Genomic DNA, 72,089 nt, shown 5'->3' with positions numbered 1-72,089 from the left:
TAGGGATGTGCCATAATCTCTCTTAAGTTGACATATGTTCAAGGTGTGTATTAAGATACTAGAATGCCAAATAGATTCAATAAAATACAGACAACACATTCATATTTTTTCATTCTTTGTTTTGCCAATTTCAAAGAAAGAAAAAGAGGGAAGAAAAATGAAAACATATTTTTAAACAAATATGTCTTTGTTCTAGCACAGCTACAAGTATAGCTTTACCTATAAAATGATTTAAAAATGCACTTGAAGAGAGGGTTTATTATGCCGTTAATGTGCTGCCAGGCTGGTTTTATTTTTGCACTTGGCAATTATCATAGCAACTTTGGAAGTTCAGAACTTCTTGGGGCTTCCTTTCTGTACAGAGGTAAATATAATTTGTCTTCAAAATCTGTACGTGAGTCAAGAGTAAATTTAAGGATATAACATAGGGCCAGAGGAAAACAGCACTTGTATGAGGGGTTAATTACAGGTAAAGTGTAGAAATATTACACGGAAGTAACTGAAGAAGCTCCTTTTCTTCTTCTTCTTTCTCCTTCTTCTTCTTCTCCTTCTCCTTCCCCTTCTCCTTCCCCTTCCCCTTCCCCTTCCCCTTCCCCTTCCCCTTCTTCTTCTTCTTCTTCTTCTTCTTCTTCTTCTTCTTCTTCTTCTTCTTCTTCTTCTTCTTCTTCTTCTTCTTCTTCTCCTTCTCTCTTTTTAACTAATTCAGGAATGAAAATATCTGAAAATCTAAGTAAGAATGATGCTGAGCCTGGGGAAAGAGAAGATTGAGTTTAAAGTGATCAATACATGGAGATGGTAAAAATAATTATTCACATTTCCTCATCACTTAATTCTGTTCATCAGGATGGGCGATATGGATGAAATTATAATTTGGGCAGAATCATTTGTACTTTGTTCACTTGTTTGCAGAGTTCTTTCTTCTAAGTCGTAAGTAATGAATGACAAAGTGAAGAAAGGAAGAAAATAATACATAAGGGAATGAAGGAAAGACAGAAAGCAATATTCACCTTATCTGGGTGCTCTGCTGGCACTCGTGCACTACTCACCATGTTCTAACGCCTGATTTCCTGAGGAAGAACTCTATAGAAGCCATCAATCACCAGGTGGTGTAAAATAAATTTTGAAATGATTCAAGGTTTTTCTGAAACTTTTCCAGGAACCTTTTGCAGGTGTTTTTAATAGAGAAAATGTGCCCATCTGCGAATGTTTACACACAAAGACTGTATCAACACATCCATAGATTCAAAACAGCCCAACATTCAGCAGGCTCCTATTATGTGCATAAGCATATGTGATTAATTTTATTTACAGTAGTTTATTACTGTGTGTATTTATTCATGAATGAAACAATGAGGAAGATATGGACACAGCTGTCTGTGATTTAGCATTCAAGTTATTTGGACCAAGAGACTAAGCTATTACATACTTCTTCAAAAAGGATTTTATGAAAGTTATCGACCACCTAAAGCTATCAATGCTGTTGCTGATTGCCTTTTGTACAGCGTTTCCCATTCATGAGAAGCCTTACCGAGTGCTGTGCTATGTGTGGCCATTTCTTTACTAAAGCACCGCGGGGATGTGTCTGTAGTTTATATACAGTGTGTAGAGGAGGAGGGAGCACACAGTAAACCTTCATAAGACAGGCATTTGCATAGTCCTGATCTCTAATCCCATATTAAAACCATTGAAGGAGATTTTAATACATCCCAGGACTGAGTCTATAAATTAAAATACAGTCTGGGATGGGAGCAGGGCATCAGTCCTTTTAGTTACTTATTTTCACATCTCCTCAAATAATTCTGATGTGCAATCAGAGTTGAGAAGTCTTGCTCTAGATAGAAAGTGTACGAGCTATTTTGAAAGAAATATAAAGTACATTAAATAACAAACATAAGAATTTTAAGACAAGTAAATGAGAATAATTCAAATTTTGGTATAAAACGGGAAAAAACAATAATATTATAGGAAGGTATCAAATTGTTTTAACTAAGATACAGGTTATAACAAGAAGAAAATCTTTACCTAAGGAGTATAAAATAAACATGTTTGAATTCCACAGCAGTTCAAGATCAATGGACAAGTTATTTTAAAGAAGACAAAGAATGAGGAAAAATTCCTGTATCATATTTATAAGTTATATTGCAAATCTAGTTGATAAGGATTAGGAAAATCAAAGATTTAGTACTGTTGACAGCTCTTTTAAGGTTCTTGATCGACCTATAAAGCATAATCTATAGCTCCACTCAACATGCCCTTATCTTCTAGCCAAACCTATCCCCTCTCCCCCGAACAGTTAATGGAAATTTTCCGCGGTGTAATCCCCTCGACTTCCACATGGTGGCACTGATTTCCTCCTTTTCTACTTTCCCGTAGCAGTATGACAGTGAGACTCCCCCAAACTGATGAAAGTATTCTCAAATTTTATTATCTCTGACTGTATTCTTTAGAAATCGTACCTGTTCTTCACAAGAATATAGACTATTGTTACTCAAAGTGTGGGACAGGACCAGAAGCAGTATCATGAGTGGTAGCCCTGATCTACTGAATCAGAATCATTAAATAAGGCTTACGGTCCTTTGTATTCAAATTTGAATTAGTAGGCATTTATATAGAATATTTGTGTTGAGTCTTGCTGTAAAACCAAATTCACTTTTATATTAAACCATCAAACATTAAATCATTAAACAAACTGTTAGACTCCTTGTACTCTTCTCAAAAAGAAGTTGACCCTGCTCCTACATTTGTTTGTGTCCCAGACACCGCTGCTCCTACTTGCTTGCTCTCCAAACCCAAAGTTTTGTGTACAAATCTCAGAGATCTTAGTGCCAATCTCTTGCATCTGCCTGTCATCATCAGTGCCTGATCTCCACCGCAGTGGGGAGAGTGGAATGGAACACCTAATCTCACACTACGGGATCACCCTGACAGGCCTTACTTTTAAATTGTATAAGGCTTCAATACCCACAGCCTATTTTAATCTATTACTTACCACTCTTCTAAATCATCCTTGGTACTTTTATTCCCATTTTGCTTTGTGCTTCTTTGTTTATCGAATACTCACCCTCTCTCTCCCCAAATCATGGACTTCCCTCTTTTGACTTTATGCTACATAAGTATAAAACTCTTCTTTACCCTCAGTTCCTCTATGAGTGTTCTTTCCGAGTGCATACTTTAACTGAAATAAGGCCCATCACTCCGGACTTTCCTTCCCCTGCAATGTCCTCAAGATGAGGAAGGCTATTTCCCAGTATCTCACGTACATCAGGGTAAGGAGATGATTTCCTCTTTCTCCTCACTGAAAATATCAGACCATTATTACTCTATTTTCTTGAATTGAGCACTACTTCCTTGAGAGAGATGCAATTTTGTTTGCATCAGTAGGTCTCCCTACTATTGTTGACCCATTTCTTTAGAATTTCCCTGCCTTCAGTGAAATGTATAGAACTTGACCTGATCTTTCTTTCCAATCCTATGACCTACTGTCATGTAGAATGACTTAAGTAACAGAATAGACAATCTATCCAAGATCAAAGACACTTAATTTTCCGTGTTCCTGAACTCCAAGTACCTTCTCTAATGGAGATGCCTACAAACTTCCTTGTTCACGTATGAATTTGGATACCTACTCTGGAACTTGAGATCTCCAATCTCCAACTTAGTGATCTATCCTTTTAGGTTTCCTACCCACTAGCAAAACAACCATTCTTTGACTTCAGCAAAACCTTAATACAATTCATACAACTCGCTTGTGTATGTTCATCATTTTTTCCTCTCCTCACTCTCCTTTCTAGCTAAATGGCATGTGCCATCTTTTAAACACCCTCTCTCACTGACACCTGGTGTTTCTGATTTCAGAAGAAATTCAGGTATCATTTGCATGTAGATCATAGGTGACATTGCAGAATTGGGTGGAAAGAAAAAAGGGATTGAAATTCTCCTGGGTTACCTTCTATGCTTATCTCACTCGACATGACTTACAAGACTATGTGCTCCCTGCTGTTCTAGGGAATATACAAAGGTTTATAAACAGGTTTATCTTGGTTTTAAAAGTAGTCTGAACAAATGTATGCAAATTTTAGTTTTGTTTTCTTTTTAAAGATTTTATTTATTTATTTGACAGAGATAGCCAGCGAGAGAGGGAACACAAGCAGGGGGAGTGGGAGAGGAAGAAGCAGGCTCATAGCGGAGGAGCCTGATGTGGGGCTCGATCCCATAACGCTGGGATCACGCCCTGAGCCGAAGGCAGACGCTTAACCGCTGTGCCACCTAGGCGCCCCACAAATTTTAGTTTTCTGGTTGTGGTATATATAAATGCAGTCTTTAGAATCAGGTACAACAAGAAAAAAAATAGATTAAGTTCAGAGACAGAAGAAATCAATAGCTATTACTACCACCCAACCCCTCTGGTTCCCCACCTTGGTCCCAGGGCGGCTTATTTTCACACAGGAGAGATGCTTCTTCAGGGTAAAAGTGGTTGTAACTCTTGGCTGGACTTTGTTACAATGAGTTGTTACTAAGTCTTCTTTTATTGTAAAGTCTAGGGGAAGAGTTAGTCTCAGTTCATCACTTGGAAAAATGTGGCAATCACAGCAGCCATCCACCATAGCTAGAGAGGGCTTAGAATTTTAGTAAGTACTTTCATTCCACAAGGAATGTACACCCAATAAAGAAAACCCTCAGTGATTCTCTGAAAAACCCATATTTGAAGTAGGAACTTATTTTAGATTAATTCAGGAGAGATTTGAGCTTAATAATGATTGGTCCAATTGATATATTCTACTTAGACAAAGCTAATTCCTGTCATTGAATTATTGATATGGCAAGTCTCGGGGAAGAATAAAATGTTACCTCGGACTTATTGCATATTTAACTCAAAATATTCTATGTAAAAAATGTATTACATATCTTTCAGTTTACAATTTCTAATGAACTGGAAGACATTTTTCAGTTCAAGAATGTACAGTTTACAATGGTATAAAAATATGACATACAATGGCATATGTTCTCTCACTTAAGTTATACTATTAGCATTTATTCACGTAAACATGCGCATCCACGAAACATACACAAAAAGGGCTAAGTCATTTTATTCAAAAGAAACAAAAGGGATAGATAATCTTTTATTTTTTTAAAAGGCCCAATAGAAAATAAATAAGATTAAAATTGACACAATATTCCCACCAACTAAAACTATAGGTAGCACTGTAGTTCTGATAGAGGTTTGGGTGTTTTCCTTAAGCCGGAACTGAGTTACAGACTGGTGTATTGAAGAAATATTACCTAGCTCTATAAAACTTATGGAAAAAGAGACTAAGAGAGATGACTTATGCATAATGCTCACCATTCCCTAGAGTCTTATTGAAGGTCTCTTTTTCACTTGAATTAATTCTAAAAAAAAATGTATGTGTCATTACCCATTTATCTACATCATCATGCCTCTCACCAATTTGCCTTGGCTAACAAAACCCCCTAAAGGGATATATACTGGAATATGTATTTTATGCAATTAGGAATACCATGAAGTGCTAAAACTGTATTTAAAATATAACAGGGTAAAAAAATGTAACCTTGTATTAAAATTATAAGTGACATGTCTAATTTAATAAATCTTTTCTTTGAAAAAATACTTTAAGATTTGAGTAGTAATTATTATAAAAGAGTTAATTTACATTCTAATACCTAAAATAGATTTTTATTTTAAGGAAAAGTATTGGAATTTTTGTGTTTCTCTTTTTTATACCTTTAGCACCTTTACCCTAATATACAAAAATCAGTGTACGAGTAAAATAAAAGACAAATTATTTATTCAGTATGATTGACTTTGTTTTATGAAAAGTGAGTAGTATTAAAAATTGTCCTTGAATATTATCATGTTAATGAACTAAACATGCCTAATTTACTCTCTCTGCTTTAAATTGACAATGAATACAAAAATAATAATGATGATAATAAAATAAATCTTTGGCAGTATAAACTCTGTCTTAAAATGACCATATTCCAAAGTTTTCTGTCCCTAAATTATTAATTTATCTGGTTCATGAAGCATATCTCTGGACTGATACTCATACTTACCTTATTAAAAAGAACACCAAAACATCCTCAAAAAAAAAAAAAAAAGGAAAGAAAAAAAAGGTACACAATTCAAAAGGTTATAGTCAAAAGCTTCACCTTATTGATAGTCTTAGCAATCATACAATTACAGTTGATCCTTGAGCAACACAGAGGTTAGGGACACCACCATCCTATGTGGTCAAAAATCCATGTATAGGGGCGCCTGGGTGGCACAGCGGTTAAGCGCCGGCCTTCGGCTCAGGGCGTGATCCCGGCATTGTGGGATCGAGCCCCACGTCAGGCTCCTCTGCTATGAGCCTGCTTCTTCCTCTCCCACTCCCCCTGCTTATGTTCCCTCTCTCGCTGGCTGTCTCTATCTCTGTCAAATAAATAAATAAAATCTTTAAAAAAAAAAAAATCCATGTATAACTTTTGACTTTCCCAAAACTTTACTAATAGCCTACTCTTGACCAGAAGCGATAACATAATCAATTAATGCAGATTTTGAATATTATATGTATTATATACTGTATTCTTAGAGTAAAATAAGCTAGAAAAAAGAAAATGTTATTAAAATCATAAAGAAGAGAAAATACATTTACATTACTATACGTAAAAAATTCTGCATATAAGTGGATCTGCGCAGTTCAAAACCCCATTGTTCAAGGGTCAACTGTATATCTCTAAATTGTAAAATTACAAAAATTGTTACAGAGTCAGAAACTAGTACTCACCCAGGTTGCCATCAGATTTATACTTCTATATGTCGATCCAAAAACATATCCCTCCAAATGTACAGCTGGAAAAAGAAAGGATTTAACTAACTTCAAATATGCTCAATGCCTTTGATAAAGCTTTAAAAATACTTTTGGAGAAAAAAAACAATCAGAGCAACACATACTGCAAGATATGACCTGCATGCATTACCTAAATCAAAAACTGACCTTAATCTGACATCAGCTACATTGAGGAGAGTACAGATCATCAGTCACTGATGACCTAGAATCAATTCGGAAGACTCCAATAGATAAAATTTTATCATCTGTGGAAAACTGAAGTAAAAGCTAGACACATAAGTCTGAATATAGGAAGATGATCTAGCTAAGCCCAAGTTTGGAAAATGGAAGCAATGTGAAAGACAAATTGGAGTAAGGTGAGAATGATGGTAAGGGGCTCATTTATCAGCAAGATCATTTTGACAATCTTGGTAGTCAAAGTAAGATATGAAAGTGAGAAGTGGGTATTTAGGGTGGTGTACACAGAAATGTGTGACAGAATAATTACATGGGCTAAAGAGAACAGAGAGGACAAGATGAAAAATACTTTAAAAATAGTAGTACACTAATTTCTTTGGGATTCCATGACAAAATACCATAAACTCATGGCATGAACAATAGAAATTTAGTGTCCTCAGAATTACAGAAGCTAAAAATGTGAGATCAAAGTGTAAGCAAGGCTGGTTCCTTCTGAGCACTGTTAGGAAGAATCCGTTCCATGCCTCTCTCCCTCTCTCCTAGTTTCTGGTGGTTTGCTAGAAATTTTTGACGTTGGTTGGCTTATAGAAGTATTGCCTTGATTTCTGCCTTTATTTTCATATCATGTTCTTCCTGTGTGCATGTCTGCTCAAAATTTCCCCTTTTTATAAGGACTCAAGTCATATTGGATTTGGGACCCAACCTGCTTCAGTATGACTTCAAATTATTATAAATCCAATGACCCTATTTTCAAAAGAGGTAACATTCTGAGGTGCTGAGGCTTAGGACTTAAATATATCAGTTTTTTGGTGGACACAATTCAATTCATAGTAAGTGGTGAGAAAAGAATCTTGTAAAGTGTAATCTGACATAAGTATTTTTGCATAACTTTATAAAATGAACAAGGATATGGAACAAACACCCGGGTAACCCCAAAGGATGAAGTTCAGGGCATAGAGGAAGAAAATGGAATACACTTCTTGTCAAATTCAGATGCAAATATATGTATTTCTTTTTTTTTTTTTTAAAGATTTTATTTATTTATTTGACAGAGAGAGAGACAGCCAGCGAGAGAGGGAACACAAGCAGGGGGAGTGAGAGAGGAAGAAGCAGGCTCCCATCGGAGGAGCCTGATGTGGGGCTTGATCCCAGGACCCTAGGATCACGCCCTGAGCCAAAGGCAGACGCTTAACGACTGAGCCACCCAGGTGCCCCAAACATATGTATTTCTGAGCAACAAATTTTTCTGAGTTTGCAGTGGAATGTAGTGTTAACAGGAAATTCTGGAATGTTAGAAAATGAGATGGGTACTGGAAAGCAGTTTGTAGATCACTCTGGAAATTTAAAAAAAAGGCACTATCATAAATAATAATCACTTTATGTTAGTTTAGGAGACATATGAAAGAACAAGAAGAGTTGAAAATTAATGAATGGAAAATGATACATCAAGTAAAGGAGACTATCAAGAAAAGTGGTGAATCAATATTAATATCAGACAAAACAGTTAAAATGAAAGATCTTACAATAGCACCAATGACAATATTTCACATTGATTACATATACAGTTTAACAAGAATCATTTGTAAAGATAAACCCTTACACATCAAAATGCGTAGCATCAAAATATGTAAAATTAAAAGATAAGAAATGACAAATGCAAGATAACGGAATAAAATAAAATTTAAAAATTAACTTTGCAGTAGCAAAATATTTAAGTAAGGTGCCTGGATGGCTCAGTCAGTTAAGCAACCACTCTTGATTTCAGCCAGGGGATGATCTCAAGGTCATGAGACTGAGCCCTGGTTTCTGCTCAGTGGGGAGTCTGCCTGGAATTCTTTCTTTCCCTCTCCCTCTGCCCCTCCCCCCCATTCTCTCTCTCTCTCTCTCTAAAATAAATAAATAAATCTTTAAAAAAACATTTCAGTATATGGCATGTTTGAATAATATAATTTTCAAGCTTGATCAAATAAATCTCTTGAACTTTACCAACAATCAGAGATACATGATATTCCTGGGGGTGGGTGTTTACTTGCAGAAGCAATCTTCAAAAATAAGCAGAAGCACTAACCATCAAAATGAATGAATGAGTCCGTTGTACAGGCTCCTGATGTTCAAGGGAAACTAGAGAATCAAAATTTCCAGTTATGTCAGTCCAGTTATTACCATCTTGTGTCTTAGTCTTTACTAATCAAAACGCTGACCTTGACAGATCAGGCTATTTTCATTGAGAGATTATCTTCTTTGAACTTGGATACTTAACATTCAGTCCTGACCCTTATTGCCATCTTTCTCTTGGTACAACCCCTGTGGAAGTTATTAAAAAAAAAAAAAAATCAGGATTAGGCAGAAAGAGAAGATGCAATCCCAGTGAAGGCCTCAGCTATTCCAATGGGAAGCTCTGAGAAAGCACTGTGGACCATTTTAAAATGTTATAATATTTCTGTGCATAGCTGGGTTTAACAAAAATGGGTGAATTTTCAGGATCAACTTTGTGATAGAAAAAAAATATCTGCTTATATGAATAAAACATGCCCAGAATTTCAAAGGGGGTTTTAAACACACACATTGGAATAAATAATTGTCACTATTGTGATTTAGCAATTATAAGTGATATAATTAGCCAGCATAGTATTTTTGACGCTTTTATCTTCTTAAAAAATTTTTCCTTACACTAAGATTTATAATTCTCTGATTTAATGACAATTCTGTTTTGAAGATTAGACAATTAACATATCATTCTGTTAAATATTTTGAGATATGCAACAGTAAAATTCTGATAAATTTACCTAACATAGATATTCTGAAATTTTTAACAAACTAAATGAGTAAAATCATTAATGTCTACAACTTTCAGGGTGGAGTTTATGATCCTAGAACATTTTCCAAAGAGGTCAATACAATTTAGACCATTTCCTATGGTGTCACTTAGAAAAGTAATGACAAATTTAGACTTGGCATGGGATGCCTGGGTGGCTCAGTTGGTTAAGCCTCTGCCTTCTGCTCAGGTCATGATCCCAGAGCCCTGGGATTGAGTCCTGCATCTGGTTCCTTGCTCAGTGGGGAACCTGCTTTTCCCTCTGCCTGCTGCTCCCCCAACTTTCACTCTCTCTCTCTCTTTCTCTTGCAAATAAATAAAGTCTTTTAAAAAATTAAGGCTTGGCAGGGAATCAATTTTTACCCATCTCAATTAACACATAACCAGCACTAAAAGTTCCTCAAGCTTTGCTTTGCTTTGCTTTTCATGATTCAGCAGAGACCAAATTTAAGGGTATTTTAAGTAGTTTTGTTCCTGGAGAGATAGAAAATAGGGTGAAAAGGCTAAGTAACTAGTGACACATAGCTGGCAAAGGTACAACTTTAAGTTGATGATTTTCTATGAGAAAGTGGAAAAATAAAATGATAGGTTCATATTAGCTTTTATTTTTTTTGCTGAACTAAAATCACTAGTTTCCAGTACCTTAAGCGCACTTAATTTAAAAGTGAAAAAAAGGTCAAGAAAGCATAAAAATAAAGATTGTTCAATTGATTTCAACATATTTGTATGTAAGACTTTTTCTATCAAATATCTTAAGTTCTATACATATATGGTTTTAATAGCATTTTATTTCTAATTCACCTAGTCATATAACTGTTTTAAATAGAAGTATTTATAAATTGCACAGAAGACATTATTTAGTACATTTATTATTCATCTATATCCCCTCTCCTGTCATTTTCTTTTAAACCACTTTACTGTTTTTCTCTGTGTCCATTTAATCATAGTATGTACTAATTGTCATAAACAAGATCGCTTAGCTATGAAACACTTTCTTTTTTAGCATTTGGAAAATATTCATACATAAGCATATGTATCTCAAATTTATATTTGTGATTTCTTTTATATTTAATTCTTATCTGAAAATTATTTTTCTTCACAGACTTTGTTATAAAATGAATGTATTCGTTTTACTGCTAATTGAATTCCCATGAAATCCATAAACATTTTGTCAGAGAGGGCATATTATTTTTAAAATATTCCAAATTTTTACTGTTTTTCAATTGTTTTATTTTAATGTAGTGGGATTTTTCTTATGCTAGTCTTTTTTTTTTCTTTTTTTTTTTAATGGTTTTTTATTATATTATGTTAGTTACCGTACAGTACATCCCCGGTTTCCAATGTAAGGCTCGATGATTCATTAGTTGCGTATAACACCCAGTGCACCATGCAATACGTGCCCTCCTTACTACCCATCACCAGTCTATCCCATTCCCCCACCACCCTCCCCTCTGAGGCCTTCAGTTTGTTTCTCATAGTCCATAGTCTCTCATGTTTCATTCCCCCTTCTGATTACCCCCCCTTTCTTTATCCCTTTCTTCCCCTACTGATCATCCTAGTTCTTATGTTCCATAGATGAGAGAAATCATATGATAGTTGTCTTTCTCTGCTTGACTTATTTCACTTAGCATTATCTCCCCCAGTGCCGTCCATGTTGCAGCAAATGTTGAGAACTCATTCTTTCTGATTGCTGAGTAATATTCCATTGTATATATGGACCACAACTTCTTAATCCAGTCATCTGTTGAAGGGCATCTTGGCTCCTTCCACGATTTAGCTATTGTGGATATTGCTGCTATGAACATTGGGGTGCATATGGCCCTTCTCTTCACTACGTCTGTATCTTTGGGGTAAACACCCAGTAGTGCAATGGCTGGATCATAGGGTAGCTCAATTTTTAACTTTTTAAGGGACCTCCACACTGTCTTCCAGAGTGGCTGTACCAACTTGCATTCCCACCAACAATGTAGGAGGGATCCCCTTTCTCCACATCCTCTCCAACAATTGTTGTTTCTTGCCCTGTCTATTTTTGCCATTCTAACTGGCGTAAGGTGGTATCTCAGTGTGGTTTTGATTTGAATTTCCTTGATGACTAATGATTTTGAACATTTTTTCATGTGTCTGTTAGCCATTTGTATGTCTTCATTAGAAAAGTGTCTGTTCATATCTTCTGCCCATTTTTTGGTTTGTTTATTTGTTTCTCTTGTATTGAGTTTGAGAAGTTCTTTGTAGATCTTGGATACCAGTCCTTTATCTGTAGTGTCATTTGCAAATATATTCTCCCATTCCGTGGGCTGCCTCTTAGTTTTTCTGTTTCCTTGGCTGTGCAGAAACTTTTAATCTTGATGAAGTCCCATAAATTCATTTTATCTTTTGTTTCTCTTGCCTTTGGGGATGTGTCATGAAAAAGGTTGCTTTGGCCGATGTCGTAGAGGTTGCTGCCTATGTTCTCCTCTAGAATTTTGATGGATTCCTGTCTCACCTCGAGGTCTATCATCCATTTGGAGTTTATTTTTGTGTATGGTGTGAGATAGTGGTCAAGTTTCATTCTTTTGCATGTGGCTGTCCAATTTTCCCAGCACCATTTATTGAAGAGACTGTCTTTTTCCCACCGGAAGTTTTTTCCTGCTTTATCAAATATTAGTTGCCCAAAGAGCCGAGGGTCCATTTCTGGGTTCTCTATTCTGTTCCATTGGTCTATGTGTCTGTTTTTGTGCCAGTACCATGCTGTCTTTGTGATCACAGCTTTGTAGTACAGCTCAAAATCCGGCATTGTGATGCCCCAGCTTTGTTTTTCCTTTTCAACAGTTCCTTGGAGATTCGGGGTCTTTTCTGTTTCCATACAAATTTAAGGACTATTTGTTCCAGTTCTTTGAAAAATGTCCTCGGTACTTTGATCGGGATAGCATTGAAAGTGTAGATTGCTCTGGGTAGCATGGACATTTTAACTATGTTAATTCTTCCAATCCATGAGCATGGAATATCTTTCCATCTTTTTATGTCTTCCTCAATGTCTTTCAAGAGTGATTTATAGTTTCTAGAATATAGGTCCTTTACGTCTCTGGTTAAGTTAATTCCAAGGTAACGTATGGTTTTTGGTGCTATTGTAAATGGGATGGATTCCCTAATTTCTCTTTCTTCGGTCTCGTTATTCGTGTATAGAAATGCAACTGATTTCTGAGCATTGATTTTGTATCCCGCCACGTTACTGAATTGCTCTATAACTTCTAATAGTTTGGGAGTGGCTTCTTTTGGGTTTTCCATATAGAGTATCATGTCATCTGCAAAGAGAGACATTTTGACTTCTTCTTTGCCAATTTGAATACCTTTGATCCCTTTTTGTCGTCTGATTGCTGTTGCAAGGACTTCTAGTACTATGTTGAATAATAGTGGCGAGAGTGGGCATCCTTGTCGAGTTCCTGATCTTAAGGGAAAGGCTTCCAGCTTTTCCCCATTGAGAATAATATTTGCAGTAGGCTTTTCATAGATGGCTTTTATGAGATTGAGAAATGTACCTTCTATTCCTACACTCTGAAGGGTTTTAATCAGGAAAGGATGCTGTATTTTGTCAAATGCTTTTTCGGCATCGATTGAGAGGATCATATGGTTCCTGAGTCTTTTCTTGTTGATATGATGTATCACGCTGATTGATTTGCGAATATTGAACCACGCTTGCATCCCAGGTATGAATCCCACTTGATCGTGATGGATAATCCTTTTAATGTACTGTTGGATTCTATTAGCAAGTATCTTGTTGAGGATTTTGGCGTCCATATTCATTAGGGAAATCGGTCTGTAATTCTCCTTTTTGAGGGGGTCTTTGCCTGGTTTGGGGATCAAGGTAATATTGGCCTCATAGAATGAGTTTGGTAGCTTTCCTTCTGTTTCTATTTTTTGAAATAGCTTTAGGAGAATAGGTATTATTTCTTCTTTGAATGTTTGGTAGAATTCCCCAGGAAAACCGTCCGGGCCTGGAGTTTTGTTATTTGGAAGGTTGTTTATCACTGACTCAATTTCTTCATAATTAATTGGCCTGTTTAAGGAATCAATTTCTTCCGGTTTCAATCTTGGTAGTTTATAGGTTTCCAGGAAGGATTCCATCTCTTCCAGATTGCTTAGTTTATTGGCATATAGCTGTTGATAAAAATTTCTAATAATCCTTCCAATTTCAATGGTGTTCGTCGTGACCTCTCCTTTTTCATTCATAATTTTAATAATCTGGGTCCTTTCTCTTTTCTTTTGGATAAGTCTTGCCAGTGGTCTGTCAATTTTATTGATTCTCTCAAAGAACCAGCTTCTAGTCCTGTTGATCTGCTCTACTGTACTTCTGGTTTCTGCTTGATTGATTTCAGCTCTAATTTTGGTCAACTGCTTCCTCGTGCGTGGATTAGGCCTGTCCCTCTGTTGCTGTTCCAGCTTCTTGAGGTGAGAATATAAAAACTGCATTTTAGATTTTTCTATTCTTTTGAGTGAGGCTTGGATGGCTATGTATTTCCCCCTTAGGACTGCCTTTGCAGTATCCCATAGGTTTTGGACTGTTGTATTTTCATTCTCATTGGTCTCCATAAATTGTTTAATTTGATTTTTGATTTCCTGGTTTATCGAGTCATTCCTGAGCAGGATGGTTCTTAGTCTCCAAGTGTTTGAGTTTCTTCCAAATTTTTCCTTGTGGTTGAGTTCCAATTTCAGAGCGTTGTGGTCTGAGAATATGCAGGGGATAATTTCAATCTTTTGGTATCGGTTGAGACCTGTTTTGTGTCCCAGAACATGGTCTATTCTTGAGAATGTTCCATGGGCATTAGAATAGAATGAGTATTCTTTGGTTCTGGGGTGTAGTGTTCTATATATATCTATGAGGTCCAACTCGTCGAGTATGGCATTCAAAGCCTTTGATTCTTTGCTTAGTTTTTGCCAGGGTGTTCTGTCTATTTCTGAGAGTGGAGTGTTGAGGTCCCCTACTATTAATGTATTTTTATCTATATGTCTCTTTATTCTGGTTAAGAGTTGGCTTGTGTATCTTGCTGCTCCCCTGTTGGGGGCATATATATTTATAATTGTCATATCCACTTGTTGAATACTTCCTTTAAGAATAATATAGTGCCCTTCTGCATCTCTAACTATAGTCTGTAGTTTAAAATCCAATTTATCTGATATGAGAATTGCTACCCCAGCTTTCTTTTGAGGTCCATTTGCGTGAAAGATGGTACTCCATCCCCTTACTCTCAGTCTGAATGCATCTTTGGGTTCGAAATGAGTCTCTTGTAGACAGCAAATGGATGGGTCATTTCTTTTTATCCAATCTGCAACCCTGTGTCATTTATGGGAGCCTTCAAACCATTTACATTAGCGCTAAGAACTGAGAGATATGATTTTAATGATGCCATGTTGCCAGTAAAGTCTTTGTTTGTATTGGTTGTGACTTTCTTTTGTGTATCACTCTTGGGGCCTTTTTACCTTTATAGAACCCCCCTTAATATCTCCTGTAGGGCTGGTTTCGTGGTTACAAAATTGGTTAATGACTGGCGATTCTGAAATGTCTTTATTTCTCCATCAATTCTGAATGACAGCCTTGCTGGATAAAGGATCCTTGGCTGCATGTTTTTCTCTGAAAGAGCTTTAAAAATGCTCCCCCAACCCTTTCTCTCATTCCAGGTCTGTGTAGACAGGTCTGACGTAATTCTGATGCCTTTGCCTTGGTACGTGAGAAATTTCTTTGCCCTGGCCGCTTTCAATACTGTATCCTTGGATCTAACATTTGCGAAATGCACTATGACGTGACGTGGCGTAGGTTTGTCGTGGTTGAGCTTGGGAGGGGTCCTCTCTGCATCTTGGACACGAATGTTTGTTTCCCTCGCTCGATTAGGGAAGTTTTCAGCTACAATTTGTTCAAATATCTCTTCTAGACCTCTGTTTTTCTCCACCCCTCGGGGATGCAGATGATTCTGACATTGGAACATTTCATTGGGTCAGTAATCTCCTGTAACCTATGTTTGTGGGCTTGGATTTTTTTAAGACCATCTTCTATTTTCGTTTTTTCCTCTATTAACCCATCCTCCAATTCACTAACCCTTTCCTCTGCTTCAGTGACCCTGGCCGTCAGAGCCTCTAGTTTTGCCTGCATATGACTCATAGAATTTTTAATTACTGTCAGATTTGCTCTCATTTCTGTCCTTAGGGATTCTATATTCTCAGTAACCTTTTCGTTAATACTTTTTTTCAATTCTACTCATCATTTTGACCATCGTTACTCTGAATTCCATTTCTGATAATTTGGTTACATCGATATCCATTATTTCTGTGGTAGAGGCCACAGTCTCACTGTCTTTTCTTTGCTGGGGGGGGCTTTTCCTTCTTGTCATTCTGATGAGGAGAGGTTGCGGGGTTGTCCAGAGCCCAAATTATTGACTGGGTTCCAGGCCGTGCCCCTCGTTTTATAGGGATCTTAGGGATGTGGGCTTCTTCTTTAAAGATTTTATTTATTTATTTTTCTGAGAGAGAGAGACAGTCAGCTAGAACAGGAACAGAAGCAGGGGAGTGAGAGAGGAAGACGCAGGCTCCCAGCGGAGGAGCCCGATGAGGGACTCCTTTCCGGAACGCTGGGATCACACCCTAAGCCGGAGACAGGCGCTCAATGACTGCGCCACCCAGGCGCCCGGGTTGTGGGCTTCTTGATTTTTCAGCCTGCCTTCTGGGGGAGGGGCCTGCCGCGCCGATACTCAGGCAACCCTGTTTGGGTAGAGTCTCCGTGTCCCCTGCGAGGAGGGATGGGGATGGGCACTCTGTGAGCCTGTATTTCCAGGCTTTTGTTCTCTGGCGGCTTTCCCTGGCCGTCTGTTATGCCTCTTCTGAGAGTTAAACTTGTATGAATGTCTTAAGCATGGTCTCCTCCAATTACAAATATCTCCCAGACTCTTCTGCCTGCCCTCTCCGGACATAAGAGAATAAAATGCCTACGTGACATGACTATGCTAGTCTTTATTTTAACATGTTTTTCTTGTTTTCAGAGTTCATTCCTAATTTTAGATTTTAAAAAAACATCACACAGTCTTTACCTAAGAAAATATCATAAAATATAAAATTTAGTTAAAAAATGATATAAAGTTTTCAAGAGTATGTCAATGTTAGGCGCATTTTTTGGACATATGCGAACATTCACAATGAAAAGGATATGAGGAACAAAATGCGGAGATATATTTTTTTTTAATTCAGACTAGTGCCTATAAGAGAAGGAAGAAAAAAATAAAATAAATAAATAAAAAAGAGAAGGAAGAGGGGTAAGACTTTGGAAGGAGTCATGATTTATATAAGAAACCAGCATGCTATTAAAGATAGGTCCCCAGCAAAGCATGAAGCCAAGATGAAATGTAGTTTTGCTTTTTTATGTATTGGTTTTAGTATTCTGAAGTAAAAATTTGAGTTGAAGAAACACCTGGGCTTATGATTATTGTCTAACATTTTAAAAAAAATTGTTTTACTTTTACTTCTAGTACCAATTCTTAATCGCCACCAACACCCTATCTTAATTTTTTTAAAGATTTTTTAAATTTATTCATTTGAGACAGAGAGAGACAGAGAATGAGCAGAGGAGAGAGGCAGAGGGAGAGGGAGAAGCAAACCCCCTCATAACCCCTGCAATCAGGAGCCCAAAGTGGGGCTCAATCCCAAGACCCAATCCCAGGACCTGATCCCAGGACCTGGAGATCATGACCTGGGCTGAAGGCCGACACTTAACCATCTGAGGCACCCAGGTGCCCCAAGCAGCACTTTTAATTATGTTCTGTCTGTGGCTTATCTGAGGATCCACCGTTTATTATGAATGAAATTTCCTCAGTGGGGAGTTGTCTTATTCCTCCATAACCAAATTCCACTTGGCAATAACATTCAAGTTTTTACACCAAATTTGTCTGATACTCTTCTTGAGCTGCTTTAAGGATATTTCAACCAGATAACACCTGGCAAATTATTTATTTATTTATTTTTTGCCTGCGGAAAAAAAAGAAAAATCTTTGTTTCATCATATAATTCAATTTTTCAAAAATGTCCTCAAATAATCTTAACTTTATTATGATGTTCTTTAAACCATGATTTAAATCACAGTATCCTGTAGTCATCCCTATTGTATATTATCTAAGGATCTAAGTATACAATCTCTTCTTGGACAGAAATCTCAGTGTTTGTAAAGTGGACCCTGACACAATCTTCCCTTGTGATGGCGCTGATGCTTTCCTCCCTGCTGTAAGTGAGAAATTGAGATTTATTTATTTTATTTTGCCTCAATCTTCATGATAAAGAAAAAATATATTGATATATTGATAGACATTTCCTCTTTTAAAAATTAATTTTCTCAGTATTTTTTTTTTACTTTCATTGTTCCAGAATTATTTAACGTGTTTAAATCTATTCTCTTAGTAGTTCTAATTTGCATTTGACCCCTGTCATTTCTTAACACACTGTTTGAGGGAAAGGGATGCATATGTTTTTTACTCTCATACTTCTGTTTCTCAAAGATTTTATTCTCATTTTGCACTGTATAGTTTTTATCATGCTGTATGATTATCCTCCTCCTCACTACTTTTATTGCTTTAATGGGGGAACATCAATAGAAGGGCTGGTGTGTCCTCAAATGCACCTGTCACAAATGAAATTGATTTGAGTCCCATAATAATCTTTGGAGATTCCTAGTTGAAATCTTATCACTGTACTTTCCCAATGGGAAAATTAAAATACATGAGGGAAAATATATTTATTTAGTACTAAAATATATCAGACTTCTGTTAACTGTTTTTGGATACATTATCTCAATGAATTCTCATTAAAGCATTTAACATAACCAATTTTGTACAAGAAGAAAAAAATGGAGATGTTTATTTCTGAATATCTCAGATTTGGGTTGTTTAAATTTAGAACCTTTCTTCAATCTGATTTACAAAGATCTACTTCAATGTTAAGGCTTTATTTTAAAACCATAGTTAAGAGAAAGCAACCAAAAATAGATCATTATTTTAACATAACTTAGAAAACTATACTGCTAAATATAGAGTACTATAATCATTCCAGTTTTTAAAAAGCAATATTAAGGAGCAAATAGATAAATGTAAGTAAAAGGAGATATAACCTACTCATGAGGAGTACCCAAGGTTTCTTACATTGGGCAAGAAATTTACACAGATTAGTTATATGTGTTATTGAACATACACTTCACTTAATGGATATTATTTTTCATAATGCATATTACTTCATAATGTATATTATATGACATTTATACACATAAATGTATGTACATGAATATGTGTTTAACACTGTAATATATCTTAGTTATCACAGAATTGTCAGTGCTATCATTCTTTTGTGAAAAGTATTATCAGTCGGTAAACAGCAAAACTTCCCTTGAAAAGCCATATAATTTTCTGTTTTTATTTCTCAATTTCACTTCCAGACTACCTTAGTTACTAAGGTTAGGCTAAAGGTTTAGTGGATTTTGTTCATTTCACTTGAAAATATGGAAGCAGTAGGTGTTAAGCTATTCTGATGTTTATTTAAGTTTATTAATAATGATTTCTATTACCCTACCAAAATAGACTATGGAATATGCAGAATGATCTGAAATTTAGACTTAAAAATAACACAAGTTATTAGTCCTCATTGATCAAGAATGATATTATTGAACTAAATTTAGCAATATGTCTTATGGGCATCACAGGTCTGAAATTTTAGTGAGATGAGAATCAGCACAAACAGTGAAAAGCTGAGCCCCTGGAATTAGCCAGTCAGTATTGTACTTTGGTCTTTTACTTTCTTATAATATAACTGACAAGCTCTTTTACTGCTTTCAATACCCAGAACAACCTTATTGTCACAATATGTTGACATGCACAGGTGGAAGAGATATGGACCTTGCTTGAAAAAACAAGATTCTCTAAGTGACGTATGCAAGCAAAGCATATTGGCTTTAGTGCACCAGGGTTTTGCAAGAACAAGCAATTAAGCATTCATAGACTGTGCACCTGTGGCAACGCCAGTTCCAAATTCATTAAGCAGACATCTGTGTTCAGAAGAAGAAGGTCTGTTGATTTTGTATTTGCTAACATGAAAACCAAAGCTAATTTATACATTGCTACAGTAAATTATAGAAGAAAAGATTACCATTTAAAGCGGCTTTAATTGCCAATGTTTTATTGTTGTGGTCATGTTGTTTTGGTTTTTCCATGGTCCATGGAGAACTTTGTGCATTTAAATGATCTATATGTGAGAGGATTTCATCCTCCCAACATAATTTTCAAAGTATTTTTAGCAACAATAACTAATTGTATTGGGATCTTTGAATATCTGATTAAAGTTAGAAAATCTCTTCTCAGAAAGTATATGTAAATTCAATACTTTTCGTATATTTAAACAAGTATTAGTTCAGATAATAGGCTTTTTTTTTTTTTTCAAGTGACTGAGGGGGAAAAAGCTTACATATGGTAGAAGCTTATTTGTCTCTCTCACACAGTAGTCTAGTCTAAGAGGAGTAGATGGGCTGTGCTTAAGATTCCATTCTCTTGCTTCATCACTATAACCTAGGTTGTTGTTGCATATGGCTAAAATACAACCACTGCCATGTTTGTATTTCAAATAGAAAGAAGAGAGAGAAGATTTCATTCTTTTTTATGGTTGAGTAATGTTCCATTGTGTATATATATCACATCTTCTTTATCCATTCATCTATCAGTGGACACCTGGGCTTCTTCTATATCTTAGCTATTGTAAATAATGTTGCGATAAACATAGGGGTGCATGTATCTTTTCAAATTAATGTTTTTATTTTCTTTGGATAAACAGCCAATAGTGGAATTACTGGATCATATGGTATTTCTATTTTTAATTTTTCGAGAAACATAAAGGGTGATAGACTAAGTGAAATAAATCAGACAGAAAAAGACAAGCAACATGATTTCACTTATATGTGGAATGTAAAAAAAAATGCACAAAAAGATAAAAACAGAAACAGACTCATAAATATGGAGAACAAACTGGTGGCTGCCAGAGGGGAGCAAGGTAGAAATAGGTGAATTAGGTAAAGGGCATTAAGAGGTATAAAAACTTCCAGTTATGAAATAAATAAGTCATAGAGCTGGGAAAAAAGACAGGGAGAAAACATGGAACATGAGCAATCACATTTGAATAATATTTTAAGCAGTAGAGTCATACGTCATTTTCACTCAAACACAATTGATCAGTACTTATGGCACGGTTGCCCCTACCTGTAAGGGTAGCTAAGAAAAAAATTCCATGGCTGAGCAACATTTACAAGCCAAACACAGAGAAAATGAGCATATTATTAATAGCCACCTGCTGTAATTGTATTCACTGAATTCTGGTTCTATGGACAGTTATCAAGGCCATAAATACCTTAATATTTCCTGCAAATATGTTCAGATGTGTGTGAGAATTTTAATCTGTTTCCTAAAGAAGCCCTCCTGCTCCCCAAATTTTTAAGAAGACACCCCTTCCTCCATTGTACCTTTACCATCGTTGTTAATATCAAAACATTGGAAATAATTTTTGATATTTCTACTCATACCATCCCTATATCCAGTTCACATATTCTTCTAAGTTCTTCCACCAAATGTATTCCTAATTTAGTCACTTCCATGAGTTTCCAGTGTGCCAACCTAGTGAAAGATGAGGCACTTCACATTAGAGAGGTTATCTTAAAAAAAAAAATAGCCAAATGATACATGCAAAAACATTCCATTTTATTAGTCATTAGGGAGATACAAATTAAAGCCACAATGATATACAGCTACACACTTATCAGAATGGCTAATAATACTACCAAGTATTACTCAGAATGTGTAACAACTTCAAGTCTCTTATACAGCTGGTTGGAGAGTAAAGAGGTGAAACCATGAACTGATTACGCTATGATCCAGCGATTCTATCCCTAGTTATATATTCAGCAGAGATACACACCTATTCACTAAAATCAGTTATTAGAATGCTCATAGCAGGAATATTCAGAATTGACAAAAACAATGAGAATGAACAAACTAAAACTCCATACAGTGATATGGATATTACTTACAAATATAATGTTGACCAAAAGAAAAAAGACACAAAGCACATCAAGTGTTCAAAAACCACTCAACTGAAGTCCTAAAACAGTGGCACTAATTTATGATGTTAGAAATCAGGATAGTGGTTATCTCGGGAGACACAGTAACTAGAAAAGGTACAAGGGCATTTCTGGAGTTCTGGTGATGTTGATGTATTAATTCGGGTGCTCATGGCTTGTGTTCAGTTTGTGAAAATTCATACAGCCATATGTCTATGATTTCTGTATTTTTACTTTGATATAAAATTTGCATAGAACATATTGCAATATATTAACAGTGACCAAGTAATAAAATGGTGTTATTAGTGGGCTACTACATGTTATTTAGATATAGCCACAATATTTTAAAACTGTGACTAAAATAATCTATCTTGCAATTCAAAGAAAGGAATCCAGAAATAAATCTTTAGATTTTAATCCAGGTATTGTATAGCTGATACTATTATATTACTAATCTGTTCATGATATCATGTTAATACATTTTTCCATAGTAGATTCAATTTGTTCTGCCAAGCTACAAAATAAGCTAATCAATGTCAAATAACCAGCAGCCAAATGGGATTATCTTTGAATGAGTTTAGCCAAAAAATAAAAACTATTTAAAATGAGCCAAAAATAATATTATTACTAAATCAGAGATCCAAACTTTATGCCTCCGTAGACTGCAAATTAGCTCAGTTTTAGTAAGGCGTGAGAGAAACACAGAGCATTGTTAAATTGACATGAAAAAAATGGTAAATTTAAGAAATCTCATAATTCAAATTAACTTCAGGAATTGAAGTGCAAGAAAGAGAAGTAGCTAGAAGGAGAGATGTTGAAAAGTAAAATTATAAAATGAAATCCTGGAATTAGCCATATGCCTAAAAATCTATGGAGAACAAATTTCTTAAATATAACTATGAGAATGTGGGAAATGTGCAGATTATTATATATCCTGTGAACAAACTTCAACATAAACCCAAAATCTGTATCAGAAGGATAAAAAGTTATAATCCTATAGAACTAATTTCTTGTAAAATAGAAACGCTACGGCTTTAGAAATGAGAGCACATCAGAATGTGGCATATTGAATATGAGGGATAAAGGTAATGAGATATTCACACAAAAAATGGAAATCTAGTTGAGATAAAATCATAGATATGTCATCGAATATGCCAGCTAAAATGAAAATATCAGTGAAGTGAAAAGTTTTCAAAGAAGACTTTACTAGCAAGAGCTAGTTGTCATATCTGCCAACTATGAACCAGACAAAAGATGGATACGTTTGAAATGTCTAACTGAATAAAAATCCCAAATGCTACTCAAATATTGATATGTGAATATATAGCATAATTTTTGTTTCAAACTAAAATAATAAATGACATTAAGTATAGAGACAAACATACTTCTTTGCTTAGAGTATATTTATATGAATCACCAATTGGATTTATTCACTAATTATTGAAAAGAGTGTGTTTAAAATCTATAGAGCTACTAATTAGTAACCATATTTCTATATTTTTATATGCAATCTAAGAAGAGATTTTCATTGAATTTAAGGTGATATTCTACATATTAAAGATTTTATTGTATTCAAATTAAACAAAATAAAATGATGATTCAGGGGAAAAGTGAATTTTACTATATTAGATAGATCTGGAAGTAGACACAGAGCAGACACATTCTATTTCTGAAACCAGAAACATTAAATGCCAACCCAATGCACATCTGTATTGCGAGTGTGTTAAACAGATTTTTGAATATTAATGAGAGTATTAGTAAAGGACCTTCATAAAACACAGTTAAATTCCATTTGAACATATTTATATTTTTAACAGAGTAGATGACATTAGTCTTTTACAAAACATATCAATCATAAAAATAATTGTAACATAATACAATATAAAATATTGTATATATAATTTATATATATATAATATATATAATTTATATATATATACAATATAATACAATATAAAATAATGTTATATTATTTAATATAAAATATAATATTCAATACTTTGCTATAAAAATACATGCGTATGTGCACATACACATACACACAAACTATGCATAGGAAGTGGGAGAGAAAGAGAAAACTTACATGATGAAAATACAGCCCTATAAAAATAAATATTTTCTTTCACCTTTGTCTTTTTGCATATATATAAATTTTAGTTAATAAGTTAATAAATGCAAAGCTTCAGTAAACATGGTAAATATTAAAATAAGCTTATTTCATTCACTTATTAAATAAAAGGGAGTTGGGAGAGCAGGAAGAAAAAGAGGTGAACAGATTCATAGAAAATCAAAACAAAAACATGCATGGATATAAAAGAAACAGACCATAATGAGAATTCCAAAGCAATGAACTGACAGACAATATAGTGTCATGAACGTGTTTTGTAAAACATGTTCATCATGACTATAAATGCAGTATAAATTAACATTTCTCAACATATTTATGGTTAAGTAAATGGGAACCACGGGCAGCAGTTAATACCTATTTTATGTGATTTTTTAAAGTTCTTTGAACACCTTTAAAAGTGTACATTTTTAGCCACTTTAAAATAAAACGCCTAAGCTTTCTTCAGGCAACATATCATTTTAAAGCTGTGTATTAATCAAAATTGCTTTGAAATGACCCCCCCATCCCAAAACGCATTAAGTTTCAGCAACTTTTTATCTCCAAGCAAAGCTTGCAGAAATAATTTCCAACACTTTTTTCTCTAACCAGATTGTCCTCTGAGTAGACCATGTTAATGGAAAGTCAGGGTTTATCGAATATATTGAAGGGTGTGGATACACAATTTGAGTGTCGGAGCCAGAGCTAATAAAATTTTTCTATATAATAGTGAAGTAGGAACTTGAAGCTAAGGGATGAAGATCAAAAGGTGTGTGTGTGTGTGTGTGTGTGTGTGTGTGTGTGCATATATTTATATAAGAAAGACAGAGATTTTAAGATGTTGACTCATGTGATTGTATAGGCTTAGTGAGTCCATAATCTGATGGGGGAGCCTAGTAGGCTGGAGACTCAAGTAAGAGTTGAAGTTTAAATTCAAAGGCAATCTGCTTGAATACCTTTTTTTTTTTTTTTTTTTTTTTCTCCAGGGAGGTCTTTCTTCTCTTAAGGCTCTCATCTATTTGGATGAGGTCCAGCCATATTATGGAGGGAAATGTGCTTTACTCAGAGTCTAAAGATTTAAATTTTAATTTCAACCCAAAAATTTTCCACAAAGATATCCAGAATAATGTTTGACCAAATATCTGGGGACCATGACCCAGCTAAGTTGTACATAAAATTAACCACCACACGTGCAGAGCCAGGAGTCAGTGAGTCCAAGTACCGAAAGACAAGGGGTCAGAGAGTGATATAACCTGTTGGCTGGGGAGCCAACGAAGAATTTTGGAGATGATAAATAGCTAATCTAGGTTTTTGGTTTGAGGGGTTTTTCCTGAATAATTCCTCTACTTCTCCTATGTAATCATGAGAAATAGCCACTTTGTTCACTAATACATGTGAGTGAATGGTGAAGAATCTAATCAGGGAACTCTATTGTGTCAGTTTGTGGTAAAATGTGTGATAGTACAGCTGTCCGCTAAAATTCTCCATAATCATAAGTTTGCAGGTGGACTTGGCTGCTCAGCTGGAGTACGTACCTTAGATTCTCACCGATAGATGCAGCCATGCACTTAGGTCCTTTCCACAGAACGTAAACCATTTGCAACTACCACCTTTAAGAGAAGATGTGTATTTACTTCATGCTGTCTCTCACCTTCTGGACAATAGTAATCTTGTGCATGTAAGTTGGGTTTAACCACACAAATGACACTAAGGCCTTCAAACTTTTTGGTTTCTTTCACACTTAAAAATCATTGAGGGCCTCAAGAGCTTGTATTTATGTGGGTCATATCCATCAACATTTGCATTTTTAGAAATCAAAACTGAGAAACTTTTAAAAATGGATATATTCATTCATTTGAAATAACAATGAATCCATTATGTGCTAAAGTAAATAGCACATTTTTATGAAGAAAATTTATATTCTCAAGCACAAATTTAGTGCAAATAATAGCACTGTTTTCCATTTTTCATATTTCATTAATGCCTGGCTTAATAGGAGGCAGCTGAACTCTCATTTCTAATTTTTTTAAAGAATTTATTTATTTATTTGAGAGAGAGTGACAGAGATAGAGAGACAGAGGACAAGTGAGGAGAAGAGGGAGAAGCAGACTCCCCACTGAGCAGGGAGCCCAATGTGGGGCTTGATCCCAAGACCCTGGGATTATGACCTGACCCTTAACAAACTGAGCCATCTGGGCACCCCACTAATCCTTTTTCTAAAAAAAGATTTTATTTACCTATTTTGAGAAAGAGAGAGAGGGCAAGTGCATGCAAGCTTGCGATCGACTGGTGGGAGGGATAGAGGGAGAAAGAGAATCCTAACCAGGCTCTCCTCGGAGTGTGGAGCCTGACAGGGGGCTTGATCTCATGACCCGAGATCATGAACTGAGCAGAAACCAAGAGTTGGACATCCAGCCAACTGAGCCACCCAGGTGCTCCTCATTTCTAATTTTTTATTCAATGTGTTATCAATATTGTTTTGATCAAACAATTTGAAGAAAATTTGGTTTTGCACAGACATGCAGTTGGAAAAAGATAGATATTTTAATAGCCCCTGGATTCTATGGACCACATGTTGGGAATCTCTGCTTAAAGGGTGTTGGCAACCTCAAATGAAAGAAATCTTGTTCCCTGAAACTAGGACCATTGGATGAGAAAAAAAATAAAATTTTTATTCACTCAGATACTAATATGCAGGGCTCTTGGTTTTGGTAGTTATTCCTTCACCTTAACAGAGAAATTCAACTTAGAAATCAGGTGATATGACAAAAAATAAATATTTGAAATTGGCTAAGAAGTTGTTGACAGAAAGGAGAAACATATTGCAAGCTAGAATTGGACTTCAGGACTTGATTAGTCTTCATATGCCATGGAAAAATATCTTACTGGTTATGAATCAGTGGGTATCCTGTGTTTATTGAGCATGTAGCTGTAGGTAAAGTATACAGAAAGAACTAGAATGTTAACAGTAATTATTTGCTCTTTGGTACTTAAGCAAAGTATCAAAATAAGGAAATGAGCTCAGGCAAAAATTTGCCAGTTAATAAACAGTAATAGAAGGGAATATAATTTAGAGATCTGGGGCCCAGAGTTTCAGAAAACCCAATGTAGGATCTTATTCTCAAAAGAGACTTTCTCAAGTGCCTATTAAGACTATTAAACCAAAACCAAAACCAAACCAAACCAAAACAAAACAAAACAAAAAAAGGAGGAACCCCTGTGGCAAATGTCAAATTAAAGATGTGCCTTCCCATATTCAGTCTAATGTTTTTTATAGTATGAGGTAGCTTCCACTGAAATGAGAAGAAAACATGAGTACGGAGTAAAATAACAACAAAAAATAAGTAAATTTAAATATTATATCCACTACTAGCACATAGTACTTGTTTAAAACAAATAGAGCAGAAGTCTGCTAAGTTTTGCACACTGTATGCCAAAGAAATAAGCCTGGTCTGCATAGCCCATGCTAAAGATTATAAAGCAAGGCATATTTTCCAATACCTACTTCAAAAGAAGTCATAAAGGACGATAGACAAAGATGATTATACATTATTTACTCTCACAAAAGGCAAAAGCACAATTCTCAAAATATTAAAAAAAAAAAGCTGTGTACCCCCAAAATTAATATGTTGTAATCCTAACCTATGGGTACTATATGGTACTATAAGGTGGGGCCATTGGGATTAAATCATGAAGGTGGATTCCTCATGAATGGGATAAATACCCTTGGAAAGAGATCCCAGAGAGCTCTATCATTCTTTCCACCATATGAGGGCACAGAGAGAAGATGACCATCTATGACCCAAAAGTGGGCCCTTAAAACTTCCAGCCTCCAGAACTGTGAGAAATAGGTGTTTATTGTTTAAGGCACCATTCCATGGTACTTTTTTATTATAGGAACCCTAATGTACTAAGATGAGGAATAATGAAATTGTACTAGATAGCAGAACCAGAGCTATCTAGATGGACTAAGGAACAAATTTATTTCACCATTATGGTAGGAAGTTCCATAATTCCTGTGCAGATGAATTTTCTAATTATTATCAATTAATAATGGTTTCTCAGTCTTCCCATTTTTAATTGGCTGCTTGTTAAAGTCATCTGTACACTATATACTGGGAGGAATAACTAGTGTTGAGCTACTATATATTAAAAGTGGGTTAAATTTGGGAGGCCATGAGGAGCCACATATAAACTAATAGAGAAGTTTGCATATCATCCAGAAAATTGGAATTTGAAGTGGATAGAATAACTATATGGAATTTTGTTTTTCTCATTTCACGAGGAGTAAATAAATGTATTCTAAGTATGGGGGAAAAGACTGTCAGAGGAGAAAACTATGGTGAGACCATTATCATCACATACACATAATTTGTTTCCTTCTTCCTCTTTTGAATTTAATTGTAGGGGCACAAAGCTTTTCAGGAACATTTTATTGCCCACTCTTCCTTGCTGTTAGGCCGGTGGAGTGTAATGAGAAGTAATGTACATGTACTAGTGATACCTCAGAATCTTACATCATTGATTTACTCCCCTCTGTTTCTCGACCCAACCAGCAGAAATCTAGCTAGGATGATGTCATTTTTTGAACAGCCTGACAATAATAATGCCCTAGAAGGTGGTGAAACCAAGCAATGGAAGAAACTTGAGCCCTTAGGAGTCTATACAAAGTAGAGATATATGCAGACATTGATCATTCACAACAAGTCAGCTACATAACAGTAAAAAAATTTCCTCTTCAATAATCAATGACTTTGTGTGAGTCTTTGTTACAGTAGCTTAGCTTTTGTCCTAACTACTGCAGGGTGGTATAATATAACATTGATATTGCAGAAGCCAGAGTTGAAGAAATATAAAATTCAAGATTCAGGGAATTTGCAGAAATCTTTGAAAAGCTTATGACCTGAAGACACTATAAAATTCGAGGTTAACGTTGAATCATGCTTCGATACAAAGAATGAGATTTCCCTGATGATAAATGTTCCCTGCAAGTAAAACAGCGTACTATCTTTTATCCTCTTCTTCATATACGGTGTGGAATTGGATGAAAAACAGATTGGGTTAGGTTTAGCAACTGAGTGAAATCCAGGAATGAAGTGAAAGTCAGGGATACAGTGCTGGTTATTTGGTAAAACCATGAATATAAATTTTTAAACACCTCTTAAATTACTGTTAAAATTCCACGTCAAATTAAAATGGTTAGTTTTCTGACACCCCCATTTCAATGATACATATATATCTCTCACCTTGGTTTTTAAAACATAGGGGGAAGGAAGTATGCTACTGCCAAAGATGTTATTCGTTAGACGATTCTGAGTGTTAAAGAACTCCACAGAAATTTTAAGCTGAAGATTATATTAAAGCGAAGCAAGAGAAGCTGATTTTTCTATGTCCTTCTAAATGTTAAAAAACAAAACAAAACAAAAATAAATTGAGATCCATATTCTACTGTTAGTCGGTTGACATCATAATTGTAGTGATAGCCAGTTTTTCTTTGTATGTTCACAATTAATGTAACATTGTGTTTTAATCTTATTAAGAGAAAAAAACCACATATGGAACCAATGACAAATGATTATAATGTTACATAGGATGTGTTTAAAGAGTCTATTTTTGAGTGACAAGGCCCTATCTAAATTTATGCTAAATGCAGATCCGGATCTGATTTCCACTAGGTACTAAGACTATGATTGCTGGAATGGTCATAGTTTCTTGTTTTTTTTTTTCTTTAAGGAGAAAAAGGCAATATTATAAGATATAGTGGAGGAGTTGAGCAGGATATATAAAGCAAAAGAAAGCATGAAGTTGGGAGGTATTCAGAAATAATACAGAAAGATTTTGGACCATGGGTGTTCTTACTACTTGATTTCAGGGAGGAGACAATGGCAATTTAAATCACAGTACAAGTCCCATTAAAAAAAGAAAAAAAAATCGAGTCTTCTGGCTGCTACATGAACAAATTCCTTCTCAAGTAAAACTGTCTATAAAATATATTGTGATAGAAAACTTTGGTATACGGTGTTGTGGCAATCCTGTAAATCCTAGAAAACACAAACATAAAAACATTATTTTTATTCAATATATAGAGCACATTTGGGGTATATTACTGTGCATGATATATGTGAAAGTGTTACAAATCTTTTTTCTTAAGGTCTTCTGGTTGCTTAGTAACAGAGGAATGGAAGGGGTGGTAAAAATAGGTCACCATTAAGTGAGGGATTTTCTTGTTTTTTATATCAGGAAATATTATTTGAAGATAATAATAGATATAAATCATGGATATGCCGTGCATTGCCCTGAGTCAGCCCAAACTCTGTGAGCATTACTATTTTTTTCTATCATTTGTCAACCCTTTTTACCCTTCTGGGGAGATGTTAAACATAAAGTAAGTCATTTCTCTTGCTTCCGTAAATGTTAACAATTTTACTTAATAGCCTGTGAGTACTTCAAATTATATATGAAATGAAATAACACTTATTGCATGGTTAGAGGTACTGCCAATGTTTATCACAACAATAATAACTATTTTGGGACTTCCAAATTCAAATGAATCATTCTTTTCCTGCAAACAAAATAAAATATAAAATGTATTACTTCATTAGGTTTTGATTTTATGTTAATGGTAAATGTAAGTATCTAGGACATTTAATTTAAGCTGATTTAAGTAATCACTTTGCAGGTGTGCTACATTAGTTATAATCACATTAGTTTAGTGATATTCTAATTATGTGTTTGTTTACATAACACAGTTTAGCTTGAAATCATTGAGGATTTCTTTTCTTAGATCTGAGAACAGACAACAGCACTCCAATGATTTATTTTCCAAAATAAAAAGAGATGACTTTGGATTCTGCTTCCAGATACCCAGATAACAATTATTAAATGTGAATGGTGTAGTTTAAATTAAAACACACACACACACACACACACACACACACACAAATATCTGAAGGAACTTAAGAACAACCAAAAGGAAAATAAACAACAAAACTAGAAATGAATAGATGCTTAAATGGAAACTATACAATGGAATATTTGCATTGAGGTGACTTTCCACATGAAAGCATAGCCTGGTTGTGTCCTAGAGGGCAAATAGAAACCCAGCACAAATCTATAGTGTTATATATAAAGGAACAATGATAAAAGGGTTACTCATTTTTTATATAAAAACAACTTAAAAGGACACCCGGGTGGCTCAGTTGGTTGAGCTTCTGCCTTCAGCTCAGGTCATGATCCCAGGTACCGGGGATTGAGTCTGCATGGGGCTCCTTGCTCAGTGAGGAGCCTGCTTTTACCTCTGCCTGCTACTCCCCTGCTTGTGTTCTCTCTCTCTCTCTGACAAATGGATAAAATCTTAAAAACAAACAAGAAACAAACAAAAAACAACAACAAAAAACAACTTAAAGACAGAAGACAGTGGAATGGAATCATTAAAATCTTAAGGAAGGGGCATCTGGGTGCTTCGGCTCAGGTCATGATCCCAGGGTCCTGGGATGGAGTCCAGCATTGAGTTCCCTGCTCTGCAGGGAGTCTGCTTCTCCCTTTGCCCCTCCTCCCACTCATTCTCTCAATCTCTCTCCCTGTCTCTCAAATAAATACATAAATACATAAATACATAAATACATAAATACATAAATAAATAAATAAATAAATAAATAAATAAATAAATGTTTAAGGAAAAATATGTCAACATATAATTCCATTTTCATTTTTCAAACCTTCAAAACAGAATAAAAATGATACAATTTTTTAATGCCTGCTATCTGAAAGAATTAATCATCATCAAAACAGAGTTACATGAAATTTGGAAGTAAAACCTCCTGGGTGAACTAAAATAACAAAGTATGGACACTTAGTTTTATAGGAAATAATGAAGAATACAAAAAATGATAAATGAGAATAACATACAAAAGGCTATAAAGTTCTCCTTCCATTAATTAAAATATATTTTATTCTTTAAATAAAATAATACTACCCTGTGTTGAGGAATGTATAAAGTGTGTAGATACTGTAGATATATGACTTAATGACAGCTATAGAACAATCCATTGGTCTAAGTAGAACTGTACTGAATCAGGCTGCTCACATTTACAGTGATGTTGAAAAATATTTACTCTAAATTGACTTTGATAAAGGGTATTCTTTTCCCTAAAACTACTATAAGAAATAGTGCAAAAATAATTAAAAAACTAATAGAATAATTTAAATGCCATACTAACTGTACTCATTTTAAATCAAAAGAAGACAGGAAAGGAGGAAGGACAGAGGGACAAAAGACAATCTATCTGCTTCTGACTCAGATGGATTAAGATGAACTCAGTTTACTTTCTCACCTGAAACAACTTAAGACCCAGAAAAATTCTATGAAACATAGTTTTCAAGACCTTGAACATCAAGCAAAAAGTACAGCCATCTCTGAAAGATAAGAAACAAATGAAGTAAACCCCAATTATTATTCCATCTTACTGCTATGAGAGAATGTCCGGGTGTGGTGCAGGAAGGGGGAACCCAGAACTGGCCCAATAATTCCTAGAGAAGAGGGGATAGCAGTGAAAATCTAGGAAGACCAAGTGTCTAGAGCATTCATAACAGAATACTAGAGAGAAAAATATTACAAAAGAGAGAATGCCAGAAATCTGCAGAAGGTCCTCCTGAAATATTCTATAGAGTACTGATCATTGCATGCCTGTGAAGAAAGTAACTGAGGCTGGGGATAGAACCACCTGAAAGCATTAGAGGAATAGATTGGATTTTAAAAGACCCAACTAATTGTTGGTACAGAAGAAAATTATATGATGGTAACACTACTCAAGATAAAGCTGGCTTGGCTCTCTCAATAATAAAAAAAATTAGATTTCAGAGCAAATAATATTACCAGGGATAAGGAATGATATTTGATCATGAAAAGGTGCTGATTTATTAAGAAAATATAACAGTATCGAATGTTTATGCACCTAAGAACAGAATTAAATAATACAAGAAGCAAAATATCATGGAATTTCAAGGAGAAATTTTAAAAATCCACAAACTTTAACCAATATTTCAACAACTCTTTCCCAGTAATTGACAGAGTGAACAATTAGCAAGGATACAGAAGAATAACACTGCCAACAGCACTGATGTAAATTGATGTATCGTTTGTAGAAAACTTTACCCAAAAATTGCAGAATACAGATTTTTTTAAATGAACATCAAACATTTATCAAGATAGACCATATTCTGGGACATAAAATAAATCTCAAAATGTTTGAGCAGATTAAAGTCATAAAAAGTATGCTTGTCAAACACCGTGGAATTAAGTTAAAAGCAATACCAGAGATCTCTGGAAAAATCCCTTTAATTAGGGTTCTCCAGAGAAACAGAACCAATAAGGCGGAGAAAGAGAGAAATCAATCTAAGGTTTATCATAAAATTTATTATAACAAATGGGCTCACAGATTATAAGTCCCAACCATTTGTCATTTGGAAGCTTAAGATCCAGGTGAGCCTGTGACATAGTTCCAGTTGGAGTCTGAAAGCCTGTGAATCAGGAAAGCCGAGGGTGTAATTCAAGTCTGAGAGCAGAAGGCCAATGTTCCAGCTCAACAATCAGAAAGAGAGAATGAATTCTCTTCTTCTATCTATTTGTTTGGACCAGGTCCCAAATGAATCAGGTGATTCCCAGAGACACTGAGGAGGCCAATCTCCTTCACACAATCTACCAAATCGAATGCTAATCTCATCCAGAAACATCCTCACTGACACTCAGAAATAATATTTAATCAAATATCTAGGTTCCCAGTAGCCCAGTCAAATTGATACATAAAATTAACCATAACGATTTCCAAAATTTGAAAACTTCAGAATGGGAGAAGATATTTGGGAAGATAAAGGATTAGTGTACAAAATCTGTAAAGAACTTTTCAAACTGGACACCCAAAAAACACATAATCCAGTTAAAAAATAAGCAGAAGATATGAATATGCATTTTTCCAAAGGAGATATACAGATGACTAAGAGACACATGAAAAGGTGCTCAACATCACTCATCATCAGGGAAATACAAATCAGAACTATTAGCAACACAAGAAAAAAATAAGTGTTGGCAAGGATGCAGAGAAAGGAGAACTCATTTACACTGTAGGTGGGAAGGCAAACTGGTGCAGCCACTTTGGAAAACAGTATGGAAGTTCCTCAAAAAATTAAAAATAGAACTACCCTATGACCCAGCAATTTCACTAGTAGATATTTACCCAAAGGATACAAAAAAATAGTGATTCAAGGGGCACCCCAATGTTTATAGCAGCATTATCAACAATAGCAAAACTATGGAAAAGCCCAAATGTCCATCGACTGATGAATGAATAAATAAGAGATGGTATGTGTGTATGTATGCATGTTATATATCATATTATATATAATAATATATAATAATATAATAGAATATTACTCAGCCATGAAAAAGAATAAAATCTTGTCATTTGCAACAGTGTAGATGGAACCAGAGAGTATTACGCTAAGTGAATTAAGTCAGTCAGAGAAAGACAAATACCATATTGTTTCACTCATATGTGGCATTTAAGAAACAAAACAAATGAACACAGGAGAAAAAAGAGAGAGGCAAACCATAAAACAGACTCTTAACTATAGAGAACAAACTGAGGGTTGCTGGAGGGTCGGTGGGTGGGGGATGAGCTAAATGGATGATGGGAATTAAGGAAGGCACTTGTGATGGACACTGGGTGTTGTATGTAAGTGATGAATCACTAAATTCTGTACCTGAAACTAATATTGCACTGTATGTTAACTAACTGGAATTTAAATGAAAATGTGAAACTTAAAAAAAAAAATCCATTACATGAATAAAAGAAGAAATCAAAATGGAAATTACATATAAAGCATTCTGATTAGAATGAAAGTGAAAACACGATCTACTAAAATTTTGGAAATGCTACTAAAGCGGTACTTAAATGACACTGAGTGCCTATATTGTAAAAGTAGGTCTCAAAACCATTACTTCATTTTCCACCTTAAAAAAAACAAAAACAAAAACAAAAAAACTAATGAAATTCAAAGTAAGCAAAAAGAAGGAATTATTAACAAACAGATGGCAATCAATAAAATGGATATAAGTAAAAATCAATTCAGAAAATTAGTGAAATAAAAAAAATACAAATGATAAACCTTTAGCCAGACAGATCCGGAAAAAGGCATAAGATACATCTAACAATTACCAGGAATGAGAAAGATGATGTCATTGTAGATTGTAGAGGTATTAAAAGGATACAAACAGTATTTATGCTAATTTATGGGTATTTTGGCTAATTTAGATTAAATCATTTGTGAAAAGACATATATTACAGAAGAGCATTCTAGAAGAAACAGATAAACTGATAGGCCTTGTATCTATTGTAACATTAATTTTCACTGAGATGCTTTTCCTGAAAGGCCCATATAGCCTTGATAGTGAATTCTATCAGCTTTTCACTCCCAGAGTGCATACAACTGAAAACTTGCTATAATCATAAATTCGTGTATGCCATCCTGGGATCCACTATATTTTCAACTTGCTTTTTTGAATTCTGACTCCAATAATTGTTTTCCTATTCCCGTAGCACTGTCCCTCACTTCCTTGAATCTTCTCATTCCATTCTGCTCAATTTAAATTTAATGATAAATCATTATAATCACTCTCTTGTACATACATACATACTCTCCACTCCCTTGCCCTGTTGAAGGAAGAGGATATTACTCAAAAAAGCTAGATTCATTGTTTCTAATCAAGGGAGAACTGCATTTGTAGAACACAATGTATCTGAATAAAGAAAACTGTAAAACTTACGTAGAGCTTAGAGTTTCAGAGACAAGGATGTTTAGGAAGGGTGAACTTCAACAGATAAAGTATAGTTAAAGAGGTGTGACTGATGCTGATTGATGCGCTTACAGAAGTGAGGGAATGACACTAGTTGGATGGCATTCAGAGTATTAGTAATTGATACAGAGTTGTCAATGATCAGAGTGGGCTTAAACTAAGCTCTGGTGCTATTTTTATTTGTTTTTTTGTTTTTGTTTTTGTTTTTTGTTTTTTTGTCTTGTTGCAACAGAATAATCAATCTTTTCCTTTCTTGAATTTGGAGCATAAGAAAATTTTTATCTTTCTCTTTTCTTATTTTGTTTTCTCAGTTTGAAAACAAAAATTATGATTAAGTTCAATTCGTTTTCTGATATGTGCTTGGAGCTACATGGCTGAATATTCCTGGAGAAAGCTATAAGACTACAATGATGAGTTTCATTCTTAATATATAGTCTGGATGTCAGATGTGATGAATTATTTAACACTATATCTGAAACTAATGAAGTATTATATGTTGGCTAATTGAATTTAAGTTAAAAAAAGAAATAAATTTTAATATTTGAGTCTCTTTTGTGACTTTTAAAGAATTTTAATTAAGAAATACAGAGTCCTGATGTCCATCTACAGATGAATGGATAAAGAAGATGTGGTACACACACACACACACACACACACACACACACACACACACAATGGAATATTACTCAGCCATCAAAAAAGAAATCTTACCATTTGCACTGACATGGATGGAACTAGAGGGTATTATGCTAAGTGAAACAGGTCAATCAGAGAAAGACAATTATCACATGATTTCACTCATATGTGGAATTTAAGAAACAAAACAGGATCATAAGGGAAGGAAAAATAATATAAGACAAAATAAATAAAATATTTTAAAAAATAAAGTTTAGATTTTGGGGGTTCACAATCATAATATCTGAAAATAATAAGAATTTTATTTACTGTTTTCCAAACCCATGCCTTAATTATTTTTTCTTGTTTTATTGAACTAACTAGGGCCTCTAATATCATGTTACATAGAAGTAAAATTAGTGGGTATCTTTATATCATTTGTGATTTTAAAGGGAGTATTTCAAATTTTTTTCCTGTTTAGGGTGGATTTCTTTGGTGTTTGAATGTGGCAAATGACATTTATGGATATTTGGAATAAAGCACCATCCTTGATAAATGGGATTAAATAGATCTGGTGATTATGTACTATCTTTAGAATCACAGTTGAATTTATCTTTTTTTTTTTTAATTTCTTTTACAAATTTTGCAACTTGATACTTGAAGGAAATTGCCTGTGATGCTTTGCCTGGTTTTATTACATAAAGCTGATCTCACTGACTGAATCAGGAGGAATCATTTATTTTTCAAAAAGATAATAAAAAATCAGATGAGCATTGCTTGAAGTTAGGTGGATTTCTCATATAAAATTATCTGAGTCTGATATTTTCTTTACATGCAGTTATTTAACCAGTGCCTACATGTATTAAATACTTATAAGACTGTTTGAGATTTTTTATTTCCTTTTGTAAGTTTTATTGACTTTTTTTCCTGAGATTTCCTCATTTAAATTTAGACTTACAAATGGTTAGCAACCAGCCACTGATAATATTCTCTTATCTCTCTCATACTCTACTGTCTCTGTAGTAATTCCTCCCCCCACTTTTTTTTCATGTGTTATGTCTTTTCTCTGTTTTCCTGTCATTCTAGAAAAGATATTTCCTTTCTGATACACATTTATGGCCATTTTGAGGCAACAATTTTCTCAACAGAATGTGAGTATATGAATGTGGCATGAATTCATATTTTTCACTGGCTCCTAATTTATTTTAGAACTCCAGATTCTATGTGAACTGTATGGAAATATAACCTGGCATTTAATTTCTAGGAACTATGGAGTTGAAAATATGGTCAATTTTCTTTAAAAGGAAATACAAAGAATTCAGAATGATTACCCAATAACTCTTCAAGTTAAAGTTAAAACAAATAGAAACAGAGATAATATCAGGTAAAGTGAAATAGAGAAATACTTCAGCAGTTTTCTGGTTCTCTCATAACTGAACACTTGCCCTGAAGGGCAATTACAGAGAGTTAAATTTTTCAGTCCCAAAGGTTATTAGAGTTAGTGACCATATTACAGACTTTTTTAGAAATCAGATCAGAATAATGATTAATACAATACAATTTATAGCAAACATCATTTGATGACTTAAAAAATACTTCTTTATCAAACAATAATCAGAGTAATGAATGACATAAATATATCTACTTCCTTATCTTATCCGTGCTTTCCTGTTAAAGCAGCCAACAACCAGTTAAATACTGTGCTTACTGCGATATACTCAAGGTAAGAACAGCATATAGTCAGAAGAAATAATGTACATTTAAAACTTCTGAATAAAAATGTCATTGAAAAAAATAAGGAACTGTGCATTGTAACACTGCTTTTTACCTTAAGAAATCAGTAGTTCTTAAAAATAATTTTAATAGATCCACTAAACACTCCACCCCAAATGAATTATTTTCCTCACAAACCCGTGAAACTATAAAATGCCTTTAGTTTTGTAAATAAAAAATTACATTTTTCACAGAGGTATATTTTTAAATCTTGGTTTAGACTTTTGCTTACCTTCAACTTCATAGTTTCCCTAGTCATACATTTAATATAAAGGAAAGAAGATCACTCTTATGATCCATAATTTTAATCAGGTTTCATTTGAATAATAGTATGATCATCTCATCCAATTGGTAACATCAATATGCTGTAGAGTTTAACTAAATTCATTCACTTTTAATATTAAAAGCCTAATTTGAAGCATTTAAAATCATTAAATGCTAAAATGTTGAAAATGCACATTAATGGTTAATCCCAAATTAATGATTGGATTTATTAATATAAATATGAAAGAGAAGTGAATTAGATAGTCCTTACCACTGTTGATTGAAATTGCTCTTGTTTGCATCTAGTAGGAAAGTTCAGAACATGTAATCCCAATTAATTTGCCCTATCTATAATGTTGATTTTTAAATAAATTTAAGCTTCTTTTTGGTCTTTTTAGTTATAAAATTAAATCACACAAATCAGTAAACTTGAAACATACATAAGGCAGTTAAAATAATAATAAAATACTAATAGTAATATTAATAATTTGATTATCATTTGCTATATAAACAAAGGGATATGAGAAAATGGATATAACAAAAAACAGAGCTTTTAAAAACACTAATAGAGAATAGTAATATAGCAAATTTGAAAATACTGATTAAATTTAAACATTCTCATGAACAATTTATACTACTAAAATAGGGTCAAAATTAACCATGATGGCATATAATAAAGGAAAATCCAAATAAATGCAAGTGAAGATAAAGTGAAAATCCTTGAGGAAAATTTCTACTAACCACATCAATAATTGAAATTAGACTATAAGATCCACACTCTAATTTATAATTAGGTAAGAATCTCCAGTGTAGGTAAAGATGACTTTGATTTATTCCCATTGTTCCTTAATAACTTGAATTTGCAAGGGATATAATAACTAGAATACAAAGAAATCATACCTAATGTATGTTGGAACTATCTTACAAACCAGCTAGAGACAAATCTCAACACCCAATTTATGGGTTCAACTCTACATTATCAGGATTAGTTCCTATAATTCATCATCGATTTAGAGGCATTTATGTTCATAATAAAATAGAAAGTAGAAAGGAATTTTATAACACCTGTTGTATCGTAGCACTCACAGTAGCATAAAGGAAAATAGTTGCATGAAAATGCAAAGATGAAAATAAGAGGTGATTTTTAAATTGTTATATTAGAAAGAGAAAGTTTATTAAGCTCTTTCTATTCTCTAGTCTTGCCACAGGAACAAATGGTCAATCCACACCATTATATACATGCCTGGTAGTTATAGCAAATAATTATAATTGAGGACTGTATTTGAGAGATCAATGCTCAAAACATGTAAGTTGACGTAAAGAGAGCTAAGGACACCCCGTGAGTATTGGAAATCACCAGGCTTATTGAAAATCACCAGGCCTGAATGAAAATATTCACAAAATATAATTGTGGCAAGCAGATTCTAGGATGGTCCTATGTTCATGCCCTATATTACTGCCCTCCTTTCCTGAGTGTGGGAAGTTTCTGTGCCTTAAATATGGCAGTGTTGATGTGATGAAACACTCTCGTGTTTCTGCTATACTGTTATATGCTAGGTCACATTAGTATGGATGAGAACAATGACTCTTCTTTGCTGGCTTTGAAAAATGAGCTGCCATGTTGTGAGTGGGCCAACAGAGAGGGACGTGTTCCAAGGAAATGTGGAAAGCCTCTAGGAGGCAAGTGGCCCCTTGCCAAGAGCCAGGAAAAATATGGGAGCTCATTCCTCCAGACAAGGATATAATTCTGCCAGCAACCTAAGTAAGTTTGGAAGCAGATCTTTACCCCAAAATTTTCTGATGTGATGACAGCCCTGACCGATACTTTGCAGCTTTGTGAGACACTAAAGAACCCAACTGAGCTGTGTCCTGAACTCTGACCTATAGAAACTGTGAGATAATAAATATGTGTTGTTTTAAGCTACTATGTTTGGGTAATTTGTTTCACAGCAAGAGCAGACCATTATAATGATAAAACCTGTACAAAATAAAATACCATAAATGAAAGAGAAAGATTCCTTTATAACTAAGTAATAATAGGATATAGATGAAAATTATACATGATAATAGCTCTGCTCTTAATTTTACTTGTATTCTTCAATGTAAATAATTCTAGGAATGATCGTATTCCTTAATTAATCAATGAAAAGGTAATTTTTGAGCATCTAGGATATTTAACACAAAGCATTAGATTTATGTAGAATAGAAAATAAGATTAACTCCTACCATCAGTGATGTTCTGATCTATCTGAAGACAACACAAATCTAGAATGTAATTGCTTATAAATTCCAAAACATTCAGAGAATAGAGAAACAAATCATGCAGTAGATATTTGAAGAGGTCATAGAGAATGAGGTACACCATTAAACTCTGAAGGCTAGATCATATTAAAATATGAAATGCAAAGAATGAAAGCAGGGAGCTCATGTTTGTGCATGGTGAGTTAAAACTGTTCATTGACCCTCCCAATGAAAATCTCCAACTTGGAGTTGTTGCCTAGCTAGCAAGTACATTATGGAGATAAATATGTATAAACACGTATTATTGTGATATAGAACAGAATTTCATGTAGTACTATTTATTTACTTATCACCATAGTTGACATCTAATGTTAACGTTGGAAAATCATCAGATTCACCAGAACACCTTTACAAACTTAAATGAAGATTTGGTCAATGCAGTTCATATCTAACATATGATTTTAGATGCCTTGATAATGTTTCTCTTCCTCAGACTTTATTTGAATAGAAAACTTATTGAACAAAGAAATAAAGCCACCTTTGTTATACATAAAGTATTGATGCATCACATTGGCTTTTGGTGTCTATACTACATTACACGGACTTATTTTCTACCCTGTATCACCGCCACACTGTCCTACATAACATTACCATGTAAATCTTGACATCCGGTGGAACAAGTCTAGCCACTATGCTCTTCTCCAAGACTATCAAGGATATTCTTTGATCTTTTTGTTTGAAATTGTAATGAATCTACCTAGCAATTTGGAAAGATTTATCTTTTTTCAGTTAAATTTATAAATACAGTGTATACATGTTTAAGTTATTAATTTATCTCAGACAACTGAATTCTTAATGCAAATATGATTGTGGCTTCTTGACATTAAAAAAGTTCTAAGTCACCTGTTTCCTTGGGAAAAAATCAAAATTGTTGTGAACGGATGCAATGGCTTGAACGTACTTGCAGGATCTAGTCCCCGACTGTATCTTCACTCTCTGCTCTTGTTTTTGTTTTTCTTTCTTTGATTTGTTACACTTTCAGTAGATGTGGACTTTTAATTTTTTGAGGATAAAGTTTCTGTTTAGATCTATTACTAGAAATTTACTCCTGTCTCTATCCGAAAAACTCCTCACAGTTATAACCCATGATCAGCTCTTCATGCTTTATAGTTCTTCTGAGATGCTATTTTTACAGGGAGACTTTTTCTGACTACTAGCCAAGGTCAAATACCCTAATGTATGTTGTCCCAGCACATTTTACTTAACACTTTTTACTCATGCATAGTCTACAATTAGTTTAATGATCTTTATTTACCCCACATCTTCTTTTTTAAAAAAAGATATTTATTTATTTATTTATTTATTTATTTATTTATTTATTTATATTTATATTTGTCTATTTGATAGAGAGAGAGAGCACAAGCAGGGAGAGAGGCAGGCAGAGGGAGAGGGAGAAGCAGGCCCCCCGCAGAGCAGGGAGCCCCACATGAGGCTTGATCCCAGGACCCCAGGATTATGACCTGAGCCGAAGGCAGATGCTTAACCAACTGAACCACCCAGGCACCCCAAATCTTCTTTTTTTAAGATTTACTTATTTTTGAGAGAGAGAGCATGGTTGGGAGGTGGGCAGAGGGAGATGGAGAGAGAGAATCTCAAGCAGTCTCCCCACTGAGTGTGGAGCTCTACATGGGCCTTGATGTCACAACCCTGAAATCATGACCTGAGCCAAAACCAAGAGTCAGATGCTCAAGGACTGAGCCACCCAGGCGCCCTCCCACAAGGCTTCTTAAAAGTTAATACCATGGTTTTTAAATTCAGAATTATATCTATTTTTCCTAACAAAGGCACATAAGAGAACCTCAGAAATGTTTTGAACTGATAAACAAATGATCACATTGGTAATATGTAAACCATATGTTACATAGAAGATAAATATTATTAGCATTTCTAAACTTACTATTGCATAAATCTATTATGAAACTGTATTGTTATACCAACTTTGCACATAACATTTTTAGCTAATTCTAACACAAATGCTTCATTTCAGGAACTATCCTAATCCCAATCCAGTCCCTACTCCCCAGTGCAAGTAATATTTCCTTTCCCTTATCTTCATTATCAGCATTTATATTATAACAAATACAAGACCTACTTTGCTCTGTAGCTGTACATCTTTATTTCTTATTACTAAATCTCCAGGAAAGACTGAAAGGGTTTTCATTATTGTCTAAAGTGGAGCTAATGCTCATTCATTATTTGGAGACTACAAACTGAATGAGGCCAGATGTTCTCTAAGTATTCCCAAATTATTATATAGGTACTCCAAGTGGCCAGCAGGGCACTTGGCAAACGTGTGAATCTAAATGTGTTAAATGGATTAATTAAATAAAATAACAAGAGTGATGTATTACTTGAACATTCCCAAATACCTTGGTATGACTCATACTCCTTTAAATTTAAATGGGGCTCTGGCCACTGGCTGCTTCGCTGTTTGCCAGATGACCTCCATGACACTTCATATATACAGCTCACTGAAGTCCAGCCCAGTATGCTGCTGATTCTTGCCTCCTCTTCATCCAAGTTAAGTACTGGTTCTGAATGAAAGAAGCAATCTCACCTGTTAAAAAGGTTATGTTATTTTAGATGGTAGTGCAATTCCTAGCAATTGTATAACTTTTGGAAAATTGTCAAAATGGTACAAATACTAAATGGTGGCATATATTACAAAAATGTGCTGAAGAACTATATACACATTGCACACTTGTGAAAATTACCGACAAAATATACCCAGTCACCGGCAGATGCTAGGAGTTTAAGCAAGTACAGGAATTACTGTGACAGTTCATCCGTGTAACACTCTCTACTCCAGTTCTTTGCCTTGGGTCTATTTCCAACTCATTGTTTATATGGGATCCAAGAGGATGCTTTTTATTTCCTTCACAAATTCCTTCTTCTTAAAATCAATGAAAAGTAATACAATTTTGATATGCTAAAAATATAGGGTCTAATATAACTATCAGTGAATGAAAAAAATGGAAGTCACAACAAAATTGAGAGGAATTAAGAAAAGCTGTATAAAATGAAGAATCATAGTTAATAGGCTAAAAACCTTACTCAGCAGCCTTATTTGCTCTGGAAGCAATTTATTTTTGCCCAAAGACATTTTAACTTATAATAACCTATTTTAACATTACCTTAGTTAGCATGTCCCATGAGAAATCATTGTAGAGTTTACTAGAGTCACAGAGTTAACATGTATGGATTGGCTTCACTATCCATTCAATATCTGTCAGCTGAAGAAAAAAAAAGTCCTCTGTGCACTGGAGTGGATGCCAAAGGAAAAAGAAAACATGCAAAATTCTGTTAAAATACAGCAACAGTAATAAATGCAAATCCTTTGCATTTACTGTGAATTACTTTACATGGCATACCAATGTTTGGTAGTTTTTCTCTCGTCAAGAGTACCACAAAAGGGCTGCCTTTTTGTATTGTGGATATCAGGATAAATGGATCCCTTTAAACTACAGCGATGTGCTTGGCAATGTAAAATATACAGAGATTATTTCAAAATCTAGTGTTCTGCTCTGAATTTCTGCATAACTACAATTACAAAATGTATCAGCGACTATTGATATGTGCAAAAGTTCTGTCTTTCACAAAGTGACATTTTGAACGGCCTGCAAGTGCAACAGTATTTGATTGCTATCAATTAATTTATCTTTGCAATTATGACTTATTAGTGTTCTCTTCCAGAATGACTGATTTGACTATTCAAAGATTTCTTCAGTATTACCAGCATAAAAAATTATTACCAGTGTATCTTTTGAAAACTATTAGTTACATAGTGAGAAAAAACAAATTATACCATTTTAGATCCTAGTTTTCTGCTACTGTCCCATTGAAATTGCCAATTTCTCCCATCTGTGCAGTCTTTTCTCACCTAATTTCCTGTGGTCCTATGTGGTTATCAATTAGCCACAAAGTCATTTCTACTAAAACATACCATTAATTGACGCCTTTAATATTCTACATATTTATAAAGCTTAAGCAATTATTTATAATATGAAGGACCAGCATGGGACACTAAGAACAAATTAAGAGGCTGAGTATCCTTAAACAAATTCCAGAATGAAAACCAAATAAAATAAAATTCACAACTTAGTTAATCTGATTCCTATTGGTATGTGCGACTCTTAACCGCTAAAGAGTAATGAGGTACAATTGACAAAAATGTCTTGTAAATGATTGAAATTGATATCTACTTTTCCAAAAACAAAGTTTTGTGTTGTTATTATTGTTATTTGGAAAGGATTGTGGTCAAGAAGGTAAAAGTTATTTAAAAAAATGCTTCTTCCCTCAGTTAATGAAATTAGAAGAATTGACTTTTTTTTTTTTTAATCCTACACCAATTTCTGTTGGGGGTTTTAAGTCAAGTTTTGTGGGTTTTTTTTTTTTTTTGGATTTTAGGTGAAAAGGCCATGTTCATCTAAGTTGGTGCATGGACAATAGTAATTGGTCTGCTCTGTATAACAAGAATGGGATACAGGGGCCTGTGAGCAGAGGGCTCCCAAATACCTTCTGGGGGTGGGCTTTCAGCTACCACTGTTATCAGGTATTCATGGAAACGGTCTCAGAGCAGTTTACTACTCTACATAGTTTCCATTTCTCTCTTTCTCCATTTTTTTTTCCCGTTAAGAAAGAAAACTGCTTAAGAGTTTTTATTCAATACTAATTATCTTCGTTCCTAAAATGTATCTCATCGAGCTTTCTGAAAAATATGCCAATTGGATTTTGATATTACAAGCCAACAAACTTTAATTTAAAGAGAAATCTAATTCTTTGGTACCTTGTAGCACTCTTAACACCACAACTGTCTAGTATATAATCTCAGGGAATCATCAAATAGTTATAATCATCATTATGGTACAAATAAATTATCCTTATTTGAGATGAGGAATATCTGGTGAGCCTAAATTCTTCTATTCAATATTTAATTATGTAATAACAGAAAAAATATTATGCGATAAATATGAAAAAATGAATAGGCAAAGATAAAAAGTTATTTTTGCTTACAAGGTTCAGGAATGTAGGAAGTAATTTAGTGCAGTATGACAGCTATTTGATTCTTCAGGGTGAAAATACAGCTGCCCCCAGATAGTTTTCAAGAACTCATTAGGAAGCAAAGGTGACAGGTGATGCTTTCTTATTATTAGCTAAAACAGTTAGAGAGAATTCATCAGCAGAAAAAATGGAATCCCTATGAGTCCCTTGATCTGGCATTTGAATTAGCTCAAAGCACAAACCCATTCATGCATGCCTATATTTTTTGAAATCAAAATATTATATATGGGACTCCACTTTGCTTTGCCTAATAGCATCTCGGATGCACAGTGAAATAGCATCCCTATAATAATTGGAGGAAAAAAATGATTCTTTTTCTTACGTGTTTCAAAATAAACTCCAAGTCTCAGAATTATGAGGCAATCCTATCACACAAATTTTTTTTTCCTCTAGCATTTAAGGAAATAAAAATATGGATAAAGGGAAGGAAAGAGTGAGAATAATTTTAGGATATGGAAATCACAGAGCAGAGATTAAAAATGGTGACATGTGACCTTTTAAGGTCTTGCTACTCAAAGTGTGGTCAAAACCATCAGCATCAGCAATACCCAGGACTTTATTAAAAATGCAGAATGCATGTTGCCGAGAAACACTCTGGATGAAAATAAAGCATACTGAGAAAGTAGAGCTTAATAAAAGGGGGCAGTCTAAGGGAGATGGGGAGCAGAAAATGAATTTTACCTATTTTAGACAACTGCCTTAAGCGGGTACTATGCTGTGTCTTCATTGTAAAAAGGTGGTGTGCTACCTTGAACTCCCCCTCGTACCTTGTATACTGTTGTGTCTCCTCCACCTTGTACCTCACTGATTGCCTCTTTCTTTTTTCATTAGTTCCTCTTTTTTTCAGTCCCATCAATAAGTATTCTAAAAATCTCAAGCCGTAATTCACGATTCTTTTTGAATTCTCTTTCCTGAGTGTTATTGTAGTTCTTCATATAACGTCTAAGATAATCATTCTTAATTTTCTGTCATCACTTCTTCCCTGAAAATTGATCCCAGAAATATCTTCCTGCATAGTATATTTTTACTGGGATGTTAAACTAAGATTTCAAATAAATGTCTAAATCCATTCATTGTAAAACAAAACTAGTTTTTCTTCTCAAACCAGTACTTCCTTCACTCAGTCATGCCAGTCAACCAGATCAAATTCTAACAATTTCTCCTCTAGAGTTTTCTATATGTATCAAGGTCCTGATATAAAGTAAATTATATTTAAGATAAAATTTAAGATAAATAATATAATGTAACAACTTGTTGCATGGATTCATAATTTTTCTCCATGCCCATTCTAACAAGTCTATTTTGTACTACATTAGCTTACTTCTACAATATTCTAACTTAAATCCAGATATTCTACCTTTTTTTCATCTTTCTTTCCTGTAATTTCTCAGTCTTCACTTTTCCATGTCACTAAACATTTAGACTAAATGCTAAACACTAAATAATATATTAAACATATTCTTACCTATTCTAAGTCTCAGTACTCTGATTTTGAAGAGCCTGTAAAAAATTTTCCACCTGGTAGCCTGAGTAATTCATTACATAATATTAATAATTCCTAATCTAGATTATAATCAAGACTCAAGTATCAACTGGCATGGTGTTTGAAAATTTTTTTAAGTTAATAAACTATTGTAGAAAAGTTTTAGGTTTAGAGAAATGTTGAGCAGAAAGCAGAGAATTGCCATATGCCCTCTCCCTCCAACCAACCCATATATGGTATTTCCACTGTTATTAACACTTTTCATTAGTGTGGTGCATTTATTTTAAATTATGGACTAATACTGATACATTATTATTAGCTAATGTCCATAGTTTACATTAGAGTTCACTTTTAAGGTTGTACATTTCTATCTGTTTTGACAAATGTATAATGACATGAATCCACCATCACACTATCAGACAGAATAGATTTATTGCCCTAAATATGCACTCAGCCTATTCATTTCCTCACCCCCAGGAAACCACCAATCATTTTACCATTTCTACAGTTTGCCTTTTCTAGCATGTCATATAAACGGGATCGAACAGTAAGTAGACTTTCCAGACTGCTTCTTTCACTTAGAAATATGCATTTAGGGTTTTTTATGTAATTTTGTACCTCGATAGTTCATTCCTTTTTATAGCTGAATGATATCTATTGTGTGACCGTACCTCAGTTTGTTTACCTGTTCACCTACTGAAGGCCATCGTTGTTGCTCTAAGTTTTGGCAACGATGAATGAAGTTGCTATAAACATTTGTGTCCAAATTTCTGTGTGTGTTCTTTCAAGATTCTCTCTGTCTTTGAGTCCCTTCAGTTTGAATATGATATGCCTAAGTATAAATCTTTTCAGTATTTATTATGCTTGATGCTTTCTGAGCTTCCTGGATGTGTCATTTGATAGCTGTCATTAACTTCAGAAAATTCTCAGTCATTATTCTTCAAGTATTTTTTTGTTAATTCTTCTCCTCCTGTTATTCTTACTACACATAAATTGTATCTTTTGTAATTGCACCACGAGTTTTGGATATTCTATTCTGTTTTTGTCTTCTTTGATTTTCAATTTGAGAATTTCTATTGACATATATTTAAGCTCACTGATTCTTAGCTCAGCTATGTTCAGTCTACTGATGATGCCATCAAAGGCATTCTTCATTTCTTTTACAGTGTTTTTTATTTCTAGCATTTCCTTTTGATACTTCTTTAGAATTTACATCACTTTGTTTATATTACCCATTTGCTCTTGCACTTTGTTGTCCACTTTTTCCATTAGACTCCTCCTGGTATTAGTTATAGTCGATTTCAATTCTCACTCTGATAATTCCAAAATCTCTGCTATATGAGAGTCTGGTTCTGATGATTGCTTTGTGTCTTCAGACTGTGTTTGCTTTTTAGCACGACCTATAAATTTTGTATGAAGTTGGACAGGATATATTGGGTTTAAGAAACTGAGATAAACAGACTTTCCTGTAAAATTTTCTGTTTATCTAGCTAGGAGTATAGGTGTGTTTTCTGTTCGATACAGCCGTAGTGTCAAAGCCCAAAATCTCCTTCAGTCCCTTTGCCTCATCTGTCCCTCCTCCTTTCCTCCTTTGCCTCCTCTGTGTGTTTGGGTTTCCACAGATATTTCTTCTTAAAAAAGGTCTGTGCCTTGCAGCTCTTTCAGCTGTAATCTCATGTTATTATATTGAAGACCTGTTGATGTTTGGGTATGGTGTGGCAGGAGGCGAAAGTCTGTGCTCCTACAATTAGATCTTACTCTTTCAGTCAGCTTGTGACTCGGGGCTGTGACTTTCACAGGGACTTCTCAGTTCTCCCACATAGGTAAGACAAGAAGTCTAGAAGAGTCTGGATTTGGATATTTCTCTTCTTCCAAGCCCACTAGGTTCTGGTAACCAAAGTTGTTTAGGCTTTTGAGGGAAGGCTATTGCTAGCAAAATGTATCACTGTGCAATTTTTCCTGTGACAGCAATCTCTAATGGATCTAAGAATCTTTGAATTTCAGTTTGCTCAGCAGTTTTTCTTGTGAGGATGGTGGTGGCGACTTCCAAGTTCTTTGCATGTTTGACTGAAAACAGAACTTTCCATTTTGTATTCATACTTATTTAATCAAATATATAGACACATATATGTATAAAGTTATAAAACATGACTTAATCTGAAAGTTTATAATAAAATAAACATGGTCTCCTTTTTTTTTAATCCTTCCTATTCTCTTTTTTATCTTCCAACGCTGATTCCTCTTCTCCAGAAACAACACATCTCAACTACTTCAGGACGTTTTTTTTCCCCTTAAATTTATCTCTGTCTTATATATAACTGGCTTATACAAAAACTTCTTTATGGAGTCTCTGATATATCAACTTTTCTTATAGAAATTTAGGATACAGCTTTCATACGTCCTTTTCATTACCTCTTTCTACCAGGCACTTTTCATTTACCTATATTCTCACAGTTTAGTTACAGCATTTGGTTAGCATAATGCATATTGTCTACATTATTATAAATACTTTTATTACCTGTTACATAGATATTTTTATAATTTTGACATATCATGGCTTTACATTATCTTTATTCTTTAATTTGTTTACTTTTCCATGTGCTAAATATTAATCCAAGTTTAAGCTCTTTGTCATCAATAACAACGTCTTCTCAATACAATGAAAAGCCCCAGAGAATCTAACAATATTACTTTTTATTTATGGTGAAATTACTCTGGGATGAATTCATTCTCTGCTTCATTCTGGAATAATTCTATGTCTGCTTCTGGGTTTTGATTTCCAATACTCTATTTTTTTTCAATGTGTATGTTTTTGTTTGCTTGCTTCTTGTTTCTTTCATAGCCTTAGAATACTTTTTGATAAATATAATATTTGGTCTTATCTCTTTGAGAATACAAATTATGGTTTTGATATATTTTCGCTTTCCTTACTGTCTATTTAATTATACCTAATTTCTAATAACATCTGTGTTTAGTTAAGTTTAATACATTAGCAACTGACTATTAAGAAAATTCTTTATTACCAACCAGACCCGAACCAGGATCAAAGTATGGATATAATTAACAGGAAGACAAATACATTGTGATTCATGCAAATAAACACAGGAAAATATTGAATTTATAAAAAGAATGTGTTCATAAGCATTTCAACAGTGTCAATTTGCTTGTAGAATTAACATCAAGTTATCATCCAGTCAATAAATAAAAACACTAAGACATATATTATTTAATAAATTATTGATAATTATAATTTTATGTGGTTATGTCCATAAATGGACATAAATGTAGGACTGATATGATTTTGTTTTAAACTGGTGGTTCCTGATCTGAATCTAGCCATCTGACGTATTTTACTTGACCAGCAGGATTTTTTGGTTTGATTTGTATTCTTTTAAAAAGACAAATACCTTTACGGGACTGACATGCTCTCTAATTCATTGGAACAACAGCTATTTATTTCTCATACCCAGATGCTTCACACATTTATATTACCTACAGGCCTCTGAAGTCATTGTGATCCCTAAGTTGAGATCTGTAAATAAACTTCCCTCCTGGGAACATCTGACTTTCATGCCTTTATATTCTCTATTCCATCACTCTCAGTTCTTGCAAATAAATTTAAATCCCAATTGTTTAGTTCTAAATCCTGATGTAAAATCTCAAGATACCAAAATTATTTTTGGAGCAAAACATTATGCATAACAAAAACGACTTTATCATTTACCAAAAAATGACAAACAAAAATAAATTCTATGACGTCTAAACATAAACACCAGCTTTTATTTGTAACTTTAATCATTAATCTCAACACAAATATAAGTACTATTTTATATAAAAAATTGATATTGCATACTATATTAATTCTAACATAATATGATGCTTACCATATGCGGATTAGAAGAGTGCTTCAATCCACTTTGCTCTTTTCCATGTTCCACGTATTTTTAATGTAGCTGAATTAATTATAGTGAAAAACAATTCAATGTTGTAAATTAGCCTCCAGCTACACTATATCCTTGATGACCCTGAGTGGGAATTCTGGCCAGTGACATAGTTTCTTGATGGATAGAACTACTGCTTATATCCATAAGACACTGGATGTGTTTAATGCCCTATAGACTTTGGTTTCATGCTGTGTAAGTTATAATTGCAATTTATTGTTTTAAATGTTGATAAAATTTTCTAATTTGTATTTATATTTATGAATGAAACACAAATTAAACAGTCAGTCTTGTAATTAACGGAATTGATTTCTATCAAAGTCTGAAGGTGTGTTTATATATATTTTTAAACATATTACAAAAATATATTCTACATATATTTTATATAGACTCTTAAAATGCAAACAGGATAAAAGTTAAGTGAAAATGCTTAAGAAATAAGAGTGAAGGGGGAAAAGTGGAAAAAAAGCACATTACTTAAAGGGCAAATTAGCACAAAAATGATTACTAAAAGTTACATAACATTTCTACAGACATCAGATTATTTAAATCCTAGAATATGAAAGCAAACTAAAATAAACAAGATCAATTATATAGTTTATATTACTAAAGAATTCATTTTACCCATGACTTAGCCTCTGATTGTTCAGCAAATTGTATTGTTTATCCCCTCTATTCACAACCCCATTATAAACAGATAGAGATCTGTATATAGCCCCTAATAACTGGCCTGGAAATCATAGAGGACTTATGCTCAGTAAACATAGATTCAGTTGACTAATAATAGCTGATTTCAGTTTTTTTCCTTCTGTGACATATTTCTGCATTCACAAACACACACATACACACATACACCATTCTTATCATTTCAGTCTGGACTTTTTTTAATCTTGAGAGAAGAAAAAAAGAAAACAAAGGATAAAACTTTGTGGGTATCATCTTTCATTACTGGGAGAGAGATAAAATCTTACTAGCTGTTTTTAAAATTGTAAGTCAAGTAAACTAGAATAAAGAAGATATAGATCAGAAATAGATTTTAATAAACTTAGATACCTGGTTTAATGATGGTTTGATTGCTGAATAGGATGAGTTTGCTTTCTCTAAATAATATACATTATTGATAACACATTTAGAGAACCCCGTAACTCCTTTGAATTTTAGGAATAAATGAGTAAATGTGAGATAATGTTTCAATTAAAATATAAAATATTTGAAGAGAAGGACCAGTGAGAATTGGGTCTGATCCCAAAACAAACGAACAACAACAACAACAACAACAACAACAACAGGATATGAGCAAGTATATCAGGAAATCTAAAATCTTATTACTAATTCAGAGATCAGGTGACTAAAATTCAATTCTTTGAACTACTCTCTATCCTAAAAAATAGAGTTCTAAGGAAGTATATTATTGCCGTAACTCAACATGAGCCTTCTTGATATATTTATGAATAATATCCAAATGCTTTTTTGTAGTGTAAATGTCTCACATGCCCTGTACTCTGCCTGCCATTGACCCTTATCTGATATTTTCTCTCCCCCCACATATGACTTCATCCTTGGAAAATTCCAGTCTCATTCCTCTTCTACTTCCTGGTTTATAATTGCAATTTTCTTTTCACAGATCACCTGGAAACAAACTGTTTCTCTTCTATAATTCAGAAAATCATATCAGTCTTTTTTTTTTAATTACAGAATTTTGTCTATCATAAATAATTAATTACCTTTGTCTTTTTTATTAGAAGGTATGTTCTATGAAACCAGAATATATATTATTTTTTATCCTTTTTACAGTTTTAATCCTAATACTCTGGATGGGGCCTGACTTATAATAGGTAACACATTTATGCTTTGTGAATACAAATATAACTATTCATTTGGTAAACAAATATAATAAAGTTAGGGAAAATCAAAAGAGAACATCTTTCAATTGGCTTACTTAGAAGTGATCTGCATTTTATAAGACTTATCTGGGTATTATCTGTGAGATATATAAATATTTCTTTCAGGTTTAATATTAACATCCAAAGTTTCACTCATTGCTATAGTGTTTCCTCTCAGTGCCACATGGTTTCCCATACTTATATTAATTTCAATTTTTCTGATTTTATTCTATAATACTTTTAATACTGTAAATGGCCCCAAATCATTGCTGGATAAAACCTTAGCATGGAAGAATACTTTTATAATAATCACCTTCTTCCTTTTCAGAATACTTTTCATTTCCATAGGAGCTCTTTGAACTCAAGATCTAAGACTAAATGTTAAAAAATCAACAGGGCAAATCTACAGCACAAAATGTAACATAACATATATGTTTGGAGATATATATCCCCCACGATGGCAGGAAAATTTATTCCAGGTTTTGCACAAAAAATAATTTGACTCATTCCTGGTGTTAACATTTGATAAGCCAGTGTTATGTATTTATTTTTGCTATACAAAGAGTTAAAATATTAAAAATGGAATAGAATCATTATTAGTGAAATGTTTAACATAGTTTGAAAACTTCTAATAATAGAGCATGATATTTAGAGTAAGAGACCTTGACTTAAATCCCAAAAAAATGTCTCGTAGTAAGAGTATCATCTTGTGTGCATCTTGGAAAATTCTGAACTTACAAACCAGGTGAAGGGCTGAAAAACCCTGGTAGACAAAAACTGGTTATTACTGAATTTCATCTCTGGTAAACTTTCTCTAATATCAGATTTTCTTCACTATCTTACAGAAAAATACTACAATACTGGGACTTTTCAAAGAGCAGTGTCTTCCCCTTATCTTTGAGCCAATTGCCAAGAAAAAAATATTTAACTTTTCTCAAACTTTGTTTTCTAATCAATAAAATGAGAACTGTTATATATTTAATATGGTTAATAAGAAAAGTAACCGAGATGGCCCCCTCAGATGACTGGCACATAATTTTTCATTCCTCTTCGGCGATACATTAAACTGAACTTTCATACTGAAGTCATCACAAATGACTGTCAAAGAAAATAAAATAATTCTACGACTAGAAATCACCAAGTATTTCACTTCCTACTGGATCTGTAGCACACCGAAAGTGTAATGATATAAATAATGTGAAAGCTATTGATGGGCTTGGGACTAGAATCTAGCAAAGTGTACATACTCAATGAATATTCTTCTACCCTTTTATCCAATTATCTCCCTTTGTTTCTTTTTATTTCCTTGCTTTATTTGCATTCTTTCCTTATATGATAATAGGAAAATTTACGTCAGCTAAAATATAAAGTCGAAAAGATGCACATTGCTTCAGGAAAAGTTTGGATACAAAATCCAAACACATGTCCTCATGGGTTTACAAATGATTTAATAGAAGTTTACATTTTGTATTTACCACAGCTGAAAGTCAATTACTCTATTGCTCTAAGAGATTTACAGTATTCAGAACCACCATATCTCTCTTTCCTACCTTACTTTCTTCCTTCCCTTCTCCTGCTCCTTCTCCTCTTTCATTCTCTTCCTCTGTGCTGTTTGAAGAAAAAATGATGAGACAAGGCCACATCCCTGGCAGGGCATTTCTCATCTCACTAAAAGCAAAGTGTATTTCAAGCAATCAGTATGTATATAGACATATTCTATTAGGATAGTAATTAGTGGCAATGCACTCCAGTTATATTAAAAGACTTCCTAATTAGCAATAAAGAACACAACTTCAGTGGCATTTTAATGACAGCATCAATACTTGACAATGTCAAGTCACCTTGTTAAGAAAGAAAAGAATGGCTAATTACAATGTAAATAAGTCACCTCTCGCATATTTAAAATGCATATGTACCCTATAATATCTTTGTTCTGAAAGATAAAAATATTATGAATACCATTGTACTTTCTACTGATCAATTACCTTGGAGTCAATGAACTGTAGGACAAAAAAAATCTTGGAAAACAGATACAAGCATGTTCTTTTCAGTCTTTTCTGAAATCAAGGACAGTTTCAAATGAATATATTGAGTATCACATGTTAATTTTATCTTGGTGTATTTTGGCATACAGTGGGCGTTGGCTTCAGAAAACTTTAGCAACTAATTCTAGTCCGCTTCCTTACTATATAATGGACACCATAATTGTTATTAACATTTTGAACACTAATTTCAATGTTCTATTTTAAAAACTAAAAAGAAAATGAATGTAAAGCTGCTTACAAGTTTGTCATCAAAAATATGTCTCTTGCCCTTTCCTCTTTATTAATAGTAACAAAAGATGTTTTACTGGGTGTTGGATATTTTCAAAACATATAAAAACTACTAAGATATTCCTGAAATGGTTTTGAATGCAATATATCATAAAAGGCAATCACTATAAAAATTCATGTCTATTCATGTTTACAAGGTAGAAAAAAAGAAAAGTTTAAAGACAAAATAAGTATGTGACATCAGGGAATATATCTCAGCAATCTCTACCTCTGTGTCAATTACTAATTTATTGTCTCAGCTCCAGATTCACTCTACAGAGAATGCTTTGATAATAGATTTCCTTTAAGCATTTCTCCATCAAAGTGAGCCCTGTGCTAAGCTTCTCAGTAGCAGGTGCTGTAGTGACATTGCAGGAGAAGGGGTTCTCATGCAGTTTCTGGCCGCTGTGAGCTGTCTGAATGTGAGAACAGACCATTAAGCCTGCCCCAGCCATGTGTGCAAAACATGGTCCCTGGGTGACCTTTCAGCCTTGACTTGGTGGTAACTTTCTCTATGACCCTCTCAACACAAAAATTAGTGCCTCAAAGGCTTCACAGACTGCACAGACTTCCTGACTGCCCTCTGTAAGCATATGCACAGGTGCCTGCAGCCAGGAGAGCCCTCATCTAACTGCACTCACCACCTCAGCAGGCCCAATTATGTTCTGCCTTTTCCCCCATGGGTTCTACCTAACATGGCCAGCAATCTCTGCGACTCCCCCCACCCAACCTCCTCCACAGGACATGTCAAGAGTTCCTGCTTGTTTCCTGGTTGCACTTGGAGGGTTTGCTTCCTTCTCGTTCAGTTACTGTGGACCAACTTTTGCTTGGACTAATTTTACCACTCTCCAGTAGATTGAACTATACCTTTTCCATTGAGGTCTGAATCCCAGCCTTGGCAGGAGACCCCTTCCAAGTTGTGTTTTTCTTTAGGTACTTTCCCTCAGCCTCAGGATACCATATAGACTTTTATTATACCTTATAGTTACTTTTCTATTATAGTTTAATGATTTTTGTCATTAATTTTTTTTTCTGTTTAAACCACTGTATAGTTTCTAACTCCAGATTGGCCCCAGAATGATAAATCTATACCATTTTTTATGCTACTACCCAGGCCTACAGAAAACACAAATTAAACCTTTGCTTAATTATTTTTAAAGATTTTATTTATTTATTTGACAGAGACAGCCAGGGAGAGAGGGAACACAAGCAGGGGGGGTGGGAGAGGAAGAAGCAGGCTCCTACCGGAGGAGCCTGACATGGGGCTCGATCCCAGAACGCTAGGATCACGCCCGGAGCCGAAGGCAGACGCTTAAGGACTGCGCCACCCAGGCCCCCCTATATCTTTGCTTTAAATCACAAATCAACATCTGCCTTCTTTCTTAAACATCCACTGATCAACTTTGAACTCTGTCCTACTAACAGAAATTTTTGTGTTAGTCATACACTCTCCAAGTTAGTCTTAAAACTCAATAGGCTATTAGACACATAATAGATATAAAGTAAGTGATTAAGTCGAGGAATCAGGTTCACAAAAATAAATATTGTAATATACTAAGATGGTGGCATGACATTTTAGCAATTTGAAAGCATTCTCATGACTTTCAAGACATAAAAGAGGTGCAAAAGAGAATAAATATTTAATTATACGTGTGCAAATAGGAAACTGAAGCTCAGAGAGAAAAACTAACATATAAAGCCAACAATGCTATAACACTGAGTGAGGATTTTACCTCTAACTGTAGAGTTCATGTTTACCTATAGAGTGAACTACGTGTGCTCAGTATATTGGCTTTAGATTGTAGGAAAAAAAAAAGAAGAGAAGAGAGGAGAGGAGAGGAGAGGAGAAGAGAGGAGAAGAGAGGAGAAGAGAGGAGAAGAGAGGAGAAGAGAAGGGAGGAGAGGAGAGGAGAGGAAACAATTCAGAAAAAGAAAACAGAAGGGACTAAAGGAACAGGGTAATTAAAAAGGTTTGGGGAAAGATGGATCAAAACGTTTTTAGAACCTATTAAAATTTTAGTCTGGTATTGTATATACTGTAGGAAACAGAGTTGTTTCATCCTAGAACTCATTCATCTTCCAAGACACTGGATACAAACGTTGGCACTTTTGTAAGGAAATGTTAGAAAGATATTAATATTATTTTGATTTTTCATTGAGTTTGAATCATAGCACCAAATAGAAGGAAAATATGTATGTATTTTACAATAAAACTAGTTAAATAACAAATGTTCCAAGAAGTTAATACAGTATGCCAGAAAACTGGTCTCATAATTTGCAACAAAGTGCCCGTCCCAAAATTTTATTTCTGATGATTCTGATAAAAAGATATCATCAAGGAAGTAAATAATGTATTGATGCTCATCATAAAATTAAGGAAATCATATAATTGGATTTATTTGCAATTAAAATATTCATAATGCTGATATAAAATAGAAATACTTTAGCCTCTACTATAATAAACTAGTTAATTATAAGTGATAAAATACCAATTTATGTTAAAGACAATGTTAAAATTAAAATACAAAAAATATTCAGTATCATATCAACTTCAGAATATAGTCTTTGCTGGGAGCCAAGTGTATTTATCACAGTGGGGAAAGTTTCACATTAAGGTATATCGTAATTGTGACAAATTGAAAGCAGGAAAGGAAAGTTATACAATTTTTTTAAAAAGCTTATAAAATTCAACTTGCTATAGCATCCAGACTCTTACATTAACATTAATTTGGTTATCTTCTTTAGCTATTACAATGAACAATAAAATATTTAGTACAATCCTGACAATGTGAATTGGAGGGGGTATCCAATTTTAACCCAGAATAGAAAAGCATCTGCTGTGACTTCCACATCTGTTCACATAGCAGGGCCAGTGTTAGCAATTTGACATCATTAACTGCAATACTGCTCTCAGACTAGAAAATACCACGGCATTACAGCCTGTGTAGTTAAATGAACAAAGAAATCAACAACAAATTTATTAAACACGATAGGTCTTAAAGCATTCTCTGAAGACAGGACTGTGCTTTTTAAAAATATGTATCTTATTTTAATTTTTAAAAACAATGTATGCTGCTTTTTATCAAATATATATGGTAATTTGCTTTCAAAAATATTTGCATATTAATCATGAATAAAATATGTAACAAAAATGAATCTCATCTATAGCAAAATCTATGCAAAATACTACCATAAAACAAGCAGCAGGAATTCTCTAAATGGAAAAAGATAAATCACATTTAAAAAAGTATAAACAGAAAAAATGCATGCCAGAATTTTCCTTGAGGCTCATAACCTCAGTACCTGAATATAATTATTTTAAATACTAAAGTTGCTTTTCCTGATATCTCTGATGGATTGTTCCTGACAACTTTTCTACTTCCTAATATAATATCTGTGAATGTTGAAACTCCAAATACAGCAAGGTATGATTGTACTGTTGAAATTCACTGTAAGAAATGTGGAATTTACATAATCATATTGAGGAGAACAGGCCACTTTTACTTAGCTTTTTAATTTATATTTAATAAATTTTCAATTTGGCAAACATGTTGGTCATTGGGAATTACTTTCCAAATGTATTATCACATTTTCATTTTCTGAGGCTTTGTCAAATATTCAGCTGAGAAAACATTTGCAGTATTTTTATATCTAAATGCAGTTTATTTAGGAATCTTTCTTGAGTCAGAAATAGTCCTACAGTTATGGTAGGGATTCTGAGTAGTAGATAATGAGAAAGGGAAATTTGGTGAAATAATTGGCAATTAAATGTGTATCTATATATAAATGAATATATATACACATTATATACACATATATGTATACACAAATATAATATATATATACATTAGTAACATGGTAAGATAAAAGCTCAGTGTCACAAACCAAAAAGCACAAAAGTAATTGTCTTTATGATCTGATAGTTTAGAGTAGAGGCCATGAGCTCTTATTCCAGAATGCCTGGATTTGATCTTGATTTTTCCATTAACTTGTTTTATAATTGTGGGATAATTATCTAACCCTTCATTGTTGCAGTTTCATTATCTGTAAGAGAAAGATTAATATGAGTAACACTAATCATAGATTTCTTAGGAATATTAGTTCACATATGCAAATTCATACATGTGCATATTAGCTAATATATTTTTCATATATTGCTATAGTCGGAACATCTCTCCTCCCAAAATTCATGTTGTGATGGTATAAGGATGTTAGGTTTTTTAGCAGGTGATTAGGTCATGAGGACAGAAACCTCATGGATAGGATTAGTGAGTGCCCTTATTAATAAAAGAGACCTTAAAAAGCTCATTTGCTCCTTGTGCTATGTGAAGTTCCAGCCAGAAGGAGCCATCTATGAACAGTGGACTCATCAGACCCAGACCCTGCAAGTGCCTTTATCTTTGACTTCCCAGATTCCAGAATTGTGAGAAATAAATTTGTATTATTTATAAGCCACCCAGCCTATGACATTTTGTTATAGCCGGCTGAAGGGACTAAAACAGTTAATCTACATTAATATGTATTAATTAATATATGGTGAAGTGCTTAAGGGTGTGTTTGACTTACTGCATGCATTCAGTAAAAATTAGCTGTTACTGTCAAGTCTTTCTTGTTAAGTGTTTACAATTTATTCTATAAAGAGTATTATTTACATCCAAATTCATATAATTTTTTAATGTAAACCAACTAAAATTCAGGATTAATTTATATTTGCTTTACATTAGAACCATATGTGAATCAATCTACCCTTTGGCATGTGAAAGATAAAGACCCCAAAATAAAAGAAACTGAGATAGGGAAACTGAAGGACACCATAAAAATCTCCTTTTCCTGCTATTCTCATTCGGGCCCACACCCCCACCTTACACTTGACTCAAAGTGCAAATAATGTATGTCCTCCTTGTGAGGGACATGGAGTTAATAATTTCTTTCAAGTCTTCCGGCACAAGAGACAACATCTAAGAAAGGACTGGGCAAGAATGAGCAGATGAGGCCGTCCTGTGCGTATTCCAGCCCCTTAGTGCTGGACACCTCAATGTCGAAATCCCCTGGCCCCAAAGAGTAAGTGACTTATGGAGAACACCTGGACCCTTGTCCTTGTTCCGAATGGTTCCTGGATGCCTGAGGGGGCATGTACACCAGACCACAGCCTCAGTAAAAACCCCAGACCTGAAGCAAAGAGGAGGCTCTCTTGTCTTTTTCATTTCCGAGTCTCCTGGATGCTCTGTCTCCATCTGCACTCTCTGTATCTTCAATAAATCCTGCTCATACTTCCTGTCAACTCGAATTTGATTTTTATTCTGTGTGAATCCAAGGATCTTCTTGGCTGGTTCTGTGAGACTCCATCTGGGTCCTCGGACCTGTCCTGCTGACATCAAAACTGCTAACATTCAAATGCACATAATGTGCACATTTTTCAACCTTTTTAAATGACATATTAAGACATGTGTTTTAGTTATTCTTTCTGGTCAACAAAATATGTAAAGGCCTATAAATGAAGAAAAACATTGCTTTAAAACTAGGCTTCAAATAATTATAAACATAGAGCTTTATTGGAAGCCAAGTTTCCTCACTCTTGGCTGGTGGGGGATGGGGAAAGGGTGATAGGGAAAGGACACAGCCTTGCTTCTCAGGGTGGTAATAAGGTCCTGATGGGATGGTGCCGTCCAGTCTCTGGCACAGACCAGTGCTCATGAAATTCTGCGCTGCCTCGTTAAATATCATAGGGAGGCCTGCAGGGAGGGGTCCTGGTAAAGAGACATACGGCTTGGGGACACAGGGGACATTAAAGGAAGAAAGAATCATTATTGGGGAGGAGATAGTGAAAAGGGGAGATCAAAGACCTACAAATCTACTGAGGAAGTCCCTGTATTGGCCCAGCCCCCCATCCTTAAGTTTTGGGCAGTCCTAGAGTGCCCCTTGTTCCAGTTCATCCCTGCCGCTGGAACCCAGCATGCTCTTGCGAAGCTCCTGCCTAAACTCCTGCCTCGGCTCCAGCTTACTCCTACCCCTACCACAAATCAAGACGACCTGTCTTCACAGTCACTATTTATTATTTGTCTCTTTTTCTTTTTGCAACAAACAGTCACAAAACAAAAACAAAAACAAAACAAAACAAAAGGACAGCACTAAAACAACAATTTAAAAAAAGAGTTTTGCCAGGAAAATGTTGGGAAGTTTTCAGTGACATGTTTATTGCATTAGTTTTTGGAATGTAAATATGCTTAATGACTCCTTCATTCATTCATTCATTCATTCATTCATTCATCCATTCATTCGTATGTATACCAAGTTAGAAATAAGAGTTCAGTATAATTCAAGATTTGGGGACTATAGCAGCAGTGAACAAGACATACAAAGTCTCTATCCAAAAGCAAAAGAAGGGAAACAAAATGTTAAGTAAACAAGTGAAATTCAGTAAGTAGTGTTATGTGGTAAATAAAATTATGATGTTTAGAGGAGCTGGGATATCATGGTAATTTTAAAAAGTTGGTGAAGTCATGCCTCTTGTAGGTGAGATCTGAACTCAGAAAGGAACCAGACATTTGAGGATGTGGTGACCACTTATATTATGGTGGGATTTTCAAGGCAAGGGAAGGAAGCTGTCATGCTTAAAACACTGAACTAGGGGAGAGAGGAATTCAAAATTAAGGGTTTGTAACCAGTTGGGTTGTGTGTGGGGTGGGGGAGGGTGTGTGTTAGGGGGTGTGTTCCCCCATACTAAGCAAGCCATTCTGCAACACAAGCTGGGTGACCTACAATTCAACTCAATTCTGACACCATTTACCCAGAGATAGCATCAGATTTCACAAGTTAAGGGCTCAGTTCCACAAAACCACCCTCCTCACCAACTTCAGATACCAGTCAGAATTCAGATTGTTACCTGTGCTTCTGACCAACTGGCTATATATCAGAAGTTTCCACACCCCCTACTTGGGTTTGATTCATTTGCTAGAGTGGTTCACAGGGCTCAGGAAACCAGTTTACTCACTAGATTACCAATTTATTACAAAGATATTAAAGATGAAGTATTACATAGGGTGAGGTCTTGAACAAAGGAAGTTCTTTCCTCCTGGTGGAATCTGGGATCTAGATAGTGGAAGTGTTCCTGTTCATTAACCTGTTCATTAACCTGGATGCTCTCTGAACCCGAGCATTTTTGGTTTATTATGGGGGCCTCAGTATATAGCTGTGATTGATTACATCATTGTTCATTGATGATTGATTCAAACTCCACAAAAATTCCAACCCTCTAGTCTAGGTTTGGTCCCTTGGCAATGGAAATCAACTCCACTCCTTAGAGGCAGTCCAAAAGCCACCTCATTAACATAACGAAAGACACCTTTGTTGCTGTAATTACTTAGGAAATTTCCAAGGTTTTAGCAGTTTTGCCAGAAACTGAGGTAAAGACCAAATATATATTTATTACAAATCACAATAAGTCACAGAGATGCAATTTGAAATATAGGCGGTAGCAGATCATGTAAGTTTAGACTTAAAATAGTCTTCTGAATGTAGAAAAACATAAAACCAAACCTGGAGAGTTCCAACAGATGACGGAATTTATCTAACACATTTGGGTTCTCTAAGAAGTATGTCATAGAGAGGACGGAGTGTAAATAGCAAATTGAGTTAGTAAGCTATCATAATAATCTAAATGAAAAATAAGAATCTTGGCCAATAGTGGTAACAGTGAAGATGGAAAGAAATGAACACATTGGGCATTTATTATGAAGTCAACTATAAAAGCCCTTAGAAGGATTAATTGCAGGGGTTAAGAATGAGTGGAATCAAGATGGCTCCTAGCTTTTCAGAGTGAGCAACTAAGTGGAGAGCAGTTCAATTGCTATTTACAAACATGGGGAAGATGAAAAGAAGGGATAGTTTGTGGAGACTGAGGACAAACAAGAATTCTATTTGAGCATGTTAAGTTCAAGATATCAATTGGACACACAAATAGAAATGTAATAAGTAGTTTTGTATGTGGTTCTGTGGTTCAAGGGAAAAGTGGGATTAGAATTTAAATCTGTAAGTTACCGTTATATAGTTGGCTTTTAAGGTTAGAGTATGTGGGTAAAGAAGTTAGGCTAAGATTAAATCCAAGGGAACATTTAACTTGAACAAAATGGAAGGAATTAAAACATTTTTTTAAGAGTTAAACAATGAGATTTGAATAGAAATTTAATTTGTATAGATTAAAATCAAGACAGAAAACAAACATGATATGAAAGCTCCATTTGATAATGAAAATAGTATTGTCATAAACATACAAATAATGATAGATGAAAATTATTTACATTATGTTTATATTCCATATAACATTTCCCAGACAATGTTCTAGGCTCTTCATCAGTGTTAACTCATTCAAACCTCATAGCAAGCCTTTTAGGCATTTGACAATAAGACAAATGGACAAAGAAAGATTCAATATAGTTCCTAAGATCACCCACGTGGTAAGTGCCAGCCATTTGATTTGAACTGCATCTAAACCTACAATGAATAATGTTTCCCTAAGTTACTAGGATTTTAAGTATATGGTTTGAGCTAAATTAAGCAAAAAAAAAAAAAAATTAAATAGCATACAGTGTACAGTTTGTGACTAGATACAATTAAATATAAAGCAAAAACATAATGCACAAGATTTATAATAGTTTGAAAGTTATGAAATGAATTAACATGTATAATTTTTTTTAAATTAGCAATCTGATTAAAGTAATATTTGCTCTTATAATTTAACCTTTCATTAAATTCATAAAACTTGTGAAATTCCTTTCACAATTTTTAATAATTAAAATATAATTGATGTTTTAGAAATACAGTAATGTGTGATTTATTCAGCTTCCTGACACCTCCCTGATTAAATGGCTAATTCTGTTGATCTTATTGACTATTAAATCATATTTCTTCTTTTACCAGTCTATGTGCACACTATCTGAAATTTAAGGCTGATTCAGAGAAGCATGGTAAAGAGAAGTATAGTTCTTCAAGACATTGTATTGAGATAGCTGCAGTTCTCAGCCAAAGAGTGCTACTTGGATCATTCCAGGTGAACCTCTCTATTTCAAATACATTATGACAGAATATCTATTAAGTATCACAAAAGATTTTACACAAATAGCTGGAAATTCTAATCAACAGTATTAGAAATTCTAATCAACAGTATTTATTTTTTGTTCAAGTTAAGCATTCTGTACAATTCCTATCCTGGAGGATTTTTTTTTTTTTTTGCTAAAATATGTTTAATAAGCCTTTTAAAATTATTTTGGAGGGATGGATAATAGCAATCAAGGGCACATGCAAAAGGGATTTTTATCTCCCTGTGAGATGGTCAAGGTCAAGTTAAAATTATTCTAGATAGTTTTTCTCTAAATTTATAAATATAATTTGCTGCTCTTGTCATTAACTTTATTTTTCTTAAGTTTTATTTTTCTCTAATGTAAACTACTTTTGGTATTGCTCAGTGACACATTTTTCTTTGCAATGAGCTCAGTACTTTCTAGCTGAAAAGATATAGTACGTGGCATTCCTAGATTTAATTGAATGAAATACAATTTATATATGAACCACAACATTGAGATAGAACAAAAAAGCTCAACTAATATTAATTTCTAGAGAAAACACAAAGCAGTGATTCTATTCACACCAACTGCCACATGACTACAATCATAGACAATTTAAAAACCATGTCAAAATTTATACAGAGACACATTATGAGAATATTAGGAAAGAGCACAGATAGGACAACATCTTAAAAGCTATCAGAGGATAGGTCAGCAACCACATAAAAATAAAATCAAGGATATAAAATAGGAACTCTACCAACAATGTGATACAATGTAGCCTTTTTGGTATCTAGCAAAGACTACACTCAATCATAGGGTGTTTGTATGATCCTGTAGACATATTTTATATTTCATAATGAAACACTATCATAATCTTCAGAGTGGGCAAAGCTCTGGTAATAAATTTGTCACAATGTGATAAATCTAAGCAGAGTGAATCAAGATATAAATATAAAACTTTGAAGTTTTCATCCACTTTGGCTCTTAGGGAGACTTGACTGGACTGGCAATGTCAATGTAATGAACTGTAGTGAAGGGCTTATTGACTTTTTCTTAGGAAAAAAATATTGTAGGAAAAGCAAGGTCTTTCTCTTGTAAAAATTGTGAGTATCAAACTTGGAAATAAAGCATTTATATAGTACATAATAAAACGGAGCATTTAACTTTCACTCTTTTTTTTTAAGCTTAAAAAAATCTGTTTAAGTATGAACAGCTGCATCATCAATATGTGTAATACTTTCTAAAAGTTGTTCTTGAAGTGAATTGGGTTCAAACTGAAGATCAGGAAATGAATTTCAGGATTTCCAGGTTTATCTGTTTTGTCTCAACTGAAGTCTTGCACACTTATTTCTGTATATAATTAAAGTGCCATTCTCTAAATGCTAAGACATGTCCCGTAAGTTCAACAAGAGGTATGAAAATGGAATAATTGATCACCTGTTGAAGAACTCAATTAAAATTTAAGAAACCCTGAAAATGTAACATTAAATTAGAAATAAAAAAGAAAATGTTTATTGTTAACCTAAGCTAGCAATATGCTTTTCATACTTGTGTATTTCTTCTAGAATTATTCAACATGCATATAACATGATAGTAATGTTTCAACAAGTATTTCAACTGCTTGCTCTAAAAAATTTTTTAACAAAAGTGTTAGATATATATTAGTAGCCAGCATATTAATGAAATTAAGAGAACTATATATTTTTTTAAAGATTTTATTTATTTATTCGACAGAGATAGAGACAGCCAGCGAGAGAGGGAACACAAGCAGGGGGAGCGGGAGAGGAAGAAGCAGGCTCATAGCAGAGGAGCCTGATGTGGGGCTCGATCCCAGAACGCTGGGATCACGCCCTGAGCCGAAGGCAGATGCTTAACCGCTGTGCCACCCAGGCGCCCCAAGAGAACTATATTTTAATCAGGTGGGAGTAAAAAAGACTATAGTTAATATGCTGAAGGGAACAATTTGCAAAGGAGAGAGGAATGGGGAACTAGAATGGATATATGGGGCTGCCAGGTGGGCACAATAAATATCCCCAACCTCTTCATTCTGAAATCTAGCTGGCCATTAGCTGGACTCACCTTCCCCAAAAGGGAAACATGCATGATTTAGTCAGTAGAATTTTGGACCCTGGGAACAACCTGAGAAGGGAGAAACAAATAATGGTTATGGGTAGGGAGGAAAGCAGGGCAGGTGGAGAATAATCAGCACATTTCCTCTTTTTCCCAAATAAAGGATTCTATTAGAAATATTAATCCATATTACAGATAATGAAAGAATGAAGCAGTGTTGTGTGGATAAGTTTCCTAAGGAAATAAGGTAGGACATTGGTGTTAGATTATTAAATATTCATATTTAATAATAAATATTAAATAAATATTATTAAGATGAGTAATAAATATTTCTACCCTTTCATGGGAACATTGTTACATTTATGCATCTTGTGAAAAATGATATCTGTTTATTTTGATATATACCAATATATTTTATGGGGTCCAAATAAATATAATTGTGACTATGTTTTCATTTTTGCAATCTTACCAGTTCTTACTCAGCATTCATACTAATATATCTATATTCATGCTTATTTTACAACTGAAGAAATGAGGAATCAGAAAAATGTAAACTGACACTGAACACAGAACAGTTAAATGGCACAGACCAACTCAAAGTGACTCCATAGAGTTTTTCTCTTATTTTCTTCACTTGTATGAAGGTGAGATTATTTGAAATATGCAAGTAAAAGTTAATAAATAATCATGGGAAGTGAGTTGAACTTATCTCTTAGGAGCTCACAAGCTATCAGGGGTTAAAAAGTTCACCAAAGAAGAAAATGAAATAACTTGTCTACAGAGTTTTGAATCTAATTGAAAAAAATAGTACGCATATGAGAAAATCTATATCATACAGACAATACGTGGTTCAGAAATGTTAAGGATAGAGTTGTTGTGGGTTAGGTAGTTTTTAAGGAGTACACAGGATCTAAAATGGGAATTCAGGAAAATTTAAAAGTTGTATTAGGAATAGAGCACTGCCATAGAAATTAGAATATAAGTATCCCAATTCCATAGGATTTGCATTTAATAATAATTGTGGAACTTCCAGAAGAAAGCATCTTCACAGAAAATCACGTGAGTTGACTGCATTAGGATTTCTGAGATCAATACTGTATTAATTCTATGGTACAGATGTCCATAGGATAGTAATGCAAGCTATTATTCTTTTCTTAACAGCATTTTAGACACCCTCTAACTCAATCAAATCTTGATGGCTTTTGCAGTACAAAGGTTAAAATATTAATGAAAGGATTCTAATCTCCTTTTAGTGTGTCTGTAGTCATAATCTATCACAATACAGATTTATATAATCCTCACTTCAGAGTATTACAGTATGTTGGTTGTAGTAATCTTTTTTAAGAATTACCCTGCCAAATCACCTACTTGTAAATTTCAGAATCTAACAATTTAGAGATGTGTGTCACATGGAGTCTATTCCCCTTGTTCTCGACAATCTCTGGAATCTCCTATGCCAGAGTTAGCCGTCTTCATTTAGGTTTCCTGGCTTCAAGGTTGATTTTGTCTGTTCAGTTTTACCTTTTGTAGCTATCACTCAAGGCATTCCTAATAAGATAATAAATATAAACCCTAAAAGAACAAAATTGGATTCAATTCTCAAGAGGATATTCAACTCTGAATTATTACAGTACTCACCCACATTCTTTCTTAAATATTAAAAATCTTATTTCTTATCAAGTTATTGGGTCTTTTGATATATTATTATAGAAGAGAGAAGATTTAAGAATATTGTACCTGGATTGGTACATATACACATCAGTGATTTTTTAGAGTTTATGCTAATAAAGTTTTCTATAGTCTTGAGCTACTCAAAAATAGAGATGACATGGCTTTTTTGTAGTAATCATAGAAAATGACATTTACCTCAAAAGGTCAAGAATAAAAACATTATAGATTGACTGGGCTATATACCATGTAACTGGGAGGATTTAACTTGATAAATAAACACTTTTGAAGACACTCTGGTATTAGTTCTCTCAATTTTTAGGTATTCTTTTGTAAATCACATTTCTGCTTAATTTTGTTAGAGGTGTTTTCAGTGTCTACTAAAAACAATGACTAATATAGAATGCTAAAGATTTTTTTTTGTTTTCTAATAATCAAAAAGATACAAACCTTGACTTTCTGCATGGGATTGAGTTCAATGGATCAGCATATTGTTCTCATTTTTTATGATACCTATAAATCCAGGTAGCATATTATATACCATTTTGTGCATACAATACAAAAAAAAAACAAAAGAAAAAAAACAGGTATGCTTTATTAAAACAAGGTATGTGTTTATGTGCATATATGCAAACACATATATGAGTGAATAAATGTTGATTTGATTACTATTTATTTTATAATATCTGGGGCCTAACTAAATTAGGCAAATATATTTTTAATATAATTAGGTGCAAAATTAAGTAGGCTAGATACTTTTAATTAGCTACAGCTGTATCATTTTATGAATCATTTGTTCTATCAGGGTTTTAATTACACTGTTTTTACATTACCCTATGACAGGAGATAGTATTGTCTCAGGGTAAAAGATGATATTTAACTGCTTATTGTCCTTATAGTGTGAAGAAAAACCATTAGAAACAATGGGAGGAAGGCAGAGGAAAAAAGCAGGAAAGAAAAAAAAGGAAGTTCCACTGGACTAGAGGGAAAGAGAGCAAAGCGATAGTAAAAACATATTAACTTTGTATTTTTCTGTCCAAAAAAACCTTGTTGGAACAGACCATATTTCCATAACTTGAACAATTTGTTAATGAATTGAAGCTACATTTTAGTTAGAGGAATGTGTAATTTCTAGCATTGGTTTTAAAAAGAATTTAGAAACTTATCCAATAAGCAATTGTATCATATTTTGCTGAAATACAGGTTTATAAAAAATAGTTGCTGATTTGATCAGTAAAGTTTATATTTTTAATGACCCTCTCTTTTTCAAACACCAAAGGGTTCAGGAATATGAATTCAAAACTTTATATTCAACTGAGAATTTAACATTTTTAATATCATAGCACAGTGTTATCTTGTTTCTAATAGAGTTAGATATACGATAACTGTAATTTTTTTTAGGCAATGTAGTATTACACCAATATTTCAATGTGTTAGGTAACTCTTCATCCAGTCGTTCAGCAAAATAATTGCAATCTTTCTCAAAGCTTCTCTTTCTCTCACACTCTCCTCCCCATGTCTCTTTAAATACTATCATCTCTAGGGGTGCCAGGGTGTCTCAGCTGATTAAGTGTCTGACTCTTGATTTCAGCTCAGATTATGATCCCAGGGTCATGAGATCGAATCCCAGGTTGGGCTCTGCTCTGCAATGGGTGTGGAGCCTGCTTAAGGTTCTCTTTCTCCCTCTACCCCTCCCCCCTCTAAAAAATTATATAGACTATCATCTTCAGAATATATCTGAAATCTAAGCAAATCTCTAGCCATTTTCTCTTTCTTTATGTCCCTAGTCCAAGGCACCATTCTTTTCTACCCAGGAGAAATGCAATGACCCCTTAAATGCCTCCTACATCATATTCTTGACTCTCACTTTATACTGTAACCTAGTGTATATTATTTTACACATAAACAGTATGAAACACATATATGTAAATTATGAAACAATACAATAAAAGAAGCACCTATCACCTGAACCCTCAAGAACAAATTTGTGTTAGGGCACCTGGGTAGCTCAGTAGGTTAGTTGTCTGCCTTAGCTCAGGTCATGATCTATTTAGGGTCCTGGGATTGAGCCCCACATCGGACTCCTTACTCAGTGAAGAGTCTGCTTCTCCCTCTCTCTCTGCCCCTCCCTTGGCTTATGCTCGCTCTCTCTCTCTCAAATAAATAAATAAAATCTTAAAAAAAAAGAACAAATTTGTGCTAATACCAATGCATGTCTTCCTGTGCTTCCATTTTAAATCAAATTACCCTCTCGCTTTGAAACGTTTACTCTAAAATTTGTTTTTAATTTTATTTTTTTATTTTTTGAAGATTTATTTATGTATTTTAGAGAAAGAGAGAGAGCAGGGGGAGGGACAGAGGGAGAAGTAGAGAGAGAATCCCAAGCAGACTCCCCACTGAGTGCAGAGCTCAACGTGGGGCTCCATCTTACAACCCTGAGATCATGACCTGAGCTAGAATCAAGAGTCCCATGCTTAACAGACTGAGCCACCCAGACACCCCTAAAATTTGTTTTTTAATGTGAACTTTTATATAGTTTTATCAAATTTCTCTATTTATCAAATATATATCTTGGGTTTTAATATTCATTTTTTATTAACTTTATCCTTAATGTGCACATGGGCTGTTTTGGATCAGAGACATCTTATAGTAACTAATAAATGTTAGGTCCCTCGTTGCCCAGGTCCATCCCTCTGGGACAATGAAATGAAAGCCAAATGGAAAAAATACAACACGAAAATCCATAAGTGAGGTGTGGCAAAAAAAGTAGATAATCTCTGCTTAGTATACAGGAGAAAAACAAGGGAGAAAAACCTCTGCTTCTTGAGGAAGGCACGGAAAGGTTTCTAGGCTCTCACTGTAACCTTTTGAAATTAAATACACCTCTTCAAGGGGCTGATAAGCCCTGGGGTCATTAGATTTTACAAACTAGAGATATCTCAAAAGTCTAAGCATCACTTTCTCCTAAAATGTAAAAACATGCCTCTGGAGTTAGGCAAATTTCTCTGAAGTTCTCTCACTAACCAGTTATAAATTAACTCCCCAAGCCTTGCTCTTAGCCAAGGATCCCAAGTATGAAGCAAAATATATTCAGAAAGCCCCACCTCTGCAGAAATACAAAAATATTTTCTCTTCAACCTACACATCCTAAAATAATAGCTTTAGGTTTTTTTCTTCCATATTTCTATTCATTTTTTGAAGAAAAATACACCCAAGGGGTTCAAAGATTCAAACATCTAAAGAGCTAGACAGTAAAAAGAGCCCTGTTTTGTTCTTCATTTCTTGGATTCCATCTCAATACTCCATAAATAAATACTTGTTCAGTTTCTTATGTTTCCTTCCAGAGTTTCTCAAATGGAATGTTCTGATTACTCCTTCTACATAAAAAATTTCCCCAAAGTTATGGCTTGAAACAGCCATTTATTTTTTTAAGTCTCATAGTGCTTGCAGAGCAGAGCAGGGAGGTCTGTCCATGCTCTACAATGGCTGTGGCTTCAACCAAGACAGCTCAAAGGCTAGGGTAATTCCAAAGCTGACTTCTGGAATCACTGAAGACTCAATGTCACAAAGTTTGCCCCTAAGCTGAAATGACTGGAAAGTCAATCAGAGTACCCGAACTTGGCCCCTCTATTTGGCCTGAATTTCACAGCATGTACAGGTTTACTAGAGGTTTCTCAATGAACTCCAGGGCTGGTTCCAAACACAAATGGTCCAGTGAACAAAGTACAAACAGCATTGTTCTTATGGCCCAGCCTCAACAGTTA

This window comes from Ursus maritimus, unplaced genomic scaffold (assembly GCF_017311325.1).
Source record: "Ursus maritimus isolate PB19 unplaced genomic scaffold, ASM1731132v1 scaffold_11, whole genome shotgun sequence".
NCBI lineage: Eukaryota > Metazoa > Chordata > Mammalia > Carnivora > Ursidae > Ursus > Ursus maritimus.
The sequence above is the reverse complement of the archived record's forward strand: the minus strand, read 5'-3'. Positions refer to the sequence as shown.